Raw genomic sequence first — 66069 nt, forward strand, 5'->3', positions numbered from 1 at the left:
GGTCAAGACTTTGGAACTCTGCTTTTAATTGAGGTAGAATGTTTAAACTTGATGCAGATATGACTGAGTTTAATGATTCACATTTCGAGCTGAAGCTAAGCAGAGCCAACCAATTTCATTGGTCGATGCTTTGGCACAAAATAATCTTGATTCTATCTCATCTGATAAGAGAGTGATGAAACTTAGTATATAGTTTGATTGCTCGATACTTAAAAATTAAATGTGCGATTAATTAATGTGTCATCTATTTATTTTGGAATTTCGGCAAGGGACATCAGCCTCACTGCTGGCTTGTTTTATCTCTTGATGAACAATGAGGAAATTTCCACGCACATGACCAACAAGCCAACAGTTGGGCTAATGTGACTGCCGTAATCCCAAATAGACGCATAAAATTAATTGCACATTTTTTTTTTTTTGGAAATTTTTGAGCAATGAAACTGACAAGCTAAACTTGGTGTAAGCAGAATATGTTCACAAGCAAACTATGCACTAAGTTTCATCAGTTAGAATGAAAGTAATCGTGTCCCAAATCATCGACTAACGAAATTGCTTAGCTCTGCATAGCTTTAAACGAAAATGTTAATCAATTATCTTATATATAGTCAAAACGGGAAGACATTGCCCCAATGCACACCTACCTCAATTAAAAGCAGACTTTCTATGTTCCAAAGTATTGACAAATCAAATTGCGTCTCGCTACTTAGCCTAAGCAAAAATTCACATCATCTAAGTTAGGGCATTGATATGATGAATCTATACTTGTCACTCTGACCAAATTAGAACCACAACTTCCTCTTGGCAGTTACCATAATACTCACAGGGACTCAACCAAGAGATCAAAAAACAAAACTACATATATTATTACACTTGCTACCTAAAGCAACTAGGCCTACTAGTTTTACTTCCAATTCCACTGACTGCAGAAAACACGAGCTTCCCACACATGCGCACTTAACAGCGACTTTTGTTATTTCGAACAATGGCGAAGAATCGGGTATTTGCGTTGTGGACCCTCTAGAGGCAGAGGCCACAATTTTTATCCGATTTGGATGAAACTTTAAATATATGTTAGCTTGTGGATTCTCTAGAGGTCACAATTTTTTCCGATTTTAAAAACAGTTTAGATATATCACCATTCCAATTCCACCATAATGAAGGTTGAATTCGGGAAAATCGAAATGAAAGTGCCGGAAATAATGAAATGAAGTGAAAGGGGTTTAACGTCCTACTGTTCTGCTTCTATACTTGGCTAATGAAGACGGGCATACGCCATACAGTGTGCTATGAGGGAAATTTTGCCCGGGCAGCGGCACTATCGCCTACTCTTATATCGAATTCCAACTGCCAAGGGATCTTTTACGTGCATTCCAATGTATACATCTCATCCGAAGGACTAGACAGATGTCCTTGTCAGGCCCTCCGTCCTGCATCACTGACCTCCAGGCTAGCGAGGGACCACGTCGCAAAACCTGGATGAACTTTCTCGGCTAATGCAGGTATCGAACACCCGACCTCCAGGCTAGCGAGCCAGAGTCTTACCCACTTAGCCACGTGATCCCCCGAACAAACTGTGTATAATACTAAGTGCAGACTAACAATTCAAAAAAAGTGAATGGATCCGGGGGCTAGCCGTAAGCGTCCACTGCGCTGTACAGTCCCGGGTCTGTAGTGACACAGACTTCACTAAAATTTGAAAACAATCAGGAATACAATACAACCCAAAGAATCCATTGTGTAATGCCAGCATGAGTCATGACCTGCTACACGAAATACCAATGTAAGAATATGTAGTGTAGTAAAATTCAACTATACAAGTAACCACATCGGTGAAATGTATAAAAAAAAGTAGTCTAAACCTAAATGTTCTAAAATCAATAGAGAAACGTGTCAGTATTCAATACATATAGGGCATATGTTCTATCCGTCACAAAAACAAAACTGAATACAAAGAAGCAAATAGGAAATGTAGACTGTCTCGACGAAAGACAGCCGTCTGCTGACTGAGTAGTAGGTGATAAAAAATCACAATAAAAAGGGGCGATAATCTAGATAAAATAACGCCAAAAGCTTACAAACTTTAAGTTTTAGCGACTAATCGGAATTATTAAGTTATGTAATTGTACAATTTTTAATATATTAATATAATACCCCACACGAGAAATGCAAAACAGGTATGCTTAAGAAATCGTACTAGGTAAGTGTACATGTATTTATAAAGGTATAAAAAATAAGGGAGGTAATTCAGACAGGGTGTAAGTAACTACAGACAATTTAAAATAAAATTTAAATTGGATCATTATTGCGCGTGCTCTCCATGTAAGAATATAACGTCACCGTAAACATGATTTGTGGAATATTGAGTTTTTAGCTTATGGTACCTCTCTAGAGGTAACAATTTTTATCTGATTTTAAAAAAAAAAACTTCGAATATATCACCGTCATGACTTTTGAGTTCGTATTTCGTGAAAATCGGACCAGAACTGCTGGACACAATGGTCTAACTTCGAACGCAAATAGTGTAAAAATATGTTATATCAAGGTTGTGGACCCTCTACAGGTCACAATTATGATGAAACTTGAAATACACGTTTATAACCCAAAGATCTTGGTTCCTGTTGATATTTGCGCAGATCGGATCGCAATTGCCTGAATTAGAACCCTTTATTGTACGAAAACCCGTTTGTGGTCCCTCTAGAAGTAATATTTTTTATCCGATTTAAGAAAAAACGTTTGAATACATCGCCGTTACATCCTAATGATGGTTGAGTCCGAATGTGAAAATCTGACCAAAATGGCCGCCCCTCGAATGTGAATATATGGTATATCAAGACAAGAGTGTGGACCCTCCAGAGGCAACAATTTTTATCCGATTTTGATAAAAATTTATATTTGTATCACAAAGACGAGGCACAAGAATTATTGATGGACTATTCTTACGGCATGGTGGAAGTTTCGGTACTCATGCGCAAGTTACAAAATTTTGGACTTTTACTATTTTGCAGTTTGCAAGAGGTGATGTCGTATGAATTATGACTAGGCAATACTTTATCTTTACGACAGATCGTCCAACTTCCATGCTTAGTCTGACATCCGAAGGAGTCATCTCGGTACCGTAATTATAATATATATAGACCTAATATAGTCCTATTTGAAATTCAGTTTAATATCTTAAATTATTATTTATATTTTAAAGAAACCTCACATAAAATAGCCTAAATAGGCGAAGTATGCTCCAGAAGACAACAGTATTGTCTTTCGGAAAAAAATAAATCATTTTAATTGAGTAAAATGGGCCTTATCAAAGAAAAGGGGGCGTACTGGCACTTTTGACATTTAAAAGTGGCCCATTTTAAGGTTTATGGAAATTACTTTTAAAATCTAAGAATCAAAACAGCGAGTATGCCGATTTGGCAGATTAGATTCAAAGTTAATAAAAAAAAATCGACAATAATTTTTCCTATTCTTACGACGATCTCGTCGTAAAAATAAAGCATTGCCTGTTCTTAAGACATCCCCTCTTGCAAACTGCCAACATTGTGTACTTTGCGCATGCGCTGCCGGACTTCGACGATGTTTTAAAAATAGTTCAATAATTCTTCCGCCACGGCGATAGTTTTATTACATCAATATCTTGACTAAGTTCGATAATGAGCATTTTCAGCTTAGGGTAAGCAGAGCGATAAGCAATTTGAATGGCGGAGACTTTGGAACACTAAATCTCTCATTCTAATTGGGATAGAATGTTCACACTTTAACCCGGGAGCCCAGTGAGATTTAATCAAAATATTGAGTCCGAAAGGTTTTGAGGTCTACGACACATATTTTACCCCTAGATCATTTTGGAAAGGCAGGTCTTAAGTTCTGTAAGTTACTGTAACTGATGTAGGCGTTGGGTGAATGCCTTGATGGAGTTCGTTGATAAACATCGTATGCTTACGGTAAACGTTGGGTGAATGCCTTGATGGAATCGTTGATAAACATCGTATGCTTACGGTAAACGTTGGGTGAATGCCTTGATGGAATCGTTGATAAACATCGTCTGCTTACGGTAAACGGAGATAAGCCATCTGATTAGTTGACGATTTGGGGCACGATAACTTTACGTGAGAGTGATGAAGCTCCGAGTATAGATTCATTATATCATTACCTTAACTAAGTTTGATAATGCGAATTTTCTGCTTAGGCTAAGGATCGACAAGCAATTTGATTGGTCAAGACTTTGGAAGATAAAAACTCTGCTTTTACTACTTTTAGGTAGAATTCAAATGTTGATGTTCATTAGGTGAATGTCTTGACTGAGTTCAATGATTAACATTTCGAGCTAAAGCTGAACAATTTCATTGGTCGATGCTTTGGGATACGATGACTTTGATTCTATCTGATAGAGAGTGATGATACTTAGTGTATAGTTGATAATCAGTTTGATTGCTTGATACTTAGTATATAGTTTGATTGCATGATACTTAGTATATAGTTTGATTGCTTGATACTTAGTATATAGTTTGATTGCTTGATACTTAATATATAGTTTGATTGCATGATACTTAGTATATAGTTTGATTGCTTGATACTTAGTATATAGTTTGATTGCATGATACTTAGTATATAGTTTGATTGCTTGATACTTAGTATATAGTTTGATTGCTTGATACTTAGTATATAGTTTGATTGCATGATACTTAGTATATAGTTTGATTGCATGATACTTTTGAAAAATATAAATGTGCGATTAATATGTGTCATCTATTTATTTTTGGATTTCGGCGGGGGACACCAGTCTTTTGGCTTGTTTACCACTAAGATAATTAGATAACTTTATTTTTTACCACTAATTGCCCTTTTGCCATTGCACCTCGCCATTTTTACTGCAGAAACAGCTGGATAATTTATCCCGTATGTTTCGTGTTGTCAGATTCTCTAAAATAGCTTCATCCTGTCACTGTGCATTTTCCTGAAGCAACGACTGCGAGTTTTACAACATCTGCACGTTGCTTGTTTACTTCACAATTCCCGAACTTATAGCTATGTTATCTACAGACACGTGAGCAGTAGCGTCCAATCAGAGGTTATGACATTGAATGAACCTTCAACTTTGCAACTCGATTATCACAGGTAGACAGTTTAGCTTAAAAGCGCGAGACTTGGTATTCGCGACCGAGGAACCTGATAGACCCACAAGCTGGGCTTGTACCCAATCGAAATATCCAGGGTATTACGTGAAAGCCTTGATAAGATGTTCGTAGTTAAAGCGAGATCAAGCCTCTATTGAAGACGGTCTCCATGAAGCTTCAAGATTGGTCCAGTATCCACTGATCCAGTCGGACAGTATACTTCATCTGAACTCTGTCGCAAATAAATATGTAGGCATACCCACGCTAAAATTACATCTTCAGTCTTGTATGGGACTTTGAAATACGCGGAATCAACTATAATTCCAAACGCATTTTCGGATACACGCCCTACCCGTGAGCATCTGTAATTATTTAAATATTTGTTGTCTTAATGCTAGATTCTTTTGTGCACATGGTTTTCAATACGAACGGGTCATCAACTACGATTATATATGGAATATCGCCATTTATTCCTTTTAATGTCCTTGGGTGCGCGAATATGAAAATTATTTGTAGTACAAAATACTTCTGACAAACTGTAAGTATGAAAAACGTGTCCTTCTGAAGCTGTATCAATATCTACAAAAAGGAATTTATAGTCTGCGTCTACCATTGCCAACAAAACTTTTTATAATTGTGGAATTCTGATCCCGATTTGTTGGGTTTTGGATATTAATATTAAAAACCCCTCTGAATTTAATAACATGCTAAATCTACTGCTATATGTCTTATAAGGATGCTATTAATATGTTTATCATCCAGAGCACCTATAAAGTGTGGAAAATTCCGTATAGTTACGAACTGTTCTGCTAGCTTAAGCCATTGTTTTGGTGATTTCGGTACCTAAAAAATGTAATAACAATGTACTATTATTTACTTTTCAGGAAGTTATTAGAACTGAAGAAAGTAAATCCGAGGTTGAAATTCGAGATGAGGATGAGGCTATATTACCATAGGATATTGGCATACCGGTTAACAAGGAGGAGTGATCGATATGCATGGAACACATAGAGACCCGTAATAATAAAGCAGTGGAATCATCGAGGTTTTTGGTTCCCTGCAACTTTCTGGTAAAAAGAGGCAAAGAGTACGAAAACCACAGAAACAAAGAGACGTTCTACCGATTCTTTACTGCCAGCAGCGATTAGTCAATATATGAATGTAATGGATAAATTTAAACCAAAATCGAGATCCAGGAGGATTGGCGTTACGACGTGGAGGGGTACCTGCAGAAGGCGTACATCAGCTCTTGATAGCGCTGATTATTTTGGCAGCCACCTCGTAGAACTGCGAATGACGTGGAAGGGTACCTGCAGAAGGCGTACATCAGCTCTTGATAGCGCTGATTATTTTGGCAGCCACCTCGTAGAACTGCGAATGACGTGGAAGGGTACCTGCAGAAGGCGTACATCAGCTCTTGATAGTGTTCGATTATTTTGGCAACCACCTCGAAGAACTACGAATGATTAAACATGGAAGATTTGGAAGACGTCAAATTTGATATCATGAGCATCATTGTGATTGCCAAAAAGCAACAATATAGAGATTAATAAAATATTAGTATATAATATCAATAATAATTTGTTTTCCATCCTTGATATTTATAAAAAAAAAATGAATGGATGTTTATACACCATTTCTCTGCCTGAAAGTAGTCCGATTTACACACATCATAAATGGCCTTTCAAACATGGAGTATAACCAAACTGATATTAGACTTATAAGCTACTAGATATTGATAGAACATTACAGGACGAGAAAATGTTAAATTTGTGTTGTAAAATGAGTGAGTAGTTTGTATGGTCTATCGGTGTCGTGGTATATACTATGTTTTAAACGTGAACTATGTGATGAAGGGGTGCAGAGTTGGGGGTACGGGCAGCATCTCAGACAACAGAGGAAAAGGAACAGGCAGCACCCCAGACAGGCGATGAAGAGACACGGGTTGTGATAGGGAACTTGACAAGAATCAGCCGGTTTAAAGTGATAGAAAAAAGGTGAAAGCGTAACCCAGACAGTCCAGATCCGGGAGGACTGTCGTTGTGACGTGGAGGGGTACCTGCAGAAGGCGCACATCATCCGACAGGGTGCGATGGGTCCATATGATGCAACCGAACCGAACTGTGTTCCGTTATGAACAGTCGATTGTTGGATTTCAATCATGTGTCGTATACTTATTTTTACTAGTGGGTCAATGCGGGACGCATTGGCCGGAGGCGTTGGTATTGAATATCGCCTCACAGAGAGGGTATTACCGTTCGTTTCCCTCTCTCTCTGGGGAATCGCGTCGGTCATTTTTAATGTCACTTGATCTATCCTTCCCCCGATCTCTTCACAAAGATCAAAGATGGCGACTCAATATTAATATGTAACTCTTGCGACAAACCGATGCCTAATTGTCGAGAAAACGGCAGCATTTAATTCAAACAAATCTAGCAAATCAGGACCCATGGTGGGGGGGGGGCTTAGGAACCGAATTCAGACTGATTAATGGCCGGCATGATTCTCAACTGAGAGAAACGAACTCCAAACTTCTCTGTGGGAGCCGAGATTGTTGGGTAACGTGATGATCCTAAATTTCAGTACTGATATTACATATTCGTGTATATACTATTCAAAAAAAGTAGGGGATATTTGATTTTTAAGTGTTATTAAAGTCACCTAATGAAACTGACGAAGAAACAAATGACAAAATGAAATGAAGTTCACATTCATCGATTTATTCCAAATGATCGTTAGACTAAGTAAGGCACAGACTGACCATTATAAGGGTAAAATGATACCCGGGGTCAAACAGCAAAGTTACCACAGCATCACAACCAAGTCAGTAACGGGTAAATCCTCCTCTGTTTGCCAAACAAGCATTGATCCGACGTGGCATACTCCTAATGAGACGTCTAAGGTCATTTTGGTCCAGATTGTCCCATTCCTGTTGCAACGCAGCAGCAAGTTCTTGGACATTGGCAGGACGTTGTTGACGTTGACGTAACCTCTGTCCAAGCATGTCCCAGACATGCTCGATGGGGGAGAGATCGGGACTCAGTGCTGGTGATGTTCTGTTGTTGGAGGTAACCTGTAACGATCCTGGCCCTGTGACATCTTGCGTTGTCATCCTGGAAGATGAAACGGCGGCCATGACGTCGTGCGAACGGCACAACATGGACTGCCAAGATGTTGTCCCGGTAGTACTGGCCTGTAACACGTCCTGCAACAACATGTAAAGCCGTTCTTCCAGCAACAGTGATGCCTCCCCACACCATAACAGAACCACCCCCAAATCGATCATGTCTGATGACGTTAACGTCTTGGAAGCGCTCGTTTCGACGACGCCACACCCTCCTACGTCTGTCCAAAAAATCAACAGTGAACCTTGACTCATCTGAAAACATCACATTGCTCCAGCGTCGATTATCCCAGTGTTGACGATCCCTACACCAACGACGTCTTGCCTGAATGTGATGATCTCTCAAACAAGGGATCACGCGAGGACGTCGGGCGCGAAGGTGACCCCTATGCAGTCGATTCCGAATCGTCTGGCCACTCACTCTCACACCAGTGTCTGTTTGAAGACGAGCGCTGATCTGATTTGCTGTGATGACACGATTTCTCAAGGCCAAGGTACGGATAAATCGATCCTGGGCTTGAGTTGTCGCCCTTGGTCGACCTGAGCGTGGTCTGTCCTGTACAGATTGTGTATCACGGTATCTGGACCATAGCCTGCTTATGACAGACTGAGAAACATTCATCGTCCGCGCCACAACCGCCTGTGTTGTGCCGATCTGTAGCATGCCAAGGGCACGTAACCTTTCATTTTGGGTAAGCCGACGCATATCAAAATTTGTTTTCTGGTCACTAAAACAATTAAACTGATGTTTCCACCCTGGAATTCAATGCCACAATGACTGTAACATTCAAAGTCAGAGTCGTGCAAATCTTGGGTTGGACCCCCATGATGATCCCAAGCATCACCTGCATTCCATGCGGTAGCTATTGGTGCGTTTGGGCGTCACATGTAACTGGAAATGTTTCTTCTGTTAGGTTCTATAGTGACTTTTTTCGTAGTCATTTGCATATTTTAGTATTATGCCCCCAAAATCAAATATCCCCTACTTTTTTTGAATAGTATATTTAGCTTGAAATATAATTACGGGTTTCTTTTATTGTGTCCTACCTTGCCAACGGCTTCGTCAGTTATTTATTTTCATATCTAATTGTGCCTTATCCATTGCATTTGTTTTATTGACAATCCTTGTATTTTTGTATACTGTTCGCTGTAATGTCCTGCAATGTTTATGATTAATCTAGTCAACGCTGGTCTCATCGCGCATGTGTGGCGCACACGATTTAAGAAATGATAGCCAGACTGTCAGAAATTCAAATAATTAGTCTAGGAGCCAAGTGATCTTTCCATGCATAATGGCGCCCTTTTTCATGATTTTGTCAAAACTGCCCCGGCTCCAAATGAAATGGGGTTTAACTGCCGGTATAACATAATGACTTATGTCATAGAGGCGTCCTGCCATATTAAAATACGTGTTAGTGATTGTAACATAAACCTGTCGCTATCAATACCCGGCTGGAGATCTTGGTAGTATTCCTTATGTCATTGCGTAACTATAACTTGTTGTTGGCATGTCTTATCTAATTTTCTTTGTCTGATAAACTATATTGAATGTTAAACCTTCATATGATGCTTGATACATTAGACAGGTGTCTAATGAGCTCCTTTGTCTCGAATACGTTTATAAACTCAGAACAGAAACGAATCTTTAGGCGGGTCCAGGAGGCCATGCTAGGCGGGCGCCTTGGCACGAGACGGTACGAGACGACAGCTTTTGGAGTTAGCACACTCATGCTAAGCCAAGCTAAGCTAAGACATTCGACTCCCTCCATTTTAGTTAGTTCTACGGTCGTTTACATTATGATGTTTGTACCTAATATGTAAGAAGAATAAAAATATTATATTCGAAGTCACACCAGTGTTGCCTCCAGAACTTGATTTAAAGAAATACTGTCACACCGGACAGAAATACTTAATCGGGTTGAAAATTAACGTGTAACTTAAAGAATATCGTAAATTCTAAGGAGTAGTTCGAGAAATTAATCTGTATAAAATACCGTAAAACAAAACTCACGGCGCTTGGTTTACCGCACGGCGCTTGGTTTACCGCATTCTGAACATCTGAAACACGCTACTTGCGGAGAAGTAAAAAAAGCCAGCTACCATTTAATTTTCGTACGTTAGTTACGTACGGGTTTACCGTTGAGCACATTGAGATGTCGCCGTGTCTCGCGCGAGCGGCAGAGAATCCAACCAAAGGAACTCGTTGCCCATGCATCTGTAGACGATTACGGTCCATGGTCATACAAATCACATGATTTTATTGCAGGCACGGTCGTCCAGCCAATTTCTTATAGTTTGCCATGTTGATTGTCTGAATATCGTGTGGTAAATGCTATGTAGAAAGCGTGAAGGACAAATGAGATGCGACAGAGCGCAAATGTAAACTGTAATGTGGGAAATGTAAAATGTAGACACGGTCAAAGACAGCATTTTCCAATAAAACATTTGACGTTTTACATTTAACTTTGCTTATCAAGGGGGAATCACGTGGCAAAGTGGGTAAGGCGCTGGCTCGCTAGCCTGGAGGTCGGGTGTTCGATCCCTGCATTGGGCGAGAAAGTTCATCCCGATTTTCCGGCGTGGTTTCACCTTGTCAGTGATGCAGGACAGAGGGCCTGACAAGGACAGCTGTCTAGTCGTTCGAATGGGACGAAAAACCGAGGTCCCGTGTACACATTGGCGTGCACGTAAAAGATCCCTTGGCAGTTGGAATTCGATATAAGAGTAGGCCGTCGTGTCGCTGTCCGGGCAAAAATTTCCCTCATATCACACTGTATGGCGTATGCCCGTCTTCATTAGCCCAGTATAGGAGCAGAACAGTAGGACGTTAAACCCATTTCATTTCAATTACTTTGTACATTGTACTTTTTACACGCCATCAATGGAAAAGACATGTTAGCAGAGCATTTAATATTGGCAGCGATACCCTTTCATGCAATACATGTTTGAGAATATGTAATGGAAATACGTATAAAACGTATAAATTATGTGAAACTAAATTTTCATGGATCTGTTCGAAATTTCAGTCAAATACCTCCGAGAGTATGTAAAGAATATACTCCACGAAAACGAAACTTTTGTTGAGTCAACGAAACTTGACTGTGCGTCAACAAAGGGTCATAATCCAGTCCGAAGGAGCCACGGATCCCTTGGCAGTCGATATAAGAGTAGGCTTTAGTGCTGTTGTCCGGGCAAAATTTTCCTCATAGCACACTGTATGGCGTATGCCCGTCTTCATTAGCCCAGTCGGAAAAGAACAGCATTACGTTAAACCCCATTTCATTTCATTTCATTAAGATATAATTAACATAATTCAGTCACACCAGCTTGATTTTAATTAGTATAACCTGCAACATCTGTACATTCACTGATGTCACCAATTATTGAATCAATGGTTTTCAAATTTACCTATGTATAAAGTAACTAGACACAGATTTAAAAATTCCATTTCGAAGACCGATCAGCATGTTGGAGGTTGGGGATGTGTTGTTGTGCTCTAACGTAACTTGGGCACTCTTGGCTGTTCTCGTATCCTTACTATGGTGGCGTTCAACACGTCCCTTGCCGGGTGTGCCACCAGGACCTCGACCAATGATACCGTTTTTGGGCAACATTTTACAATTAGAGATCGATCCCCGTAAACAATTTGCTAAATTTCGTAGAAGATATGGTGATTTATTTAGTTTATACATCGGGAATAAACATATCGTAGTATTAAATGGATTTGAAACATTACAGGACCTACTAGTGAAAAGTGGTGACAAATTGAGCAACCGCCCAGATACTAAGACGATGGAAATGGTGGGAGGATACAAAGGTAAATTGTTCACAGGGCCAGCAAAAAACCCTGTGTTTTATTCTTTTCTTTTTCGTGGGTATTGTATTTTGTAGCTTTTTTAGTTTAATTACTGAGTAAAGTTCGTCAAATTAATACCCAAATTCCAGTGTTGTACTTTGTCCACATAAAATTTAGCTTTAAAAGTTTATCTAGTTTAAAGATGACTTGTCAAGAAATGTAATTAATTAGGCGGTTAAGGATGGATTATGTAAGATTTATATAAAGAGGATACGCCCACATTTTGCAAGAGATGGATAGAGAACAAGCTAAACAAAAAGCGATTTTCGAACAATCAAGGGCCATAGTTACGACCCGATATGCGCGAATATCAACAGGAACCAGGATCTTTGGGTTATAAACAAGCATTTTAAGTTTCATCAAAATCGGGTGAATATTGTGACCTCTAGAGAGTCCACAACCTTGATATACCATATTTTTACATATTAGCGCAGGAGGGGCGGCCATTTTGTTCGTCAGTTTTGGTCCGATTTTCACGAAATTCGAACTCAACCATCACTACGGTGTAACAGTAATATATTCACACGGTCTTTTAAATCGGAATAAAATTGTGACCTCCATAGGGTCCACAAGCTAAAAATAACGTGATTTTTCGTACAATCAGGGACCATAATTCAGGAAGTAAGGTCCGATATGCGCGAATATGGAAAGGAACCGAGATCTTTGGGTTGTAAACTTCCATTTTAAATTTCAACAAAATCAGATAAAAATTGTGACCTCTATAGGGTTCACAGGCTAAAAACGCGATTTTCGTACAATCAGGGGCCATAATCCATGAAGTTGCGGTCCGATACATGCCAGTATCGAAAGGAACCGAGATCTTAGGAAGATAACCCTATATTTCAAGATTCGTTGAAATCGGATAAAAATTGTGACCTGCAGAATATCCACAAACAATTGTGGACGGACGGACAGGGGCGACGACAATATACGTCCACATGAAAATGTGGGCGTATAAAAAATTCAAAAAATTACTTTATCCTGAGCAGAGTTATGACTTTGTCTCGTTTGACTTTATCGTTAAAAAATAAAGACAAACAATAGGCAGATTTAAGCGGTGGACACACTAGCCGAATGATTCGGCCGAATCAATCGGCGTCGAAATTCGCCTAGTTAAGTGTGTCCACTGTCATTCGGCCGAATGATTCGCCCGAATCAAACAGGTTTGATATATTCGGCCGAATTATATTCGCCTGGTGTGTCCGCTTCGCCGAAGCATTCGGCTGAATGTAGAATTCATTAGCTAATCACTACTCATATCGAGAAGTCACGTGATAGATTGAAGACATAGACACTGCCATGGTTAATCATGTGACGTGAAAGGTGTTGCAATCGACAGGTTGAATCGGGCGAAGCATTCCGCTAGTGTGTCCACCCATTCGGCCGAATAAAATTCGGCGCCGATTGGTTCGACCGAACGAATGGCTAATGTGTCCACTGCTTTAAGTCTTGCATAGAGTTGATTGTTCGTTTGATACCGCTTTAATTATTAGCGGACGCGATCTAGCACGTTATGAAAATCTTAATATTTCCTGCAATTAAGTTTTCAGGCACCGTATATAATATTTTGTCATAGCAAAGATATTCTAATGCCCGGGAAATATCCATTTGCAGTTAGTCGCTTCGTGAAATTTAGAGTACTGTTATATTCATTCGACACCACTTAAACCAGAATTCCCCCTTGTCAGTGATGTAGGACGGAGGGCCTGACAAGGACAGCTATCTATTCGTTCGGATGGGACGAAAAACCGAGCTCCCGTGTACACATTGGCGTTCACGTAAAAGATCCCTTGACAGTTGGAATTCGATATAAGAGTAGGACGTTGTGCCGCTGTCCGGGCAAAATTTCCCTCATAGCACACTATATGGCGTATGCCCATCTTCATTAGCCCAGTTCGGAGCAGAACAGTAGGACGTTAAACCCAATTTTATTTCATTTTAGTCAACGTCTTACTCACTGCCCATGCAGTTATCAATGAATTTTATTCAAACGCGTATAGAAAGTGTGTGTGTGTGGGGGGGGGGGGGTGGATTGCCAAATGGGTAGCACGCGCGCGCTGTATCATAAAGCCTGTTATTGAGTCAACTGGCGTGGTTTCGAATCCCCGGATGTACGTGTCAAGGAGTAGGGTCGCCTGTCCAACCTCGTGGGTTTTGTCCGGGTCCTCCGGTTTCCTCCCACTGCTAAAGACCCCTACGCGCGAGCGAATTATTGAAATAAAATTAAACCATATGTTAGTCCCGAAATGACCTAGCTTGTGTCGAGTGGACGTTAAACCCCATTTCTCTCTCTCTCTCTTGTATAGAAAGTGTTTACGAAACGAATATATTTTATTTTCTTTGAAGGTATTATCTCTACATCTGGCAAAGTATGGCGAGAACAAAGAATGGTTTCACTGGCTTTGCTTCGTAAACTCGACTTCGGAAAACAATCACTGGAAGATAAAATACAAGAAGAAAGTGTTTATTTATTGGACGCCATCAGCAAAGAAAATGGAAATGCCTTTGATCCAAATCCAGTGTTGGGAAACGCGGTGTCCAACATAACATGTAACATGATATTTGCTCAAAGATATGAATATGACAATGACCACTTTCAGTTGGTTCTGCAAATGATCAACGAAACCTTACACATGGTTGGAGCATTCTCGGCCATGACTTATTTCCCGTTTCTGGATTACATTCCGGGTGATCTTTTCGGCGTTGGCAAAGTAAAAGCCAATTTAGAAAAATTTAGCGAAATCATTTTGAATCCAATGATAAAGCATAATATTGATAATTATGATCCCGATAACTGTAACAGCTTTATTGCACTGTATTTAAAAGAGATGTATGCTAGGAAGGCTGCCGGTAAAGAAACTTCATTGGATGGTACGTATTTACTATAAGGGTGTACTTGAAAATGCATTATGTAAGATTTAGATAAAGAGCTCACCATCCTTGTTATAATAGTTCAAACCTATAGATAATATGATGATCTTGAACATTATAGTCACGAACGAACGATTGTCAATTACCATTCCTACAATAGTTCAACAATAGATATTGAAAAATGATGATTTTGAAATTGTCAGACAAATTACGTTATTCTGAACGAAGTTATGAGTATCTGACGTTTTGACAAGATAGTCACGATAAACATAGTCTCGATTATCCATTTCAACGTTTACTTATTAAATGGCGCGGAGAGAGAGAAATGGGTGTAACGCCCACGCGACACAGGTCATTTCGGGACTAACATGGTTCAATTTTATTTCCGCTTGCGCGTAGGGGTCTTTAGTAGTTAACAGGTTTAACCTCTCGGCCTTCGGCCTCTGGTTAAACCTGTTAACTCATGAAAGCCGTGCTATAAATATAACTTAATTTATCAACGCTTCGTTATTATTCATTTACCTTCTCTTTGTAAGTAACATTTTTACGCGGGTAGTTTCTAATGTCCGATCGGAGCCTAGATAGCAATGCGTGTCCGACTGCACATGCACGCCATCCCAGTGGTCCTGATGAGGCATTACACTAGACTATTTGTAGCCAGGAGCTGATCCTTTGGATGGATTCTTTAAATGGTGTATTGGGCACTGTAACTCAGAAGGCACGTATGTGCCGTAATTTGGAAATGGGGGCGGTAAAACTTCTTAATAGCTCATCTATCTCCAACCTACGTTTAAGGAGCCTATCACCTCGACAACAACAGCCCAATTCCTCATGGATGTATTTTTGTTCATCACAAGATTTGAGACAAAATATATGTATTGCTGACGGACGGTGGCCAGTATCGTAATTCTTATTTTAAGAGGAGGTACCTGGTTCGACCCCGGTATTGGCCGAGACGTTAAACCCCATTTCATTTTATATTGTGATTTAGCATTTATGATTATGCATTCATATTTTTTAAATATTTTCTATAGTTAAAAATCTGGAGCAGGTAGTCTCCGACTTATTAGCAGCAGGAACTGAAACGACCACATCAACACTGCGATGGGTATTACTCTTTATGGTTACAAACCCAGATGTGCAAGAGAAGTGTTACCAAGACGTCCAGACACACGTTGGTAATGGACGAACACCTGCATTGAGCGACCGGGATAATTTGATATATGTTCAAGCCGTCATTACTGAAACTTCACGGATGGCCGCTGTCATACCACTGGGTGCTCCCCGGAGTGTGACTGAAGACATGTGGTACAAAGAATATCGCTTGCCGTATAATTCTCTTATTATTACCAATTTGGATTCTGTTTTAATGGATGAAAAGATTTGGGGCGATCCAAAAGTCTTCAGACCCGAGAGATTTATTTCAGAGGATGGTAAATTAATACCCAGAGAAGAACTCATTCCTTTTAGTATGGGTATGTTTCTTAAGCCCTTATCTTTAGTTTTTCACTACCTGTTTTTTTTTTATACATTTCACCTATGTGGTTACTTGTATAGTTAAATTTTACTACATTATGCTTACATTCATATTTCTTGTAACATATAGCAGATTATGACCCATGCTGGCATTATACAATGGTTTCTCTGGGTTTTATTCCTGATTGTTTTCAAATTTGAGTGAAGTCTGTGTCACTACAGGTCCGGGACTGTACAGCGCAGTGGACGCTTACGGCTAGCCCCCGGATCCATTTACGTATGTGTGGTGCAGTCCCCCTGCACTTACTATTATCACACTATTAAAGGATATAAACATCAATGCTGTTCAAATTAGTTGTGGAGCAATGGGGTTATACGAGTGCCAAACCCAACGATATCAATCTACACTCCCCACCCCCGACCCTAACGCCTTTGTGAACGCAGTAGAGACTGTGTTAGTTTTTAACCTGCTGCGGAGCTTTATGGCTATGCGAGTACTATCGATTGCTGTCGTTCTTACTGTTTAACGTCCGCTTCCAAAGAAGGTGATATCACAGACAAGTATTTTTTTTATTATTATTATCTTGGCGCACGCGCAGGGGTCTTTCCTATGGGAGGTACCCGGAGTAAACCCACGAGGTTGAGAAGGCACCCCTATCTCCAAGCCACATACGCTCACACCAGGGATCGAAACAACAACCACAAGCCAGAGGTGATCGGCCAGCTAGAGGTCGAAGTGCGGCACTCTAGGCCATCCCAGTATCATAAGGCCTGTCATTGAGTCAACTGGCTTGGTTTCGAATCCCCGGTTGTACGTGACAAGGAGTAGGGTCGCCTGTCCAAACTCGTGGGTTTTCTCCGGGTCCCCCGGTTTCATCCCACTGCTAAAGACCCCTACGCGCAAGCGAATTATTGAAATAAAATTGAACCATATGTAAGTCCCGAAATGACCTAGTTTGTGTCGAGTGGACGTTAAAACCCCAGTTATCTCTCTCTCTCTCTCTCTCTCTCTCTCTCTCCCAACACCCCAGTACTATCGATATAAAACGCCTCGTTATATATGCCTTTGGTGAAGGCATCCTTATCTGCTGTATTATACACGTTTTCCTGTATTTTACACGTTTATCTTTCGTCAGAATACATAACGTCCCGCCCACTTTTCCATGTGAACACGCTAGAGGCTACAGTTATAAACACGATGAGATCAGATTTGGTGAAGGCATTTATGCCATCCTTAGCGAATGTATTCGACAAGTTTTCCTTTTCGGTAAACTGTTGTCTTGAGCTATCTTTCGTCGCGTCATAGCATCTGTGTCAAGCGATTTGATTGGCAACCTTTTTTATTATAATCTTTCTTTTATTAACTTTCAGGAAAACGAAAATGCATGGCAGAGACTACAGCCAAGATGGAAACATTTCTTTTCTTTTCTCATATGATTCAAAAATTTAGATTTATAACCGAACCCGGAAAGCCAGCCCCTGGATTCGAACCCGCCTTTGGAGTAACCAGTGCTCCTAAGGCTTACAAAATATGTGCTATTCCCCGGTAAACACCAAATCAGATCTGAGGAGACCAAGCACGTGACGGAATTCCATATATGCTAAAAGCGCTTTCTGCGTATGACGTCACATTTAGACGCAATTCCTGATGGGGTTTAAAACGAACAAACACGCATAGTTAAAGATACATTATGGGAGATTAGATAAAGAGCTTCCTGTTCTCACTATAATAGTTAAAAAAAACTAGATAATGTAAAGGGAATTTGCTGACAATTTCAGTCAAATTGATCCACTCTGAACCAAGAATTTTGCGATTGAATTTTCGACCTAGCCTCGACCATCATTACATAGTCTCGATTTTCTATTTCATGATTAAATCATGAATGAAAGTTGATCCAGTAAATATCGCAGGCTAGCGATGACATCGAGAGTTGATTATGGTCTGGATAAGTTAATTAATATCTAATTAATAATTTAGATACCATGTCAGGCCTAAAGAAAGACCTACAATAGGCAGATTTAGCTCTTGCATAATGTATGTTTAAACATCCAGAAACCAGTAAGAAGCAGTAAAACCCAGAACCAGTTCATTAAAGTAACCCCCAGTCACAACACCATCAAAGAAAAGTAGATGTTCCTGGCGGTTGATTTTCAAAAGATCAAGGACAATATCCGATGTTAGAGCTAATAAAACGCCATCTTGAATATATCACGGTGCCTTATTTAATTTAAATAAAAAGTTTATATCATCTAGTTATTACATATATAAAATGTCTGCCTTTCACATATTTCTGAGTACAAGGACCTTTTTCTTAAATCTTGTGTGCATATAATCAAGGCATTGACCGGAAAGGTGGCGGGGGTGGGGGTCACCACACTGGGAACGCCACTGTCAGAAAACCTAATGCTGAAGAGGCGTTGTGGCACGTGAGCAATAGCGCTACATTGAGGAAAATTCATTCATGGAAAATACAGACTGTTACAATGTAGTAATTAAATTCTGATTTTTAATTGAGTTAATTAGAAAGCAACAATTTATTATACCATTATTATCATCATCAATTTATTATAATTGTATAAATTAAATATTAAAATTAATTACGGATTATATTAATGAATCAATGTCCTACGGGGAATGGGGGGGGGGGGCATCGAGAAGCTCGGGGCGCCACTGCAGAAGACCTCTGAGCTTTGAAATTTTAGTTCCGATATGATCTGGTTTGTGTCGAGTGGGCGCTAAATCCTAAAAGTTCCTGACTGTCTAGTCCCTCGGATAGGTCAAAAGCCGCGCTCCGGTGTACACTTACACGTCGGCGTACATTTAGAAACAGGCCCATTTGCTTTCTATTGTTGTGACATTATATGTTCAGTACAGCCTAACCATTGTTTTGTGGTGTATGGTTGTAGCCTTCAGCAGCCTTTTGGCACAGAAAAGTAGCACGTTAAACCCCAATATATTTATTTCATTTTCTTTATGGTTTAAATAGCGGTGTCCAGGAATTTTAGAAAGGGCGGGAGTGATTGGGACAACGTCAAGTTTGGCGTTAGATCTGGGGGATTACCCAAACATTTATAAAATCAGGCCCCGAGCTCACAAAGCATTCTCAGGCTTTAGTTAAGAATTTACTCAACTTAAATCACTGTTTATAAGAAATATCTTTGATCCAAAACCACAAAACTCTGCACATAGTTTCTTATTGATGTATTTGATGCATTAAAACAACAAAGGTTTTGTAAAGGGCTATATTTTAGTTAAAATAAGACAAACAATTTTGAGTAAATTCTTAACTTAAACCTAAGAAGGCTTTGTGAACTCGGGGCTTGAACTCTGAGACGGTATTTCTGATTATTTAGATGGCGCTTACAGAGAGAGAAATGGGGTTTATCGTCCACTTGACACAAACTAGGTCATTTTAGGACTAACATATGGTTTAATTTTATTTTCAATAATTCGCTTGCGCGTAGGGGTCTTTAGTAGTGGGAGGAAACCCGAGGACCCGGATAAAACCCACGAGATTGGACAGGCGACCCTACTCCTTGTCACGTACAACCGGGGAATCGGAACCACGCCAGTCGACTCAATGACAGACTTTATGATACAGCGCGCACACGCTAACCATTCAGCCATCCTACATGTGTAGGATTAGATTAGAGTGGACCCAAAACGACGACATTCCTTCTCATTTCTATCAATTCTGCATGAACTCATTAGTAATGGCTGATTCACAAACGACACAATAATAATTAGAAAAACGCTGAGAATGGACTCAATTTGGGCTGTTCGCTTATTTCACCCAACCTAATTGATTAGAAATTACAATAACTTCTTTAAATATATATATATATAACTTTATACACATTTAAATTACATTAATTTAAAAAAAAACCTTTACACACATTCAAATTAATTAATACGTGCTCTTAGACCCATTTTCGTCTGTTTTTAAGAGAGAGAGAGAGAGAGGGGGAGAAATGGGGTTTAACGTCCACTCGACACTAACAAGGTCATTTCGGGACTAACATATGGTTTAATTTTATTTCAATAAATCGCTTGCGCGTAGGGGTCTTTAGCAGTGGGAGGACCCGGAGTTAACCCACGAGGTTGGACAGGCGACCCTACTCCTTGTCACGTACAACCGAGGATTCGAAACCACGCCAGTTGACTCAATGACATGCTTTATGATACAGCGCGCACGTGCTAACCATTCGGCCATCCAACCCCCCTCGTCTGTTTTACAGTTCAAATGCTTCATACTAGGCAGTTAGGAGACACTCTAACATGTGGAAATTAGAGAAAGAATATCCACCACAATCCACACGAGTAATTTTTTAACGACGATTTCAGTTTGGTATTAGACCTCGATATGAACTATGCATGTAAAACCGCCTTATTTAAGCCTTTCTCAACTTTTAGCAACCTATCAGATTGTAAGTAACCATAAACACACTCAACGCCATCATTTTAATATATTCATTACGTGATATCATTTAGATGCGCCATAATATCATTTAGATGCGCCATATTCGTCTAATGGGATAGGATGAACTGTTAATATTAAATGGTATGCTGACGCGGATGTGTAATAGGCCAGTTTTTTATTGACTTTGAGGTAAAGTTTCTGGGCGATATTAGTTGAATTGATTGTGGAGAGAGAAAAATGGGGTTTAACGTCCACTCGAAACAAACTAGGTCATTTCGAGTCTAAAACATTGTTCAATTTTATTTCAATAATTCGCTTGCACGTAGGGGTCTTTAGCAGTGGGAGGAAACCGAAGGACCCGGAGAAAACCCATAAGGTTGGACAGGCAACCCTACTCCTTGCCACGTACAATCGGAGAATCGAAACTACACTAGTTGACTCAATAGTAAGTGCAGGGGGACTGCGCCACACAAAATTTACACAAAAACAAATACACGGACAAGACACCATACTCAGCAAAACACAGACAAACAATTAAAAAAACGTGAATGGATCCGGGGACTAGCCGTAAGCGTCCACTGCGCTGTACAGTGACAGACCTTATGATACAGCGCGCACGTGCTAATTATTCGCCCCCCTCCCCGCCCCCGAATTAATTGTTGTGATGATTAGCAGCTTGAAGTACAGGTTAAATGTTGAAAAGACTTACTGGAGATTCCATTAAAGCGGAAAGCATGGTCACAATATTGAGAGGGCACGGTTGGTGAGTGTTGTGATGATATTTGTCTTGGTTTGTCACTGGCGCTTCGATTTGTAATGGAGATACTGCTTGGTGTGGGATGGTTTCCTATAAACCGAAGTTTGGAGCAATTTGTTATATTGAAAGTGGAGGCTGTTGTCTCATTCTGTTTCCACGGTGAGCTTAATCCATAATGATGTGTTTTGAGGTGAGCTAGTAAGAACTGGGGTTCGTGACCAAGTCGACAGCACCTTAGCACACGAGCTTACTGTGATGTTATTACAAACGTTTTAGGACTTAAAGCTGAACTCCGATTACAAAACTACAGAAATAATTAAAAAAAAAAAAGTTAACGTCTTAAATAATCGCCATACTTGTTTTTGATTTGTAGAACAAACATGGCGTACAAAATAGAGACAGGCCACGCCCACATCTGCTATATGCTCCGAACTGGGCTAATGAAGACGGACATACGCCATACAGTGTGATATGAGGGAAATTTTGCCCGCACAGTGGCACTACGGCCTACTCTTATATCGAATTCCAACTGTCAATTGATCTTTTACGTGCTCGCCAATGTGTACACGGGACTTCGGTTTTTCGTCCCATCCGAACGACTAGACAGCTGTCCTTGACAGGCCCTCCGTCCTGCATCACTGATAAGGGGGAACCACGCCGGAAATTCTGGATGAACTTTCTCGGCCAATGCCCGACCTCCAGGCTAGCGAGCCAGCGTCTTACCCCATTACCTGTGTATATTTATACCAGTCAACTAGGGGGTGTTTGGATGGCTGAATGGTTAGGGTGCACGCACTGTATCATAAAGTCTGTCATTGAGTCGACTGGCGTGGTTTCGAATCCCCGGTTGTACGTGACAAGGAGTATGTCGCCTGTCCAACCTCGTGGGTTTTCTCCGGGTCCTCCGGTTTCCTCCCACTGCTAAAGACCCCTATACGCGCAAGCGAATTATTAAAATAAAATTAAAAACCATACGTTAGTCCCGAAATGACCTAGTTTGTGTCGAGTGGACGTTAAACCCCATTCTCTCTCTCTCTCTCTCTCTCTCTCTCTCTCTCTCTCTCTCCAGTCAACTCAATTCATAGGATAAGGTCTAGTTCCTTATAAGATGTTATTATTCATTTTCTCGCCTGTTTAGGAGAAAAGCATGTTTAGGGAGACGAGTGCAGATGGTGTAATTGAATCACCTGATTCCAGTCGCAGAGGGGCGGAATGGATGACTGGATGACTGGATGACTTAATACCGTGTAATGTTATTGTTTATGTTCCTGTTGTATTTATGTTGCCGTTTGATTTACGTTCCTGATTTTAAAAAATCCCACATTTACTGGAGAGACAGAGAGAGAGAGAGAGAGAGAGAGAGAGAGAGATGGGGTTTAACGTCCACTCGACACATACTAGGTCATTTCGGGACTAACATATGGTTTTAATTTTATTTCAATAATTCGCTTGCGCGTAGGGGTCTTTAGCAGTGGGAGGAAACCGGTGGACACGGAGAAAACCCACAAGGTTGTCACGTACGACCAGGGAATCGAAACCACGCCAGTTGACCCAATGACAGATCTTATGATACAACGCGCACGCGCTAACCATTGGGTCATCCAACCCTCCACAGCTCGTGCGAATCTGAAATTCTATGTGCCCTTTAATTCCCGAAGGACATTTATTCATTAATATTCATATAATCTGTAATTAATTTTAATATTTAATTTATACAATTATAATAAACTAATGTTGATGATAGTGGTATAATAAATTGTTTCTTTCTAATTAGCTCAATTAAAAATCAGAATTTTATTACTACATTGTAACAGTCTGTATTTTCCATGAATGAATTTTCCTCAATGTAGCGCTATTGCTCACGTGCCACAACGCCTCTTCAGCATTAGGTTTTCTGACAGTGGCGTTCCCAGTGTGGTGACCCCCACCCCCGCCACCTTTCCGGTCAATGCCTTGATTATATGCACACAAGATTTAAGTATAGGTCCTTGTACTCAGATATATGTGAAAGGCAGACATTTTATATATGTAATAACTAGATGATATAAACTTTTTATTCAAATAAAATAGGACACCATGATATATTCAAGATGGCGTTTTATTAGCTCTAACATCGGATATTGTCCTTGATCTTTTGAAAATCAACCGCCAGGAACATCTTGTATATATATAGAATACAATTTCACTCTACATTCATGGTGTTGTGACTTGGGGTGGCTTTATTAAACCGGCCCTGGGTTTTACTGGTGGTGGGGGATGGGGGGGGGGGGGGGGTTCTTACTGGTTTCTGACTGATTAAACCCATCAGGTGTTGCCTTAAAATGTGACGTCATCCGGAGAAAGCGCTTTTGGCCCATATGGACTTCCGTCACATATTTGGTCTCCTCAGATCTGATTTGGTGTTTACCGGGGAATAGCACATATTTTGAAAGCCTTAGGGGCATTGGTAGCTCCAAAAGCGGCTTCGAATCCAGGGGCTGGCTTTCCGGGTTCGGTTATAAATCTAAATCTTTGAATGAGATGAGTAAAGAAAAGAAAGACCTCTATCTTGGCTGTAGTTTCCCCCATGCATTTTCGTTTTCCTGAAAGTTAATAAAAGAAAAATTGTAATAAAAAGATAGCCACTCAATGCGGTGAAATACTCCTACACTGATGCAATGACTTGACGAAAGATAGCCCCAAACAGCAGCTTATCGTAAAAGAAAACGTGGATGTCGAATACGTATATATTAGATAAGGATGTCATATGTACGAAAGCCCAGAAGGCTCATTCCAAATTCCAAATTCCAAATGCGAAATTCCAAATTCCAAATTCATGTCTTACCAATGAAATAGCAAATTGGCAGCCCCCCTCAATTAAACAAATTAGAATTTAAATAAATTGTAATTTTACACAACTAATTATGCGACACTTATCTTCTCTGCAGCTGCCATGATGATTGTAATGTCACGTGATTATGTCGAGTTTCGAATTTGGAATTTCGCATTTGAAATTTGGAATTTTGCATTTGAAATTTGGAATTTGGAATTTTGGAATTTGGAATGAGCCTTCTGGGCTTTCGTACATATGCCCTCAAGAAATCTGCGATCATCGTGTTTACAAGCGATTTAAATTTCCGCCTAGCCCCGATCATCATTACTAAAGTCAGTACGATAAACAGCATAGTCTCGATTATCCATTTAATCGTTAAATCGTGAAGGAAAGTTATGCAGTAAATCGGCTCATAATCCACAAAAGATCGCAGGCTAGCGATGCCATCTAGAGTTGATTATGGTCTGGACAGGTTAATTATTGTCTAATTAATCATTTCGATTAAATTTCAGTCCTAAAGAAAGACCTGCAATAGTCAGATTTAGCTCTTGCATAATGCATGTTTAAGTTTGTGATATTATTTGATAAGGGCCTAATAAACGTACCAATACTGAAATGAATGAGTTCTTCTCTGGGTATTAATTTACCATCCTCTGAAATAAATCTCTCGGGTCTGAAGACTTTTGGATCGCCCCAAATCTTTTCATCCATTAAAACAGAATCCAAATTGGTAATAATAATAGAATTATACGGTAAGCGATATCCTTTGTACCACATGTCTTCAGTCACACTACGAGGAGCACCCAGTGGTATGACAGCGGCAATCCGTGAAGTTTCAGTAATGACGGCCTGAACATATATCAAATTATCCCGGTCGCTCAAGGCAGGTGATCGGCCATTACCAACGTGTGTCTGGACGTCTTGGTAACACTTCTCTTGCACATCTGGGTTTGTTGCCATAAAGAGTAATACCCATCGCAGTGTTGATGTGGTCGTCTCGGTTCCTGCTGCTAATATTTCAGTGACTATGTGTTGTAGATTTTCAACTATAGAAAAGAATAAAAATATATGAATGCATAATCATAAATGCTAAATCAATATATAAAATGAAATGGGGTTTAACGTCTCGGCCAATACCGGGGTCGAACCAGGTACCTCCTCTTAAAATAAGAATTACGATACTGGCCACCGTCCGTCAGCAATACATTTATTTTGTCTCAAATCTTGTGATGAACAAAAATACATCCATGAGGAATTGGGCTGTTGTTGTTGTCGAGGTGATAGGCTCCTTAAACGTAGGTTGGAGATAGATGAGCTATTAAGAAGTTTTACCGCCCCCATTTCCTAATTACGGCACATACGTGGTTTATAAGTTACAGTGCCCAATAAATCATTTAAAGAATCCATCCAAAGGATCAGCTCCTGGCTACAAATAGTCTAGGGTAATGCCTCACCAGGACCGCTGGGATGACGTGCATGTGCAGTCGGACCCGCATTGCTATCTAAGCTCCGATCTGAAACTGGGAGAACGGTGAAACCTACCCGCGTACAAATGGTACTTACAAAAGATACATTGTGGGAGATTAGATAAAGAGCTGGCAGTTCTCACTATAATAGTTAAAAACTAGATAACGAGATTTTAGCTATTGAATTTTCCGTCTAGCCTCGTTCGTCATTACTAAAGTCGGTACGATAAAAAACATAGTCTCGATTATCCATTTCATGATTAAATCATGAATGAAAGTTGAGTAGCAAATCAGATCCTAATCCCATAAATATCGCAGGCTAGCGATGACATGGAGAGTTGATTATGATCTATATACTTACCATCCAATGTAGTTTCTTCACCCGCAGTCTTCCTAGCGTACATTTCCTTTAAATACAGTGCAATAAAGCTGTTACAGTTATCGGGATCATAATTATCAATATTATGCTTTATCATTGGAGTAACAATGATTTCGTTGAATTTTTTTACACTTGCCTTCACTTTAAGAACGCCAAAAACATCACCCGGTAAGTACTCAAGAAACGGGAAATAACTCATGGCCGTCGAAGTTCCAACCGTGCTTAAGGTTTCGGTGATGATGCGCAAAACCAACTGAAAGTGGTCATTGTCATATTCATATCTTTGAGCAAATATCATGTTACATGTTATGTTGGACACCGCGTTTCCTATCAAAGGATTTGGATCAAAGGCATTTCCATTTTCTTTACGAATGGCGTCCAATAAATAAACACTTTCTTCTTGTATCGTGGCCTCCATTGATTGTTTTCCGAAGTCGAGTTTACGAAGCAAAGCCAGTGAAACCATTCTTTGTTCTCGCCATAATTTGCCAGACGTCGAGACAATACCTTAAAAGAAAACAGAGTCACATTTGGATAAAATACATCGATAACTTGTGCCACGACATCTTCCTAAGTGTGCAGCGACATTTTGAAAATGAGAAAAACCACGTGATCCCAATTGAGTATTCACTGGTGTCTAGTGTATACCGTCTCACTTAGCATGTTTTTATTTTGCAAAATTCAAATATTTTTCATAATATATATTTAGCCAGGTGTGCCGCTATCTTTTGTCATGTGTTCGAAGGTGTGCCGTCGGCAAAAAATGGTTGAGAACCACTGAACTAATGGGCGGGCTGGATGACCGAATGGTTAACACGTGAAGGCTGGATCATAAGATCTGTCATTGAGTCACCTGGCGTGGTTTCGATTCCCCCGGGTGTTTGTGACAAGGAGTGGGGTCGCCTGTCCAACCTCGTGGGTTTTCTTCGGGTCCCCCGGTTTCCTCCCACTGCTAAAGACCCCTACGCGCAAGCGAATTATTGAAATGAATGTTAGTCCTGAAATGACCTATTTGTGTCGAGTGGATTAGGAGGCACCGCGAAATTTTAAATTTTAACTAAAAAGTGGACAAACGAGACTAAGTCTAAGTCTCGAATGTCCAGTATCGTTGCGACGATAACATAATAAACAATCGACGTTACATTTTCAAACACCTACAACTGCGCTCAGAATAAAGTAATTTGAATTGAATTTTCAATATATTCCTTTTTCATTATCTATTTATGAATTATTACCGCAAGAACAATCATCTTTTTATCTAAATCTTACATAATCCATTTTTAATCTCCTAATTAATTATTACATTTCTTGATAACATATCTATAAAATACATTCTGAAAGTTGTAAGTACCATTTACGACCCAAATTGCTTTTTATGCGCAAGATCACTAATCACATTGAGAAGCTTCTCTATGGGTTGGATGGAGCTGTATCAAAAGGACTGTCATTGAGTCAACTGGCGTGGTTTCGATTCCCCGGTTGTACGTGACAAGGAGTAGGGTCGCCTGTCCCACCTCGTAGGTTTTCTCCGGGTCCCCCGGTTTCCTCTCACTGCTAAAGACCCCTATTGAAATAAAATTGAACCATATGTTAGTCCCGAAATGACCTAGTTTGTGTCGAGTGGTCATTAAACCCCATCTCTCCCCCTCTCCCTCTCCCTATCTCTCTCTCTCTCTCTCTCTCTCTCTTTCCCCACAAAAAGAATGCTTTTAAAAATGTTGATATTCTAACTGCGTTATTAAAACCTACATCCGACATTGTGTGAGACTTTTTCAGAATTATGACATCGAATTATAGAAACAAAAACTATTTTATAAATTTGGGGCTAAAATTCAAAATAATACCTACAATTACGGTTACCTGATCGACCTTAACTTTCAAGGGCAAAATCGCCCACCCTAAACATGAAATGAAATGAAATGAAATGAAATGGGGTTTAACGTCCTACTGTTCTGCTTCTATGCTTGGCTAATAAAGACGGGTATACGCCATACAGTGTGCTACGATGGGAATTTTGCCCGGGCAGCGGCACTACCGCCTACTCTTATATCGAATTCCAACTGCCAAGGGATCTTTTACGTGCCTTCCAATGTATACACGGGACCTCGGTTTCTCGTCTCATCCGAAGGACTAGACAGCTGTCCTTGTCAGGCCCTCCGTCCTGCATCACTGACAAGGGGGAACCACGCCGGAAAATCTGGATGAACTTTCTCGGCCAATGCAAGGATCGAACACCCGACCTCCAGGCTAGTGAGCCAGCGTCTTAACCACTTAGCCACATGACCCCCCCCCCCTTTCCCAAGTCCTATAACTCGGTCTTGGAAGTGATTTTCTGTGGACAAATTCCACCACTGAACTTTCCGTATTATTTTCACGAATCGTAGTATTTAAAGTAGAAATGCTAGAAAATACAAACCCAACGAAAAAAATAAATTAATGAAATGTAGGATTTTTTTTTTTTGCTGGCCCTGTGAACAAATTACCTTTGTATCCTCCCAACATTTTCAATGAGTTTATTTCTGGGCGGTTGCTCAATTTGTCACCACTTTTCACTAGTAGGTCCTGTAATGTTTCAAATCCATTTAATACTACGATATGTTTATTCCCGATGTATAAACTAAATAAATCACCATATCTTCTACGAAATTTAGCAAATTGTTTACGCGGGTCGATCTCTAATTGTAAAAGGTTGCCTAAAATCGGTATCATTGGCCTGGGTCCTGGCGGCACGCCAGAGGGTACACCAGACCAAGGGTATGTTGAACGCCACCACAGTAAAGATACGAGAACAACCAAGAGTGCCCAAGTTACGTTAGAGCACACAAACACATCCCCAACTTCCAACATGCTGATCGGTCTTCCAAATGGAAAGAGATGGAATTTTTAAATCTGTAATTAAATCCTTGTTGGCGTCAGTGAATGTACAGATGTTGCAGGTAATTATAATTAAAATCAAGCTGCCGTGACTGAATTATGTTGATTATATCTAATAATGAAAGAACCGGGTTTGATTTCATAAAATGCAGTTTTATGGCACTTCAGCTCCAACTGGGTTATATAACGTCAAATATACGTCAGCTCCAACTGGGTTATATAACGTCAAATACACGTCAGCTCCAACTGGGCTATATAACGTCGCATACACGTCAGCTCCAACTGGGCTATATAGCGCGAAATACACCTCTAACTGGGCTATATAGCGTCAAATACACGTCAGCTCCAACTGGGTTATATAGCGTCAAATACACGCCAGCTATATAGCGCTAAATACACGTCAACTCTAACTGGGTAATATAGCATCAAATACACGTCAGCTCCAACTGGGTTATATAGCGCCAAATACATGGTGATGTTTTCATTATAGAAAACAAGTAGCAGCGTACTATGGAAAAGGGACTGTTTATGACGTCACCTTAGCCATCTTTGAATTGCGACATCAAAATTCACCATGCACAATTGTCCTTGGAAAACGCTTGCGAAGTTTCATGTCGATCGTATATGCATTGGCGGAGCATTTGACTTTTTAACAAAGATCATCGCACCTAAGAACAACAACAACAAGATGAGTAGCCCTTAGGGACCAGTTCATGGTCCCAAAAAATGTATTTCTAGATAATAAACTATAAAACCCAATTTTACATTCCTCGTTACTGATTTTTGGAGGAAGGGTATGGTGACTCAGCGAGAAAGGCGCTAGCTCACAAACCAATGGGTCCTGAGTTCGGTCCCTGCGTTGGTTGAGAAATTTTTTCCGAGATTCCAGGGTGGTTTTCCTTAGAGTGAGGGTCTGGCAAGGTCCAGTATATAGTCGTTCGTATGGTCCCCCCTCACAAGTTGGTGTGCACGTTAAAGATTCCTTAACAGTTGGAATCTAATTCAATTGCTGTCCGGGCAAAATGTCCCACACAGCACAAGCGTGAGCTCTTCTTCATTTTTCCGGTTAGTGCAAAAAAGTAGGACGTTAAACCCCATTTCTTTGCTGATGAGGTCACAAAGTCCAATTCGATATTTGAAAACAATTTGTCAACACAATACATCACACTTATTAATACTCAAGATCAACTTTAGCCATCATAGGAGTAGGTTCGCCTGTCCAACCTCGTGGGTTTTCTCTCCGTGTCCTCCCACTGCTAAAGACCCCTACGCGCAAGTGAATTATTGAAATACAATTGAGCCATGTGTTAATCCCGAAATGACCTAGTTTGTATCGAGTAAGGGATGGGAGAATTCCATCAAATCATATATATAAACAGCAAATTTTCACTCGGCGGCATTCGCATTATCAGTATAGAACAGTTTGTGGTTCGTGTCTTGTGCGTTGCGTATTTATAGTCCCTGGGTAGGGTGACACGTGCACCGTGCAGACACGGCAAATGTACACGCTTCAGTGGCTTAACTTGAAGTGATTTCTCGCATACACTACGCACTATGATAACAATCAGGGCTAGAGTCTATGATACTATAAATAGAAATCGCACGTGCAATTCCCTGCACATCTATCAACTATTACAGATGTAAAAAAATCTATTGTTGACGATTTTGAATAGCAGTAATATTTAGCTTATTAGTTATTACAGCAGCTTCAGAAATTACGTTTGTTTTATTTTTTAAATTGCTTTATCATTAGCTTTTACTTTTACAGGGTTCTTAAAACAATTGTTGAGTTGCCCAACGTGCGTGTTTCTAAATTCAATTGATTGTTCCAGCTTTCTGTTATGGTTCGTAAAAAAAGTAGTCTTGATTATCCCGGCCTGTTAATCAAACGTAGAATGGTCGGTAGACTGGTTAAGCGAGACTACTTTCAAAACAAGGGCACGTAACCTATTTTTTACTCACACGTGCTCGGATGTCATGGCCGACACACGGAACCATCTTTCAGTGTATTATTTATGGATGATTAAATGGTCATAGCTTATTAAGTACAACATGGCCGTTTATTTAGTGACTATAAATGTGCAAAACAGATTTAAGGATTGGTATATATATATAAATATTGTGGTGTAATTGTCGAGATATTTGAAGATATTTATTTATGGCGGGGCACCCTACCCTAGGGTGGTGAGACCATATCAGTCGAGTGTGACGCCAGGGAAATACACACTATAAGTCGTATCCTAGGTTTTTTCAAGTTACATCTGCGCCCGTAAAAGAATTAAGGCCGTGCTCGCTCGCGCTCTCTCTCTCTCTCTCTCTCTCTCGCGCGCGCCATCATGGAACTTAGGGGATATGGAATAAGATGGAATGAATTGAGGTTTAACGTCCTACTGTTCTGCTCCGACTAGGCTAATGAAGACTGGAATACGCCCATGTTCCTGAAGCAACAACTGCGAGTTTCACAACATCTGGGCGTTGCTTGTTTACTTCACAATTCCCGAACTTATGGCTATGTTATCTACAGACACATGAGCTGTAGCGTCCAATCAGAGGTTGTGACATCGCGACCTCCACAGAAACCTTGACATTGAATGAACCTTGAACTTTGCAACTCGATTATCACAGGTAGACATTTTAGCTTGAAAGCGCGAGACTTGGTATTCGCGACGATCGAGGAATCTGATAGGCTCACAAGTTGGGATTGTACCCAATCGAAATTAGTGCCGCAATATGCAGGGTATTACTTGAAGACCTTGATAAGATGTATGTAGTTAAAGCGAGACAAAGCCTTCTATTGAAGATGGCATACGCCTTACAGTGTACCATTAGGGCCATTTTGCCCGGACAGCGGCGCTACGGTCTAGTCTTATATCGTACTCAACTGCCAAGAGGTCTTTTACGTGCACGCCAATCTATACACGGGACCTCGGTTGTTCGTCTCATCCGAACGACTATACGTTGTTCCGATAAACTCTCTCGACCAACGCAGGAATCGAACAGGTTATCGAGCCAATATCTTAGTCTTACTCACTGAGCCACTGTGGCTCCCCGTATAGAATGCCGTCGCATGTGTAGGAAGGACAGGGCCTGGCAAGGACAGCTGTCTAGTCGTTCGGGTAGAACGAAAACCGGGGTCCCGTGTATAAATTGGCGTGCACGTAAAAGATCCCTTGGCAGTTGGAATTCGATATAAGAGTAGGCCATAGCGCCGTTGACCGGGAAAAATGTCCCGCATAGCACACTGTATGGCGTATGCCCGGCTTCATTAGCCCAGTCGGAGCAGAACAGTTGGACGTTAAACCCCATTTAATTCGACGCAGAGATGCCGGTATAGTATAGTCAACTGGCGTGGTTTCGAATCCCCGGTTGTACGTGACAAGGAGTAGGGTCGCCTGTCCAATCTCGTGGGTTTTCTCCGGGTCCTCCGGTTTCCTCCCACTTCAGTATTTCAGATAATAAGGGCAATTAGTGAATAATAGATAAAATAATGAACTTCTACCATGTTCGTTATATCCATTTCCCGGTTTCCTTCCACTGCTAAAGACCCCTACTCGCACACGCATTATTGAAATAAAATTGAACCATATGTTAGTCACGAAATGACCAAGTTTGTGTCGAGTCGACGTTAAACCCATCTCTCTCTCTCTCTCTCTCTCTCCCTCCCTCCCTCTCTCTCTCTCTCTCTCTCTCTCTCTTTCTCTCTTTATATATATATCCATTTCGTGAGTTAATCAATTGTTTTAAGTTGAAAATGTTGACTGCTTCATGAACAAAAGAATCCGTTATTTGATTTGATAGTAGTTCTATTGTTTATTACTTGCACGTCCGTGGATGATCTGTCTTATCCGCAGGTTTGTCTTCTGGCCCTCCGTGAGTGGTGCGTTGTCATGCACATAATAATAGGCTACCACTCGGCAAACCTCAACAGATTCCAGTACCCTACATCTACATCTACAAAGTCAATCTCCCAAACAGAGTTGTCTTCGAATGCTGGATAGCGAGACTTGTGGAGAATGCTACAAAGTCCGCCATTAGAACTACTTTCAAGTTCCCGGATTACAATGGCGTTGTCCATGACGACCAATGACGTCATTGATGACGACGTATTTGAAGAATGTTTTATCTTACAAAATTTTCAAAGTTTGAAGCTGTTTTTCTTTCTTTAGACAAGGACAAATTTGCACTGAAAATTCTACACTCTTCGAACGACGCAATTTTGAGAACTTCTTTCTAAACGCGGGCAAGTTTCCCTTATAAGTAAACCGGTGCCGCATCGCAAATGTATAGGCGTAGGTACATATCACTGACTGTCATACAGCCGAGGCTAGATGGAGGGTACCGGAATCTGCCGAGATTTGCCGAGTGAATAGGCTACAGCTCGAACAACGATCTATATTGCAAGGGAGGTAAGTCGAAGAGTATTGCTTTTCAGACCACCAATTACTTATCGTTCTCAGTATCGCTACAACTCTAACATTATAACTTATATTGCAAGGGAGGTAAGTCGAGGAGTATTGATTAAAGACCAACAGTTACTTATTGTTCTCGGTATCAAATCTATTTCTCTCTCTCTCTCTCTCTCTCTCTCGCGCGCGCGCGCGCGTTGAGAGAATACTCTTCGAAACGTCGCCCAGATATATTAGTACTGGTAGCTGTTTCCATAAGTATGTGTTTCCATAAGTATGTGTAATAGTTTATTACTCGATCCAGTAACTAAATACATCAATAATTATTTCCGTTGACAAAAGCAGAAATTTATCATCCCTAACATTGCACACGATATTATTATAAATAAAATACCCGTATGATAGTTTCAAAATGGCCGTGGCAGAGATATCCGTCGGCACGTTCAATAGTATTCCATGATGGCTAAATTATGTGATCTTAAGGGGTGAGTTTGTGTTCAGAATGAATGTCCATCCCTGAGTTTTTATCCCAAAAAAATGTTGATATCTTTTCTGTGCGTAGGTGACAATTTTTTAGCTGCCTGGAACAGGGGGGGGGGGGGGGGTAGAGTGCATGGGGAATAAAAAGAGATAGTTGACTGGTATTCGCGCTTATATCTATAATGTATAGAAATAAAAATAGCTGTGTACTTTCACTGTAACCCAGGCATCATTTAATCTTGTGTATTTAGCACTATTTTCTTTCAAATGCATTCAATATCAAATCCATGTTTAAAAACTTGTAAAAATCATTTAAAATCACCAAAAATCATCTAATTTGTACTTGTGTCCAGTTTAAAGCTGACCATTCAATTTACAAGCGTTATATTTCTCGATCACTGTTAAAAAAACCCAAACAACCGGCCAATTCATTATTGATGTATAATGACTAATTTTTGAACAGTGGTCAGGAAATTAAGTGCTTGTAAATTGGATACTCATTATCAAAACTTATCGGCCAGCTTTTAACTGGACACAAGTACAAATTAGATGATTTTGGGTGATCTTAAATGATTTTTACGAATTTTTAAACAAAGATTTGATATTAAACAAGTGTGAAAGAAATTAGTGCTAAATATACAAGATTAAATGATACCTGGGTTACAGTGTTATATGTTGTTCCAACCTAACGAATTGCAACTGAATGCGTTTGTTAGATGAAACAATGCATGAGGTGGTCTCCGTGCGAGATGTGTCAAACTGTTCCGAATACTGAACAGAGAGAGAAAGAGAGAGAGAGAGAGTGGGGGTTAACGTCCACTCGACACAAACTAGGTAATTTCGGGACTAACGTATGGTTTAATTTTATTTCGGGAGGACCCGGAGAAAACCCATGAGGTTGGGCAGGCGACCCTACTCCTTGTCACGTACAACCGGGGAATCGAAACCACGTCAGTTGACTCAATGACAGACTTTAGGATACAGCGCACACACGCTAACCATTCAGCACCCTCACCCCCCACCCCGCACTGAACACAGAAGTTATTAGGTAAGGATTTATTTATTTTCCGATGAACAACCACCCGATTAGATTTTATTACGGCCAGCCCTCGATAAACTACTAGAAGGTTTTATTACTCAACAAATACCTTCGCGAAGTACGTAATAAAATCTAATCGGGTGGTTGTTCATCGGAAAATAAATAAATCCTTACCTAATAACTTCTGTGTTCAGTGCGGGGTGGGGGGTGAGGGTGCTGAATGGTTAGCGTGTGCGCGCTGTATCATAAAGTCTGTCATTGAGTCAACTGACGTGGTTTCGATTCCCCGGTTGTACGTGACAAGGAGTAGGGTCGCCTGCCCAACCTCGTGGGTTTTCTCCGGGTCCTCCCGAAATAAAATTATTGAAATAAAATTAAAACATACGTTAGTCCCGAAATTACCTAGTTTGTGTCGAGTGGACGTTACCCCCCCCCCCCCCCTCTCTCTCGCTCTCTCTCTCTCTCTCTCTGTTCAGTATTCGGAACAGTTTGACACATCTAGCACGGAGACCACCTCATTGTTTCATCTAACAAACGCATTCAGTTGCAATTCGTTTGGTTCCTTTTTATGGGTCAGGAACTTCGCAAGCCGAGGGAATATTGTTGCATGATGGCTAAAATTGATCTCAAGGGGTGAGTTTGACACATGAAGCACGAAGTCCACCTCGCCGTTTCATCTTCCAAACGCATTCAGTTGCAATTCGTTAGGTTTCTGATTATGAAGGAACATCGCAAGCCGAGAGAATGCATGATGGCTAAAATTGATATTAAGGGGTGAGTTTGACACATCAAGCACGGAAACCACCTCGCTGTTTCATCTCTCAACTCATTCAGTTGCAATTCGTTAGGTTCCTGTTTATGGAGGAACATTGCAAGCCGAGGGAATACTGTAGAAAACATGTCTCGCGCCGTCTGCCGTCTGCTATACTCTGACGTGTATAACACATGTCTACAGCAGACGGCTAAATAACAACAAACGTTCTACTGAGAACTTGAGCGCGTGAGAGAAGTAAAAATATGCCGCTAGTCAACAGAAGGGTATTTATAGAATACGAAGAAAAACTTTGTGAGAGAGAAAATTTGGCAATTTAAGCAAAAACAGAGCAGTTGGTTGATTGTAGGAGAGGAATAGCCTCGATCGCTTATAAGACACGATTTAGACACTAGGTGGAATCGACAATTTACCGAAGAAGACAACCTGTCGGAGCCGATGATCGAATTACGGCCACGTAGGAATGACACGGTGTTAATTATTGTTATACGTTCCACGTGAATGTGTTCTGAGTAATGTTACATGTTACAATTGGCTTCAAGTAGCGAAATGATACCATTAAACAGTCAGAAGTGAGGCTACGCGGTGCTTTGTGGTATACAACTGGCGGAAGAATGTTCACGAGAAACCGATTCTAGCAAACGTGGATATACGAACCTGCTGACGTAACAAATATTATGGGTTATAGGTCCAGCCGGTATTTCTTGTGATTGGATATCGAAGGTGTGGTGCTGATCAATCACCATGGTAACGAGTAGGCCTCGAGCCCACTCGGCTTCTTCTATTAAATTAACGTTGATCAATTCTCGGGATAACTCTGCGGCCCGTAGTACCCCCGAACTTAGGTCCATGTTGACTGGCCTTGAAACAACAGTGCCCCAGAATTTGTCACCAGACGATTTCTCGACGACACATCGACCTCGTCGCGTGAAGAGGAAAGCCGCCGAAATGACTTCAGCAGACGACGGGTGCTGTGTTTGTTGCAAACGGTGTTGTGGGTGTTGTCGGTGCTGCCGTTGCCATATTCTTCTGGTGATATTACAACTGTTATTAGGCTCTGGAATAACGGCGTTGACTTTCTACGTTCACTTGTATTACCCAGTTATTGGAATGAGAGAAACGCCTTATTGGGCAGGTGTTCCGGTATGTATTAATTTTTTATATATGTTTAAATTATACACCTTGGGGAAATTTCAAGATTAGATGTAGATAAAATGAAATGGGGTTTAACGTAATACTGTTCTGCTCAGACTGGGTTAATGAAGACGGGCATACGCCATACAGTGTACTTTAAGGGGAATTCTGCCCCGACAGCGGCATTTTCGCCTACCCATCAACGAATTTCGACTGCCATGGACTCTTTTACGTGCACGCCAACCTTGTTTTCCGTAAAATCCGTACAACAAGCTGTTCCTTCTACATGGGGAAACCATGTACGAAAATCTCGAGAAATTTTCTCCACTTACACTGGGTTGTACACGAGACCCCCTGCTTATGGTACGAGCCAGTGCGTTAATCACTGAGCCTCCTTGATCTGGATCCAATATAAAATTGTCATTTTTATAGAATTGTATTTTTTTGCTATGAGTATTGGGATATATGACTGTCGTCATTCGTAGAAAGTTCCCTTGTCAGTGATGCAGGACGGAGGGCGTGACAAGGACAGCTAGCTAGTCGTGCGGATGGGACGAAAAACCGAGGTCCTGTGTACACATTGACGTGCACGTGAAAGATCCCTTGACAGTTGGAATTCGATATAAGAGTAGGCCGTAGTGCCGCTGTCCGGGCAAAATTTCCCTCATACCACACTGTATGGCGTATGCCCGTCTTCATTAGCCCAGTTCGGAGCAGAATAGTAGGACGTTAAACCCCATTTCATTTTATTTCGTAGAATGTTTTAGCCAGTGTTGAACAAACATTATGCTAGAGCTAAATCTGCCTAACATTTCTTTAGGCCTAAAATGTTATATAAATTATTAACTAGACATTTATTAACATAACAAGACCATAATCAACTCTCGATGTCATCTGATGGGTACGATTTTAAACAGATTTGAATCTGATTTGCGATTAACCGTAAAAATGGACAATCGAGACTTTATTTATTATCGTAACAACGGTAACAATGACAATCGATGCTACAGTGTTTTTGGAATTCGGTTTTCTCGGCTGAGAGTGAAGTAATTTGACTGAAATCTTCAGCAAATTCTCTTTACATTATCTATGTTTTTACTATTATAGTGAGAACTGTCAGCGCTTTAATTATCTAATCTCCCATAATGCCCCTTTGAGATACCAACGATATTATTAATTTCCATCGTGGACACAGAAATAGAATCTAAAACACAAATGTAAAGATCGCCAATTAATCAATTAATTTACAAAAGGTGAATCGAGACTTAGTCACCATTAACAGAAATGAAATGAGATGGGGTTTAACGTCCCACTGTTTCTGCTCCTGGGCTAATGAAGACGGGCATGCTCCATACAGTGTGCTATGGGGACAAATTTGCCAGGGCAGCGGCACTATGGCCTACTTATATCGAATTTCAACTGCCAAGGGATCTTTTACCTGCATGCCAATGTATACACGGGACCTCGGTTTTTCGTACCTTCTGAACGACTAGACAGCTGCCCTTGTCAGGCTCTCCGTCCTGCACCACTGACAAGGAGAAACCACTTCGGAAAATCCCAATGCAGGAAGCGAACACGCTACCTTCAGGCTAGCGAGCCAACGTCTTACCCACTTAGCCACCGTGGCTCCCTCGATTAACAAGAACCGTTGCTACGTTAATAATAAACAATCTATGCCACGTCTTGCCAAAACATCAAACACTCATAACTTGGCTCAGAATAAGGGGGGGGGGGGTGGATGGCTGAATTGTTAGCACGTGCGCGCTGTATCATAAAGTCTGTCATTGAGTCAACTGACGTGGTTTCAATTCCCCGGTTGTACGAGACAAGTACATGTAGTAGGGTCGCCTGTCCAACCTCGTGGGTTTTCTCCGGGTCCTCCGGTTTTCTCCCATTGCTAAAGACCCCTACGCGCAAGTGAACTATGGAAATAAAATTGAACCATATGTTAGTCCCGAAATGACCTAGTTTGTGTCAAGTGGACGTTAAACCCCATTTCTCTCTCTCTCTCTCTCTCGCTCAGAATAAAGTAATTTAAATGAAATTTTCAGCATATTCATTTTCCATTATATTCATTTTGCATTATCTGTTTTTGAACTAGTTTTGCAAGAACGGTCAGCTCTTTATCTTTAATCACTAATTGAAATAACATTTCAGAAGAACCCAATTCAATAATTATTTTAAAATAAATCAAAGAGGTTCATCTCGGTTAAGATAACAACTTTTGAGAATTAAGTTAAAGTAGCTAAGTCCGTAATTCAATATCATCCAAAATCTTCGACATTGAAAACACGAATTATTTTGCAATTTAAATCAGCATTGGTGTTGTGATCTTACCTGGAAAAGATTGGCTTCTGATATCCAATATTTAAGACAAAATAAACATTTTACCATTGGTACACGAATCGTGTACCATAATGCGTTTCAGCGCCATTTGTAACAAGGTGCTCAGGCTAGACATATTCCACAAGTCATGTCAAACGGTGATATCATGTTCTTATTTGAAGAGCATGCGCAATAAATAATATCGGTGTTGACTGGAATAACCAGACGCTAGAAACTGACTTACGGTTGAGACTTCTGGCGTATTTCGCCGAACATAACTGATGACAATTCACAGTAAAACGGACACGATTGAATGTAAAACAGTTTATATAAATTCATATTACATTATTATACGTGTTGCGACCAATCTGTGCCAATTTCTAGGTCCAAAATATTAGCGATTTAGCTCCTTTAAGTCTCGCTGCAATCCCCTTTGGCATCTGCTATTGTCCATTGGTTTTCTACCCAAACACGTGTCTATCATCCGTTTTTTTTTTTTTGTTTTTTTTTTTTTTTTTTGCTGCACCGAAGACGGACATTATTGCAATGTTCTGTGTGGACAAAAATTTTTACGTGTACACGGCGCCTCGTCCCATCCGAAAGACTAGACGCGTCCCCATGCCAGGCACCCGGTCCTGCACCACTGAAAAGGGGAAACCACTTTTAACAATTCCGGGAAACTTTTTCAGTCAACACCCAGGTCAATACCCGGACCCCCTGGTTAGTTTCGTATCATTTCCAATTTTTGTGTCTATTCATTCGGAACCAGCCAAAGTTGTTTTTAGTGTCTCTCTCTCTCTCTCTCTCTCTCTCTCTCTAAAGGTTTCCCCCTTTTGCATTGCGATCTTTGTTGACTTTTCCGTGTAGAATCGAAGAAAAGGTTTTTTGCTGACAGGCTTTGGTGAATATTTATGATTTTGTAGCGGAAGGATATGCGAGTTAAGAGGTTGGTTAGATTGAAAATGTAGACCGGAAAATTGCACGGCTTTTTTTTTTTTTTTTTTTTTGGTCTCTACTTCCAGTTTGTGTATCTCAAGTTTTCCATACATGCTTTTTGTCAAGACGTTGCCACATGTGGTAGAAGGCGTTCTACCCAACGAAAATTTGGGAAAAGCTTAGAAGTTGGTCTAAGAGACGAGAATTAACATTAAAGTCAATGGGGAAATCATTGGTGATCTGTGGCCATTCACATAACTAATGTAATTCTCATGCTGGATCCTGTTTCACGAAATTTTAACTAAGATATTATCCAAATTTTAGTAATTTGATTGGATAATATTAGATTGATTTTAGTGTTTAGCCAAGCAAAATTGAAGTATCTACTAAAATTAGGATTTTATCTTAACTAAAATTTCGTGAAACAGGCCCCTGGTTTTTCGGTATGATTCGTGTATTAAACCGATTGATAAAACAATAAGCGAAAGATAAAACAGTATTTATAATATCAAGAAATGAAAATGAAATGAAATGGGGTTTAACGTCCGAACCGGGCTAATGAAGACGGGCATACCCTATACAGTGTGCGATAGGGGAAATTTTGCCCGGACAGCGGCACTACGGCCTACTCTTATATCGAATTCCAACTGTCAAGGGATCTTTTACGTGTACGCCAATGTGTACACGGGACCTCGGTTTTTCGTCTCATCCGAATGACTAGACAGCTGTCCTTGTCAGGCCCTCCGTCTTGCTTCACTGACAAGGGGTAACCACGCCGGAAAATCTGGATGTATAATATCAAGACTTTCACTGAATTTACAAACGTGGAATAAATATATACCTGTTTGTTTTCTATGAGACAGAAACATGTGGCGATAAACTATCGGGAGAAATTGATATCCCGTGACCTTTAACCCTGTATATTGTAATAGTAAGAAGATCTATGTACATGTATTATTGACCTGGGTAGGAGTGGGATAAGATTGATGTAGAGCAAGGTGGTATTAATTACCTGGTATGAGTGGGATAGGATTGGTGTGCAGTGAAGCAAGGTGATATGACTTAACTGGTATGAGTGGGATAGGATTGGTGTGAAGCAAGGTGGTATGCCTTGGCTGATATGAGTGAGATAGAGGATTGGTGTGGGGCAAGGTGGTATTACCGTGTTCAGTGTTGTGATAATCAGTGCCCTGTGTCTCGAAATCTTAACTAAAGATAAAATCCAAATTTTATTTGATACTTCAATTTTGATTGGCTAAGCATTAAAATCAACCTAATATTATCCAATCAAATTACTAAAATTTGGATTTTATCTTAGTTAAAATTTCGTGAAACAGGCCCCAGTGTTGTAGTAATAGCCAATGCCAGCAACCTATAGGCTTGGTACTGGGCTGAAGCTTTGGGCCTCAACATCTAGGGAGCCCTCGGACAAGGTGTATAATATTGTTGATACTGTCATAAGCCCTTCTTTCACGCATCCGTCATCATCATCGGCTTTTCTTCTCGATTGTGTTTAGTCTGCCATTGAGTCAACTGGTGTGGTTTCGATTCCCCTGTTGTACGTGACAAGGAGTAGGGTCGCCTGTCCAACCTCGTGGGTTTTCTCTGGCTCCTCCGGTTTCCTCCCACTGCCAAAGACCCCTACGTGCAAGCGAATTATGGAAATAAAATTGAACCATATGTTAGTCTCGAAATGTCCTAGTTTGTGTCGAGTGGACGTTAAACCCCATCTCCCCCTCTCTCTCTCTCTCTCTCTCTCTCTACAACTCTCTCTCTGTCTCTCTCTCTCTCTCTCTCCAACTCTCTCTCTCTCTGTCTCTCTCTCTCTCTCTACAACTCTCTCTCTCCCTCTCTCTCTCTCTCCCCCTCTCTCTCCCTCCCTCTCTCTCACTCTGTCCCTCTCTGTCTCTCCCTCTCTCTGTCTTTCTCTCTCTCTCTCTCTCTCCCTCTCTCTCCCCCTCTCTCTCCCTCTCTCTCTCCCCCTCTCTCTCCCTCTCTACAACTCTCCCCTCTCTCTCCCTTCCTCTCTCTCTCTCTCTCTCTCTCTCTCGATTGTGTTTAAATCAAACTTTCATTTTTTCCACTAGTCATGATGGTTTAAGGGAGGAGTAGGAGTAGGAGAGGCAAAGGGGCTCCAACTGGGCTAATGAAGACCGCGACATACACCATACAGTATGCTATGAGGGAAATTTAGCCAGGGGAGCGGCACTATGACCTACTCTTATATCGAATTCCAACTGCCGAGGGATCTTTTACATGCAAGCCAGTGTATACACGGGACCTCGGTTTTTCCTCCTATCCGAAGGACTAGACAGCTGTCTGTGTCAGGCCCTCCGTTCTGCATCACTGACAAGGGGAAACCATGTCTGAAAATCCCGATGAACTTTCTCCGCCAATGCAGGGATCGAACACGTGACCTCCAAATATATAGCAGTGATAATTACATGGTGATGACATCCACGACAATCTGATAAAAAAAAACACAGATCCTATTTCGTTTCGTTTTTATAGTTCAAAATTTCCTTTTACTGGCCATCGAAAGTATAAAAAACGAAACGAAATATAGATCTGTATTTTAATTAGATTTTATCCACAAGGTCGGTGCCGGGAAAAAAATATTTCCCTTGAGCATTTCCAATCTATATTTGCCCGGTTAGTGTATAAACGTATGATATTAAACTCCATTTCATGTGCAAAAAAAAAATATTATAATGATATTACGAAATGAAATGAAATGAAATGGGGTTTAACGTCCTACTGTTCTGCTCTGACTGGGCTAATGGAGACGGGCATACGTCATACAGTGTGCTACGGCCTACTCTTAACTCGAATTCTAACTGTATAGGGATCTTTTACGTGCACACCTGTTTTTTTCTCGGCCCACCAAAACGACTATACGATGTCTTTGCAAGACCCCCTGTTCTGCACCACTGACAAGGGGGCACGCTGGAAAATCTCTATGAACTTCCTCGGCAATATTAAAAAATTCAGAACAGCTCATCACAGAGTTTTGCCCCATTAAACCATGATATCAGTAACACTTACTGGATCTACACATGTGTATGTATTTATTTATTAGAAGAGGAAATATAATTATATGTTTTATGATTTAGTAGATAGGAAGTATATGTATATTATTTATATAAACGGGAGCCACGGTGGCTAGGTGGTTAAGACGCTGGCTCGCTAGCCTGGAGGTCGGGTGTTCGATCCCTGCATTGGCCGAGAAAGTTCATCCCGATTTTCCGACGTGGTTTCCCCTTGTCAGTGATGCAGGACGGAGGGCCTGACAAGGACAGCTGTCTAGTCCTTCGGATGAGACGAAAAACCGAGGTCCCGTGTAAACATTGGAATGCACGTAAAAGATCCCTTGGCAGTTGGAATTCGATATAAGAGTAGGCGATAGTGCCGCTGCCCGGGCAAAATTTCCCTCATAGCACACTGTATGGCGTATGCCCGTCTTCATTAGCCCAGTATAGGAGCAGAACAGTAGGACGTTAAACTCCATTTCATTTCATTTCATTTCATTTATATAAACAGCATGATTTATAGCTGATGATGATGACGTAGTTTTATTAACTCTCTTGTTGATGATGAATCACAATATTTCCATTAAAAAATGGAAACTTGTGAAAGTGTTGGATGAAATGGGTCTTTGTTACATAATGTGGGCGTATGTGTATTTTAGTAAAAATAAATATATTTTAATGGATTTTTCATATGATATGTCGTAGAATGTAGATTAAATATCTTGCCATACATTATACAAATTACAATAACTCCCTTGTAATGCCAGTTGCGGATCCAGAGGTGTGGTTGGGTGGGTGTGGAGGCGGGGGGGGGGGGATTGGGCAACCTCCCCCCTGCTCAGCTATATAAAAAATTTGTAAAACAACACTTTTATGAGAAAAAGTATCACAGTCGTGTGCTTTATCCTTTACCATCAGATGGTGGGATGGGATGGACATTCAAAAAGCTCGGGATAATGATACAGGAACATGTGATATGACAATTAATGCTTTGCATCAATGAAGTTGAATCACAATGTCATTGTATGAAATCATAATAAAAATTGACGTCAGACGGGGTTGGATTTCTCTCAGTGTGTGTGTATATACAGGTACCGGGCAAACCCCCTCCTGCAAAAATTCCTGGATCCGCCCCTGAATGCATAATAAAGTTTAGACTAATTTCCCAAACAAAAAGCATACCTTATAAGTTTTAGAATAATTTTCTAACAAAATGCATACATTATAAGTTTTTATGGTAATTTCCTAACAAAATGCATTATAAAGCTTAGACTAATTTCCTAACAAAATGCATACGATATAAAGTTTAGAATAATTCCCAAACAAAATGCATACAATACAAGTTTTAGACTAATGCATACAAAATACATATATATTATAAAGTTTAGAATAATTTTCTAACAAATTGCATACATTACAAAGTTTAGAATATTTCCCTGAAGTTTGGGCTAACCGCCTAAGATCAGAGACAATTACTGTCTTATATATGAAAACATGTCCTAAAAGAATGTTTACGTTTTATTTATCTACATTATCAGTTTGTAAACAGAGAGAGAAATCCCTGAAATTACAAAAAAGGCTTTCAGCAAATTAAAATACTAATTATTTCGATTTTTTTTTATTTATTTATTTACTTATTTACAGAGGAAGGGACACGCCTACATTGAATCAGTCAATGGTGGATACGTATCATTAAAATCTACCCCCCCCCACCCAGATTCTAGCACATGGCCAAGTCCTTAGATATATGCATCCAGATTTTCCGGCGTGGTTCTCCCTTGTCAGTGATGCAGGACGGAGGGGCTGACAAGGAAAGCTGTCTAGTCGTTCGGATGGGACGAAAAACCGAGGTCCCGTGTACACATTGGCGTGCACGTAAAAGATCCCTTGGCAGTTAGAATTCGATATAAGAGTAGGCCGTAGTGCCGCTGTCCGGGCACAATTTCCCTCATAGCACACTGTATGGCGTATGCCCGTCTTCATTAGCCCAGGTTAGGAGCAGAACAGTAGGACGTTAAACTCCATTTCATTTCATTTCATTTCATTTCCTTAGATATATGAGAGAAGAAGGCATTTTAAATTTGTAAAAACTGTGTATTAAAATTAAGTAAGACAGCTTGTGCCACGATAATTTAAAAATAAACACCTTCATTTTAATTTCATTCTTTGATTGGGAGTGTCCAACCACGTGGGTTTACTCCGGGTTCTCCGGTTTCCTCCCTCTGCTAAAGACTCCTACGCGCATGCGAATTATTGAAATAAAATTAAACCATATGTAAGTCCCGAAATGACCTAGTTTGTGTCGAGTGGATGTTAAACCCCATCTCTCTCTCTCTCTCTCTCTCTCTCTCTCTCTCTCTCTTTGATTGGGTGCCCTCCTGAAATTAACGCCCGGGGCCGCCAGCCGCCCACCCCTCCTATCACTTCTATTTCTGCACGGTCCTCCACGCGTGTATCTGTTGAACAGCCGGTCGATGTTCTGAAATAAGATTTATTTAGCCCCGACTTTAAACTCGGTGGAATTTATCTTGAAATTAGTTTCATTCTGTAAAAACAGCCAGAGAACGTGGACCAAACGTCAATATGGCGAGTGTTTATTGGTACACATGGTTTAAATTGTTGTACAGGAAGGGTTGAACTTAAGCCGTATACAAGGTGGTTTTTATTGAAACGTTTAAAAATAGCTACCTAAATGGCGTACCTGTTCAACTCGTGTTGCAATAATTCGACAAATTAGCATCTACTAGATAATTTATAATGAATTACAATTTGATCGTTATAATATTAAAGATACATTATGGGAGATTAGATAAAGAGCTGGCAGTTCTTACTATAATAGTTAACAACTAGATAATGTAACGGGAATTTGCTGAAAATTTCAGTCAAATTGATCCACTCTGAAACAAGATTTTAGCGATTGAATTTTCGGCCTAACCTCGATCATCATTACTAAAGTCGGTAGGATCAAAAAACATTGTCTCGATTATTCATTTAATTATTAAATTATGAATGAAAGTCGAACAGGAAATCGGAACCTAATCCAATAAACATCGCAGGCTAGCGATGGCATCGAGAGTTAATTATGGTCTGGATAAGTTGATTAATGTCTAATTATTAAAATAATTTAGATGAGATTTCAGGCCTAAAGAAAGACCTGCAATAGACAGATTTAGCTCTTGCATAATATATGTTTAATGATATTTTATAGTGGTGATTATCATCGCATCATCATTTAAACCTGTCGATGATTGGACACACATATATCAATCAAAATCATAAATATTCACCAAAGCCTGTCAGAACCCCCCCCCCCCACCTTTTCTTCGATTCTACACGCAATGCAAAAGAGAGAGAGAGAGAGAGAGAGAGAGAGAGAGAGAGAGAGAGAGAGAGATGAGAGAGAGAGAGAGAGTTAACGCCCACTCGACGCAAACTAGGTCATTTCGGGACTAACATATGGTTCAATTTTATTTCCATAATTCGCATGTCACGTACAACCGGGGAATCGAAACCACGCCAGTTGACTCAATGACAATGACGTGCTAACCATTCGGCCATCCAAGCCCCGGGTTTAAGAGAACGTATTAGTGTAAATTGAATGTATATAAAGGTGATTTATATTCCATGTTAAAAAATCCAGTCAAAGAGAGGGGGAATCGCAGACCTGATGATCTTAAGCGCACCTACGTGTTAGACAATTCGCCCCCACCCCCGCCCCCATGAAACCAGATTGTGAGCACCAGTCGTAGATAAACTGAATCAGACTAAGAATAGCCTAAAAGAATGTTTACGGTCTGTTTATCACCATATCAGTTTGTAAGCAGAGAGGGAAATTCCTGAAATTACAAAAAAAAAGGCTTTACAGTTTTTAAAATACAAATTATCTCGATTTTATTTATTTATTTGTGTCAATGACCTAGTTAGTATCAAGTTAAACCATCTCTCTCTGTCTCTCTCTCTCTCTCCTATACACACCCCCACATACCCCCACACACAAACTAGGAGACGGTCGCTGTAGTTATTTTATAAACCTTTGAACATTTTGGCCTTTAACAATTTTACAACACGGACACGGAACGCAGACTAAATGAACCATAAAAGTCTACGCATATTTACTTCAACCAATAAAATAGTACGCATATATATAGAAATTAATATTTTCTTTTAAACTTATTTGCTGGTTTAACCTTTGAAACAAAACACCAGAAACCATGTCACGTTGTAGGGCTGTAATACCTTTCTAACCATTTCCTCTTGTTGACTATTAGAACAATATGAAGAGTATTTATATACGGATTTGATGGCTGCCATATTTACGAAACAATGGCTGATGTGGTAACTAATGTTAACGTTATATCATGATTCATACTTGTTGATTATTAAAATGTGGCAGGCGTGTGTGTGTGTGTGTGTGAGAGAGAGAGAGAGAGAGAGAGGGTGGGGGTATGACTATATTCATTGGAAACATTGAAAGTTTTAAGTTAGAGGAAAATGGGTATTATTGTAATTTGAATGTATATAAATCGTCCTTAAAAACAATTCCCCGAGTGAGAGTGAGGGAGAGAGAGAGAGAGAGAGGGTGTTAAGCTCCACTCGACATAAACTAGGTCATTTGGGGACTAGCGTATGGTTCAATTGTATTTCAATAATTAGCTAGGACCCGGAGAAAACCTCCGAGATTGGACAGACGATCCTACTCCAAGTCACACACAAACTGGACATGGAAACCACGCCACTTGACTCAAATTGTTATTTAAAATTCTGAGTAATCAGGCATGAGTCATTAAGTAGGTGTTATGCCACTAAGGTGTTGAAAATGTGACAATCCAGTGATATACACCACTATTGGTTAGGTTTGTCTATTCAATAGTAATGGGTATTCGAATTAGTCACGCTTTTACACTAGAAGTGGCATCTTTTACAGCTAGTTACACACCTGCTATAGTTTTTAACCACTTTCTATACATATTAATCATTACTTAAGAGTAATGCCCCTTGTTTGATTCGGTGATAAAACATTTAATTAGTGAAAGCCCCAGGTTCATGAGTCAACGCTGTCAGTTTAACAGTGATAAATAGCATCAAACGTAACTGATATCTGATGTTAATTACATTCATGGCGATCTGTCTTGGTTGTGCCGATCTATCAATGATAGGGTATGAAATTATACATACTTTCAAAGGTATCGTTATACAGTATAAATACAATATATACACATATATATATCTTCTTTGATTGGCATTCAGTAATTAAACATATTAACACAAGGTACAATTTTATGGATACACAAATTACTGAGTTTAATACTACATTGTACTAAGCGACGTTTCGACGAGGACACCCTCGTCTTTATCAAGCAAATGATACAAATATGTCGATAGTAGGCAAATATATTATTATACAGAATATGCAACAAAGATAAGAATCTAATACAATTAAAGCTTAACACCTTTGATTAGGGGGCCATTTACTACTTGCCTACTATTCACAAACCTGTATCATTTGCTTGATAAAGTCGAGAGCATCCTCGTCGCTTAATGTTGAACTCAGTAATTGTGTATACATAAAATTGTACATTGTGTTCATATATAAATACTTTCAAGACTTGCTTGATAAAGTCGAGGGCATCCTCGTCGAAACGTCGCTTAATGTTAAACTCAGTAATTGTGTATACATAAAATTGTACATTGTGTTCATATATAAATACTTTCAAGACTTGCTTGATAAAGTCGAGGGCATCCTCGTCGAAACGTCGCTTAATGTTAAACTCAGTAATTGTGTATACATAAAATTGTACCTTGTGTTCAGATATAAATACTCTCAAAGATACCAGTACACATATCCTAAAGATACATTATGTGGGATTTAGATAAAGAACTGACCATTCTTGCTATAATTCAAAAATAGATAATGCAAAATGAAAATATTGAAAATTTCATTCAAATTACTTCATTCTGAGCCAAGTTATTACTGTTTGTAGTTTTGACAAAGATGTGTGCATAGTGGTAATCAGGACACTGGTATATTCGAGACTTTGCATTTAAATTAAATTTTTAGATGGCGAACCATTCTAATCCAGTAAATGTTGCAGGCTAGCGATGACATCGAGAGTTGGTTATGGTCTTGTTTTGTTAAATAATGTCTAATTAATAATTTAGACAACATTTAAGGCCTAAAGAAAGATATGTAATAGGCAGATTTAGCTCTTGCATAATGTATGTTTAACATTTGATACATTCAAACTTACGTGCCCTACAGTTCGGACTCTACTGGGCTAATGAAGACGGGCAAACGCCATACAGTGTGATATGAGATGAGAGAAACTTTTGCTCGGATAGCGGCGCTACAGCCTACTCTAATATCGAATTCCAACTGCGAAGGGTTCTTTTACATGTACGACAGTGTGTACATGGGCCTCGGTTTTTCGTCCCATCGGCGTTGATGTTTCTAGTGGGTTACCCACAGTTCCGTGCAACTCACGCCAAAAACTCGCCGTAACACACCATTTCATTGGCTAATCCCTCACATCATCCAAAACACGGGTTATATAACAACCCTTCCAGCTCCTAGTGTAGTAAAGACAAGTAAAACGAAATTTTGAACTATAAATAACGAAACGAAATAGGATCTGTGTTTTAATCAGATTGGTAAAAAGTCAAGTAAAACCAAACGGCCTATGTATTTGTCAAAAAATGATTTAATTGTGTCTTCATGTGTCATTATCTACTATCCTATCTTTTTAAGATGTTTTATTTTCAATTTCAGTTGACATTAGCTGGACTTGTTGGTATTTATTTTTGTTGTGCTAAATTATCTTCCATAGCAGAATCTTCTAAATCATGTGTTATTCAGGTGAGTTAACTCATTACAAAATAAAAATACTTTATTAACTTAAGAATTGTTAGTATATATATATATATAGCATTTACTTGACAATTATCACGATTTCCATCAGGCCCTAAATCATGTTTTTATAAACATTTTGCTTCGAACTATGTGAATTCGTTTTCCTCGGTTTTTTTTTTAGCTTTCCAAGCAGGTATAGTTTGTTTAATTGCGAGATTCGGGATGCGAGATTGGGTTTCTATCTGCGGGCCTAATAAATATACTTTATTAGATATAGACAGTGTATTCAGATTCTCCCGATTGACAATTTTGGACACTCAGAACTGCATTCGGATACTCCCGTGTGACATATTTCATTATTTATAAAAAAAATACCTAACTGCATTCGGACACCCCCGATTGACATAATTCGTCCATTATAAGATACATAACATGCATTCGGACACACCCGATTGACATAATTCGTCCATTATAAGATACATAACATGCATTCGGACACACCCGATTGACATAATTCGTCCATTATAAGATACATAACATGCATTCGGACACACCCGATTGACATAATTCGTCGATTATATGATACATAACATGCATTCGGACGCTCCCGATTGACATAATTCGTCCATTATAAGATACATAACATGCATTCGGACATTGGCACAATTCGTTCTTCATAAGATACATAACATGCATTCGGACACACATTCGAACACACACGATTGACATAATTCGTCAATTATAAGATGCATAACAATCGGACACTCCCGATTTACATATAGCGTCCAATATCAGATACATGACATGCATTCGGACACTCCCGATTGACATAATTTATCCGTTATAAGATACATAACATGCATTCGGACACACCCGATTGGCATAATTCGGACACTCCCGATTGACATAATTCATCCATTATAAGATAAAGAACATGTAATTAGAGATGGCAGATGGACATAATTTGTCTATTATGTGATATGAAAAAATACAATTTGATGTATATGTGTTATTGGTTGGGCTTCCTTCGACCTTACGGACTTTAGAAATGATCATCGAGGCTAACCTTAAATGTAAAAGCTAAAATCTTGGTTCAGAGTGGAAAACTATTTGTCTGAAATGTTCAGCATATTCTATTTAAGTTAACTATTGTAGCGAGAACAGTCAACTCTTTATCTAATCTCCCATAATGTATCTTTAATTCATTCAACACTTTACTAATCTCCTATAATGTATCTTTAATAACGCAATAATCATTAAAGATAGATTATGGGAGATTAGATAAAGAGTTGGTAGTTCTCACTATAATGGTTAAAAACTAGATAATGTAAAGGAAATTTGCTGAAAATTTCAGTCAAATTGATCCACCCTAAACCGAGTATTTCCCGATTGAATTTTGGGCCTAGCCTCGATCCTCATTACTAAAGTCGGTACAATAAAAAAACATAATCTCGATTATCCAGTGGTTTGATTTAATCAGAAGCAGCAGACCGGGTTCTAATCCACTAAATAACGCAGGCTAGCAGTGTCATCGAGAGTTGATTATGGTCTTGTACGAAGTTATTTCAAAGTTCAACCATTTGGTTTTCTATCGCGTACATACGACTTTCTCTTTCGTATTTATAACATTTCTGCTATATTTTTTATTTTTTATTTTTCAGGCTCTGTGTTTCATTTTCTCCATTGTTGCCATATTTGTAAACGTCATAGCCAGTGTGTTTCCCGCCATTCAGCTCTATCGTATTTATACGTACATTACATGTCGCCTGAACGTGACTCGGTGTGAATGTTTTAATTCGGACTCCCGGGTTTTTCTCTATCCAAACGTGTATGGATGTGGGTTTGTTTATCTCGAGATCAAATACTATATGTTTATTATCGGAGGCCTGTGTCTATTGGGTGCCATTGTTTCGCTGTGGTTTGTTATCTTACTCTGGAAGGAAAGGTACGGACGATTCTATTCTGGCGCAGATGGTGACACCCCGGTGCTAAGACGACGACGCGTGAGGCTGGATATAGCGAGGCTACCACCAGAGGCGTGACTGTATATGATGTTTCCAATGCAAAATAGACGAAGACCAAAATAGCACGTGACAGATCCGAATCCGAATCTAGATTCCATGATGGTGGTGATATAATAATCTTGAATCCGTCCGCGTCCGTTATTTTTTTTTCTGGTGATGAATTAGGAAGTCGATTTAAAATCTTACCGGAAAGACCCACTTGCATGATGGCAACGTCAACACGACCAATGAACAATCATACCAACCTTCGTAACAATCGTACTTCATTTGGCGTGGCCACCAAGAACATCAAGAAGAGTAGCCTATGTCGTGGTGTCGGGTTAAAATGTTGTGATGTCGTGATGTCGCTCTTCATACGGCGACAACCCGATATGATACCAATCAGCCCGATTGATCTCCTAATTTTTGGTTTCCCCGTTAGTCAATACTTTGAACGGTTGAATTAACCGTATACTGTCTGTTGATAAACTCAATAGAATGGGCCTGATGCCGACATTATGGTGTGATACACCCGACAATATGTCATTCTGTTGTATGAGAACATTTAATTACATGTGTTGGTGGAAATGTCCATCCTTACACAAAAAACTAAAACAGGCTGTTTCTTTTTTCTCCCTCAAATGGGTCATGACGTCGCGAGAGAGAGGGAGAGAGGGAGAGTTTAACTAGGTCATTTCGGGACTAACGTATGGTTTAATTTTATTTTTATTTCAATAATTAGCTTGCGCGTAGGGGTCTTTAGCAGTGGGAGTAAACCGGAGGACCCGGAGTAAACCCACGTGGTTGGACACTCCCAATCAAGGAATGAAATTAAAATGAAGGTGTTTATTTTTAAATTATCGTGGCACAAGCTGTCTTACTTAATTTTATTGAATAATTCGCTTGCGCGTAGGGGTCTTTAGCAGTGGGAGGAAACCCGAGGACCCGGAGAAAACCCACGAGGTTGGACAGGCGACCCTACTCCTTGTCACGTACAACCATGGATTCGAAAATACGCCAGTTGACTCAATGACAGGCCTTATGATATAGCGCGCACGTGCTAACTATTCGCCCCATCCCCTATGACGTCGCCAGACTTCGGTGACGTGAATACCAGATGAACTGAATTTTTAATCGGATCTGTCTCTGATTATGGTGGATTAGTTGGATTTATTTGTTGGTAATATAGAGGGTTTTCATAAATGCTTAGCCATTAGATGCTTCAACTTGAAATAATCTGGATTCTGGCAGGCTAAAATCATAGTTACATAGAGAAATATTTGACCAAATCCAATCGAATTTAATCAGAATAATCGATGCCGCTTGCGGTTGCGGGTGGGGACATTTTTTTGGCTTGTAACTTTAAATATAATCTTTATTAATTACAATAACATTTTGTTCATATAATAATATATCTATCGATGGTGCTTTTGAAAATTAGCCTGTCGCTAGTTTTGGTCACCCAGAACCTCCTAGACTTCAACTTACGGGGGGTCTGAGACCGTTGTCAATATTTGACGAAAAGTTCCATTGCCCATGTGTAACCGGGAGTTTGGTTTTATATGTGGTTAATTATCCAGTATCATTGGCCAAGCCGAGTAAGAGTTGTGCCCCTTCCCGCAATAAATCCCATAATTCTTGCAGTAGGCTATTATAAACAAACGTGAATCGTGACAATGAATTGGGATTAATATATATAAAAAAATAGATATGGCGCATGAAGAGAGAAATTTTACAATAAAAAAAAATAAGAGTGTTGGATTAGAACTGACGATGTAATCAAATGGATTTTTTGAAATGGCACGCTTCAATTAATTTCTTGTTTTGGAACTAGTTACCTCCCTTAGTCTTTGTTTATGCTAATGTAAAAGACTGGATAATCTAGCCAATGACATATTATCCTCAAATGTAACAACGCATCCAGACTAATATTCGTAGAATATTTTTCTGGATGATAGAGACTAGATTGTCGCAAGAAGATTAGAATGATATAAGGGTCTTTTATTGTTGGCATCCCAACGAAGTATTTCATACACACATGAGCGTCACGTGGCTAAGTAGGTAAGACGCTGGCTCGCTAGCCTGGAGGTCGGCTGTTCGATCCCTGCATTTGCAGAGAAAGTTCATCCAGATTTTCCGGCGTGGTTTCCCCCTTGTCAGTGATTCAGGACGGAGGGCCTGACAAGGACAGCTGTCTAGTCGTTTGGATGGGGCGAAAACCGAAGGTCCCGTGTACACATTGGCGTGCACGTAAAAGATCCCTTGGCAGTTGGAATTCGATATAAGAGTAGGCCGTAGCGCCGCTGCCCGGGCAAAATTCCCCCCATAGCACACTGTATGGCGTATGCCCGTCTTCATTAATCCAATTCAGAGCAGACCAGTAGGACGTTAAACCCCATTTCATTTCATTTCATACACACATATATTCTTAAACGTTAGTCGATTAGGCTAACGCCCTTTGGGCCTCTTGCTGTTAATGCAGAGATTAAAAATATTCCAAATTAAAGATCCATTAGTTTATTAAAGATTTGATCATTCTTGCTTTAATAATTTAAAAATAGATGATAAAAAAAGAAGAAAATATTGGAAATTTCATTCAAATTACTTCATTCTCGGTCAAGTTATCATTGTTTGTCGTTTTGACAAGATGTGTGCACTGTGGTAACGAGGGCACTGGTATAATCGGGACTTAGCCTCGCTTTCTCAATTTTAAATTAAATTTTTAAATGGCGAACCGTTTTAATCTAGTTAAAATCAAGGGTTGATTATAGTCTGGATAGGTTAATTAATGTCTAATTAATAATTTAGATAACATTTAAGGCCTAAAGAAAAACCTGCAATAGGCAGATTTAGCTCTTGCATAATGTATGTTTAAACAAAGAAATTATTTAAAATATTTTTAACGAAGAATAATTATCTCGTATCAACATTTTTTGTTAAAAGATGATTTTTATGTCAAGAGTTAGATGCATGCCTCTAATATCCTAGATAAATAAATGAAAATGAAATGGGGTTTAACGTCCTACTTTTCTACCGACTGCGCTAATGAATACGGAAGTAATTAAATAGAGAAAAAGAGAGAGAGAAATGGGGTTTAACGTCCACTCGACACAAACAAGGTCATTTCGGGACTAGCACATGGTTCAATTTTATTCAATAATTCGCTTGCGCGTAGGGGTCTTTAGCATTGGGAGGAAACCCGAGGACCCGGAGAAAACCCACGAGGTTGGACAGGCGACCCTACTCCTTGTCACGTACAACCGGGGAATCGAAACCCTGCCAGTTGACTCAATGACAGACCGTATGATACAGCGGGCGCGTGCTAACCATTCGGCCATCCAACCCCCCCAGTAATTAAATCATATGGTTTTATTACCTCAAAAATAAACCCACATTGTTGGTGTATTCGATAGATAATTTTATTAATGACCGACTTCCTTTGCTTGCTCGGGCACAATTTCCCTGATAGCACACTGTGTATAGTAGTGTATGCTCGTCTTCATTAGCCCAGTCGGGGCAGAAAGATAGGACGTAACCACATTTCATTTCATTTACATCCACCGCACTTTACTATTCGATGGGAAATAAATTTAAAAAATGGATTTGAATTATCGTCAATATTTTGGATAAGGTACTTTGAAACCACGAGGCGGTTAATTTGGTTTAATATTGTGACGTGTACACGGCTAAGAAAGGGAATTTTGCCTTTTAAATTCAAGACACAGAGTTCAAAAAGCATACACGGACTTAAGTTAAGAATTTACTAAAAATTGTTCGGCTTATTTTAACAAAAACAAAAATATAGCCCTTTATAAAACTTTTGTTGTTTTAATGTATCAAATACATCAATAAGAAACTATGTGCAAAGTTTTTTTGTTTCTGGATCAAAGATATTTCTGATAAACAGTGATTGAAAGTTGGGCAAGTTTTAACTTAAAGGAGCTAAGTCGCTAATATTTGGGACCTCGAAATTGACACAAATGGGTCGCAACGTATACAATAATGTAATATGAATGTATATAAATTGATTAACATTCAATCGTTTCTGTTTTTACTGTAATTTTTAATCAGTTAGGTTCGGCGAAATACGCCAGTATTCTCAATCGAATTTCAATCTCTAGCTTCTGGTTATTCCAGTCTACGCTGATAGTATTTATTGGGCATACTCTCCAGATAAGAATATAGCGTCACTGTTTGACATGATCTGTGGAATATACCTAGCCTCGTTTTTCGAGTCACTTATTACAAATATCGCTGAAACGCATTATGGTACACGATTCGTGTACCAATTGTAAAATGTTTATTTTGTCTTAAATATTGGATATCAGAAAGCCATCTTTTTCCGGTAAGATCACAACATCAATGTTGATTTAAACCGACAAATAAATCCTGTTTTCAATGTCGAAGATTTTGGATGATATTGAGTTAGAGACTTAGCTACTTTAAGTCTGAGAATGCATTGTGAACTCGGGAGTCAAGTTGGCTCTTAACAGTACGGCATTGTGTACAATTTTAGATACATAAGAATTATCTGATTGTGAAGGAAGAATACGTGTAAACTTGTTATATTAAGACATGTAGATAAGACATGTTTTATCCTAAAGGAGCTAAATCGCTAATATTTGGGACCTAGAAATTGACCCAAATGGGTCGCAACGCATATAATAATGTATTCTGATTGTATATAAACTGATTTACATTTAATTGTTTCCGATTTGACTCTAATTTCAAATCAGTTACGTCCAGCGAAATACGGCATGAATCTCGATCAACCAAATGGCAATTACAAGCGTCTGGTTATTCCCGTCTATTGCGCATGCTCTCCAGATAAGATATGGCGTCACCGTTTGATAGGAGTTGTGGAATATGTCTAGCCTCGTTCTTTATGGTCACCTTTTACAAATGACGCTGAAACGCATTATGGTACACGATTCGTGTACCAATGGTAAAATGTTTATTTTGTCTTAAATATTGGATATCAGGGCCCTGTTTCACGAAATTTTAACTAAAGATAAAATCCAAATTTTAGTAGATACTTCAATTTTGATTGGTTAAGCACTAAAATCAATCGAATATTATCCAATCAAATTACTAAAATTTGGATTTTATCTTAGTTAAAATTTCATGAAACAGGCCCCAGAAGCCTACCTTTTCCCGGCAAGATCACAACATCAATGTTGATTTGAATTGACAAATAATTTGTGTTTTCAACGTGTAAGACTTTGGATGATATTGAGTTAGAGACTTAGCTACTTTAAATATGCATGTTCTATCATCACGATTAGTTGTTTTTCAGAACTCTTGAATCACTATAGAAATGTATTTCTTTCCCTATTCCATGCTTTTGTTTCTCAGGAAATACTGTTTATTTTCATGAAGCTGAATCAGTTAAAGGGACAATAACACTCTTGCTGGCTTGAAAGCTCCAGAAAATAAATAATAGCCTTATTCTAAGTACTAGATGTTTAAGTGTCCTACCTGTTGTGTAAATTATCCATTACATTCTATTTTACTTGTCCAGAGGGTTCGAAAAATATTTTTAAATCGAAGTTTCATTTGAAAAGGTTTACGTTAGACGTTTCAAACCATTATTTTGAATTTTTCCAAATTTTTAAATAAAGTGTGTTAAGATGAAATTTGTATCATCAATTAATTGAAATATTCTAAAATAGTACAATTTGTTGACCAGAATAAAGATTGGGACATATTATTCAGTTACAACAAGAGTGGTATTGAGCCTTTAATATAACTTATCAGAATGCTGTCAGGTTTGAACAATGCTATGATTTATACACAGATCCAAAATTCATCTTCGCAGCCACTAAAATATATAACTGCCCAATTCCGAGGAGAGAGAAAGAGAGAGAGAGAGAGAGAGATGAGGTTTAACGTCCACTCGACACAAACTATGTCATTTCGGGACTAACATGTGGTTTAATTTTATTTCAATAATTCGCTTGCGCGTAGGGGTCTTTAGCAGTGGGAGGAAACCGGAGGACCCGGAGAAAACCCACGAGGTGGGACAGGCGACCCTACTCCTTGTCACGTACAACCGGGAATCGAAACCACGCCAGTCGACTCAATGACAGGCTTAATGATACAGCGCGCACGCTAACCATTCAGCCATCCAACCCCCCAATTCCGAGGAGAAAACAATCTGAATGCAATGCGGTTCTATTTTTAGTTTCGGGTTTTTTTATACTGTCGATGTACCACACTACCTGTAGGGCTAAATCTATTTGTTAAGGCCAGCTCAGTTTTAGTGAAGGTTGCTGAGATGTCAATAAGATTAGGGCACATAATTGTTGGCGAGATTGTAGGTTTGAGTTGGGGTAAGCGTTAGGGCTAGGTCCAGGGTTAGGGTTGGGTTGAGATTAGCGCTAGCCCTGTTTACATCTCGTGACCTTTGACCAAACTTGAAGTTGGCCTTACGAAATAGATCTAACCAATCAGGGCATGTCAGGTCATTAACCATAACAAGTTACGTATACGTCAACGCCCGTAGAAGAATTAAACCTGTGCGCACATGTAAAGTCTAGTTTACAACCCGCTATACGTGTATTGACACGCACTGGTTGTAGGGTTTGGTAGCTCGCAGACCAGCCGCAAGAAACCGGATGAAAATTTTGTATGTTCAGGGCCAAAAGTCGTTACGGCCAGTCAGCGATCTTATACGGTACCGAACACCCGAAAGTGACGCGTAAGTCTCGCGTACGGGTTTACTTAACACTCCCCCCCCCCCCCCTCCTCCGTTGACTGTCCGTAGTAGCGCACGTATACAGCCGGTTGTGAACTACGTGTAGGATTAAACCTTAAACAGCTTGGCCTTTAAATGAAATATCATGTATAAAATCATTGAAATAAATACTGTTTGAACAACAATACAGATATCATAGCACTTTTCACACGTGACAGAGACAACTAAAACAATAAATATAATTGTATGACATGAATAATAAATTTATATGAAATGTTTCACTTTTACGTATGTATTTTGTTAATTAGATTGATCGTTGATTGGTATTTAGTGATTGATCATAATTTATATGGAAAACAATCATTGGTCTGAACACATTATAGCACAACGTTTCTTTATGTTTTCTCTTATCGTTATCCAGCACAGACAATATGAGAATACTTGTCGAAACGTCGTACTATATACGTACACACACTTGTGGTTTTTTTCTGGATTGGTATTAATAGTGCAGTGATTGGGACAATCTATTTAAGCACAAAGTTATTTGGTTGGGGTTTCGACCAATCATCTTCAATAGAAGGCTTGGTCTCGCTTTATCTCCGTACATCTTATCAAGGCCTTCACGTAATACGCTGCATATGTCGGCACTAATTTCGATTGGGTACTGACCCAGCTTGAGAGCCTCTCAGATTCCTAGATCATCGCGAATACCAAGTCTCGCACTTTCCAGCTAAAATGTCTACCTGTGATAATCGAGTTGCAAAGTTCAAGGTTCGATCAATTTCAAGGTTTCCATGGAGGTCGCCATGTTTGATATGAGTGTGTTTGTGTCACAACCTCTGATTGGACGCTACTGTACACGTGTCTGCGGGGAAGCTATAGGTTTCCATTGAGGTCGCCATGTTTGATATGAGTGTGTTTGTGTCACAACCTATGATTGGACGCTACTGTAAACGTGTCTGTGGGAAAGGGAGATCACGTAGTTGTAATTTAAGTTCGGAAATGTATCAACGTCTAAATGTTGTAAAACTCGCAGTCTTTGCTGCAGGAACATGCAGTGGAATAGGTATTGGCCTGGTAGGAAAAGTTTTGTTTTGTTTGACTTTTTACTTTGTGGGTTCTGTAGAGCAAAAACACCACACTCGAAGATAAAACGTCTGGAGTGTTAAGGAAAATTAAGTTGGGTTAAAGTGTCTAAAAATCGATAATATTTGGGATCTAGAAATGACACAAATGGTTCGCAACGCATAATAATGCAACATGAATGTATATATAATGATATACATTAAATTGTGTCTGCTTTTACTCTAATTTCTAGTCAGTTATGTTTGGCGAAATACGCTAGCGAATACGCCAGAAGTGTCAATCAAATGGCAATCTCTTGCGCCTGGTTATTCCTGTCTACACCGATAGTATTTATTGCGCATGCTCTCCGGATAATAATATGGCGTCACCGTTTGATATGACTTGTGAAATATGTCTAGGCCTCTTTCTTCGAGTCCGTTGTTACAAATGGCACTGGCACGCACTATGGAACACAATTCCTGTACCAATGGTTAAATGTTTATTTTGTCTTAAATATTGGATATCAGAAGCCCACCTTTTCCCGGTGAGATCACAACATCAATGTTGCTTTTAATTGACAAATAATTCGTGTCTTCAATGTCGAAGGGGGGGGGGGGGTCACGTGGCTAAGTGGGTAAGACGCCGACTCGCTAGCCAGAAGGTCGCGTGTTCGATCCCTGCATTGGCCGAGAAAGTTCATCCATATTTTCCGGCGTGGTTCCCCCTTGTCAGTGATGCAGGACGGAGGGCCTGACAAGGACAGCTGTCTAGCCCTTCCGCGTGTATACATTGGAATACACGTAAAAGATCCTTTGGCAGTTGGAATTCGATATAAGAGTAGGCGATAGTGCCGCTGCCCGGGCAAAATTTCCCTCATAGCACACTGTATGGCGTATGCCCGTTTTCAATAGCCCAGCATAGGAGCAGAACAGTAGGACGTTAAACCCCATTTCATTTCATTTCATTTTCACCAATGGTAAAATGTTTTTTTTGTCTTAAATATTGGATATCAGAATCCCCATCTTTTCCCGGTAGTATCACAACATCAATGTTGATTTAAATTGACAAATAATTTGTGTCTTCAATGTCGAAGACTTTGGATAATATTGAGTTAGAATTATAGATACTTTAATTACTGTATAAAACATAAAACGAAATGAAACTGGACTAATCGAGACCGGAATACGCCATGCAGTCTGTCTTGAAGGATACGTTCCACCTATTCGCCATCTTATTAAAACTTTCAAGGGTTCTTTTACGAGCACGCCAAGATGTACACGGAACCACCGCTTTACGTCTTATCCGAACAACTAGACACTGTTCTTTGCCCCACCCCCCGCCTTGCATCATCGACAACGGGTAAACTACCCTGGAACTTTCTTAGCCAATCCTGGACCAATGGCGCCACGTTTTTGTAAAAAGTCAGTTTATAACATTTTAAAGTTATAATAACTTGGCATGATAGACACTAGTTCAGCTCTAGTTCGTCATATATGGCCGTGTTACGTAAACGTGTGCGTTACCCTATGTTTAGTAGAAGGGAGTGTATTTTTAACAGCATGTTGTGTCGCGCACACTGACCTTAAGCAAGGTAAGCAAGGTCTTATTGTCTCACTAAAATGTTCCTTTGGCGTTCACAGGGACTTACACGCGACCGGGAAAATAGCACTGCTGTCCCGGCAAATGTCCCATTGCGCACTGTATGCCTAATGCCATCTTTGTTTGCCCAGTCAGAGAGGAAATGTGCTATCCTGAGTGGAGGTTAAGCCGCATATCTCCGACACTCTCTCTCTAAAGTAAAAGTAGACAAAGGAATTCAAAATAAAAGTAGGCCATAGTGCTAAGTGGAGAGAGAGAGAGAGAGAGAGAGAGAGAGAGAAATGGGGTTTAACGTCCACTCGACACAAACTAGGTCATTTCGGGACTAACATATGGTTTAATTTTTTTTACATAATTTGCTTGTGCGTAGGGGTCTTTGGCAGTGGGAGGAAACCGGAGGACCCGGAGAAAACCCACGAGGTTGGACAGGCGACCCTACTCCTTGCCACGTACAACCGGGGATTCGAAACCACGCCAGTCGATTCAATGACAGACTTTATGGTACAGCGCGCGCACGCTAACCATTCCGCCATCCAACCCCCCTGCTAAGTGGAGGTTACGCTGCTTCTCTCTCTCGCACTCTCTAAATTTGGTTTACTGCCCTTCTGTTCTGCTCCGACTGGACTAATGAAGACTTCCAGTCGGGATACGTCACACAGTGTGCCATGAGGGAAATTTTGCCCGGACAGCATTGTTATGGCCCACTCTTATATCAAATTCCAACTGCAAAGGGATCTTTTATGTCCACGCCAATGTGTACAGGGATCTCTCTGAAGTAGATCTCTCTCTCTCTCTCTCTCTCTCTCTCTCTCTCTCTCTCTCAGTGTGCCATGAGGGAAATTTTGCCCGGACAGCATCGCTATGGCCCACTCTTATATCAAATTCCAACTGCAAAGGGATCTTTTATGTCCACACCAATGTGTACAGGGATCTCTCTGAAGTAGATCTCTCTCTCTCTCCCTCTCTCTCTCTCTCTCTGAAGTAACAGTAATTTAGAAGTATAAAATGGACTTTAATCAAGATTACTTTATAAAATTTATAATTAATGTCAAGATAAATTATTTAACAGCTAAAATTAACAACACTTATTTATAATCAATTAATTATTTAACATACAATTACAATTAGCATTAACTTATATCAATTAGCATACAGCCTGGTTAGCATATAACTTATATCAATTAACATACAGCCAGGTCAGCATAACTTGTATCAATTAACATACAGCCTGGTCAGCAAAACTTATATTAATTAGCATGCAGTCTGGTCAGCATAACTTATATCAATTAGTATGCAGCCAGGTCAGCATAACTTATATCAATTAGCATGCAGCCAGGTCAGCATAACTTATATCAATTAGCATACAGCCTGGTCAGCATAACTTATATTAATTAGCATACAGCCTGGTCAGCATAACTTATATCAATTAGCATACAGCCTGGTCAGCAAAACTTATATTAATTAGCATGCAGCCTGGTCAGCATAACTTATATCAATTAGTATGCAGCCAGGTCAGCATAACTTATATCAATTAGCATACAGCCTGGTCAGCATAACTTATATCAATTAGCATACAGCCTGGTCAGCATAACTTATATCAATTAACATACAGCCTGGTCAGCATAACTTATATCACTTAGCATACAGCCTGGTCAGCATAACTTATATTAATTGGGCAGATCCTCAGTATATTTAGTAGCATACAGTGGATCGTCCTAACTTATATTAATTAGCAAACAGCCTGGTCAGCAAAACTTATATTAATTATCATACACGCTGATCAGCAAAATTAGTATTAATTAACAAAACTTGTATTAATTAGGGAGAGAAAAGGGTATATCTATATATCTATCTATATATATTTATATATTACAGCTTTGCTGGAAAGATATTTCGTATATTAATGAGGTAAAGAAAAAGATATCATATATTCTATAAAATAACTTTGTTTGGTGGGCCTATATACGTAGCAACCTGTACAGTATAATTACACAGTTGAAGACTGGGGGTGCTCGACTGTCAGTCCGGAACATCCAGAATTGCAATCAAGTGATACAGGATTCAGCCATTTCACAGGTCTGTCAGTCCCAACAGTTGAGGTGGTGTGAGTAGGATCGTGATTGATTGAGATATTCCGAAATTCTCCTTTTCACTCGACTGACACTATTTTGGGAATTTAGAGAATTTAATTCTGGAACGTTCAATCGAACATCGCCATTGTCTCATTGAAATAAGGGAGGGGGGGGGTAACTTAGGTGAAATAGACTGAGACTGGGAAGTAGAGATAGGGAAGTGCACTCGGCAAACCTCAGCAGATTCCAGTACCCTACATCGGCTATATGACAAGGTCCGCCATTGGAACTACTTTCAAGTTCCCGGATTACCAATGGCGTTGCCCATGACGACGTCTTTGAAGAATGTTTTATCATACAAATATGTCAAAGTCTGAAGCTGTTTTTCTTTGAAGGTTATCCGATTTTCTTCAAACAAGGACAACTTTGCACTGAAAATTCTAAACACGCATCGAACGACGCAATTTTGATAACTTCTTTTTAAAAGCGGAAAGTTTTCCTAATAAGTAAACCGGTGCCGCATCACAATTGTATAGGCGTAGGTACATATCACTTACTGTCATACAGCCGAGGTTAGATGTCGAGTAACGGAATCTGCCGAGGTTTGCCGAGTGGGGGAAGTGGGGAGTAATAATGAGCAGTGGGGGGTAATAATAATGCACATGTATTAACAAATATTGGCTCAATTACAACAGAAAACTCGTACAAAAACTTCACATAAATAAAACTTTTAAATATTAAATATAGTCATAATAAGAAGAACAACAGTACAAAATTTTTATATTTGACTCAAATCAAAAATGTCTGGTGGTATTAGGAACGATTAACCGGTCTGATATATCTACAATATGTTGGTAGAACGATTAACCAGTGTGATATATCTACAATATGTTGGTAGAACGATTAACCAGTGTGATATATCTACAATATATGGGTAGAATGATTAACCAGTGTGTGATATATCTACAATATATGGGTAGAATGATTAACCAGTCTGATATATCTACAATATATGGGTAGAATGATTAACCAGTCTGATATATCTACAATATGTTTGTAGAATGATTAACCAGTCTGACATATCTACACTTTATGTGTAGAATAGATACCCCCAGCCCCGAGTATCTAATCAGAAATTTGAAATATTATTTCTGTTTATATCATGTTTATGACACAGTACTACTAAGTGAGTCTTGGGGCCATATAAAATCAAGGGGTTTTCACCAAACCTCTGCGTAGCGCATGCCACTATACTCTATCTACAAGATGTATTCACTATAATGAATAACATGAGAAAAAGAGGGTATTATAAAATAAATGAAAAACAATTTTTCTGACCAACAAATTCTATAAGTACATATAACTGGTCTTTTTATTAAACAAAACACAACAAATTGATGGCTCATACGGTACAAGATGTTGATATATATATTTGAAGAGTCCCAGCGAAGAACGATCTAAGTCACTTTTTCAATGGCACCAAATTAATGGCGCCATCTGGTAGCAAATTGTATTAGCTTTCTGTGGAACAATCTATTTCAGGTAAAAATGATTGAGTCATATCGAACCAAGGCCGTTCTGAAATGGCCCCTCAGACAATTACAAGTCCATCGTACCCTTTATTTAACCTTAATTTGCCTGAAAAGTTGAAGTCAGTTGTACTGGTAATTATGGTTGTATTAAACATCATTTTGAAGTTGTAATTAAACACACTCATTGTTAACTGTTCGCGTCAATTTCTTGTCCAAAAGTCTGTTTTGCCGTTTTTGCGAAAAGACAAAAATGTGACTTAGATCGTTCTTCCCCTGGACTCTTATTCATGTTTATATGATGAAAGCGTAAATGCTGATAGTAGAACTATCATGTATAAGTACAAGAATGTCTGAATCATAAATTATATAACATTTCAAAAAGACCTGCAATATTCATGGATGATAGAGTTTCAGACAAAAATAGAAATATTTAGAAATACTAAGATATTTTACAAGAGAAAGTGGAGTTAAAGGACAATATTGGTGTCAGTCATTATCACATATGTGATAGAACTAATTAAACACGTTCCAAATATAATTTTAACACAGAGATCATTCTACCATAGCTGAGAAATACAGGTTTCCTGAATCGGAAGTGACGAACGCCAAAGGAAAACACGAGTCATACCTCTATATAACTGACTGAAATTCGGCCGTGTATCTGTTATCACTCATCACACCAGTCAGTTATATAGAGGTATGATTCGTGTTTTCCTTTGGCGTTCGTCACTTCCGATTCAGGAAACCTGTATTACTCAGCTATGGTAGCAATGATCTCTGTGTTAAAATTATATTTGGAATGTGTTTAACCAGTTCTATCACATAAGTGATAATGACTGGCACCAATATTGTCCTTTAAATAATGAAGTAGTCAATTGTTCACCTTATCGTCACCCTGTTAGCCCCAATGGCATCATTCTATTCCACTCCACCAACCCCTAGGTCCATTTACAAGGGGAGACAATCAAATCACCCACCCTTGA

General features: G+C 39.7%; 2 protein-coding genes and 1 long non-coding RNA gene across 3 annotated transcripts; 2 read left to right on the forward strand and 1 right to left on the reverse strand.

The window, feature by feature from the left end:
• The first annotated feature begins 11829 nt into the window (after positions 1 to 11829).
• LOC126827875 (cytochrome P450 2D3-like) lies at positions 11830 to 17991 on the forward strand. Its single transcript, XM_050557442.2, has 4 exons — positions 11830 to 12055; positions 14441 to 14503; positions 16378 to 16440; positions 17813 to 17991. The coding sequence occupies exons 1-4, from the start codon at positions 11830 to 11832 to the stop codon at positions 17989 to 17991; spliced, it is 531 nt and encodes a 176-aa protein (XP_050413399.1).
• Positions 17992 to 24022: 6031 nt separating this feature from the next.
• On the reverse strand, positions 24023 to 26301 carry LOC126827874 (cytochrome P450 2D28). Its single transcript, XM_056102340.1, has 4 exons — positions 26259 to 26301; positions 25338 to 25477; positions 25037 to 25193; positions 24023 to 24201 (listed from the first exon to the last, which is right to left on the reverse strand). Exons 1-4 carry the CDS (start codon positions 26299 to 26301, stop codon positions 24023 to 24025), a joined length of 519 nt encoding a protein of 172 aa, XP_055958315.1.
• Positions 26302 to 36051: 9750 nt separating this feature from the next.
• Positions 36052 to 59060, forward strand: LOC126827287 (uncharacterized). The gene is made up of 3 exons (XR_007682639.2): positions 36052 to 36990; positions 50038 to 50124; positions 51780 to 59060. It is a non-coding gene; the product is annotated as an uncharacterized LOC126827287 (long non-coding RNA).
• The last annotated feature ends 7009 nt before the right edge of the window (positions 59061 to 66069 follow it).

Source organism: Patella vulgata, chromosome 7, assembly GCF_932274485.2.
Source record: "Patella vulgata chromosome 7, xgPatVulg1.2, whole genome shotgun sequence".
Lineage (NCBI taxonomy): Eukaryota > Metazoa > Mollusca > Gastropoda > Patellidae > Patella > Patella vulgata.

Excerpts from the sequence above, each read along its gene's own strand:
- LOC126827874 (XM_056102340.1), bottom strand. The coding sequence starts at position 26,301 with ATGTACGCTAGGAAGACTGCGGGTGAAGAAACTACATTGGATG. Across the intron at positions 25,194-25,337 it reads ACCAAGACGTCCAGACACAC|TATCGCTTACCGTATAATTC; the intron begins GTTGGTAATGGC and ends TGGTACAAAGGA. Across the intron at positions 24,202-25,036 it reads ACTCATTCATTTCAGTATTG|GAAAACGAAAATGCATGGGG; the intron begins GTACGTTTATTA and ends ATTAACTTTCAG.
- LOC126827875 (XM_050557442.2), top strand. The coding sequence starts at position 11,830 with ATGATACCGTTTTTGGGCAACATTTTACAATTAGAGATCGATCCCCGT. Across the intron at positions 12,056-14,440 it reads AATGGTGGGAGGATACAAAG|GTATTATCTCTACATCTGGC; the intron begins GTAAATTGTTCA and ends TTTTCTTTGAAG. Across the intron at positions 16,441-17,812 it reads ACTCATTCCTTTTAGTATGG|GAAAACGAAAATGCATGGCA; the intron begins GTATGTTTCTTA and ends ATTAACTTTCAG.